The sequence below is a fragment of the Anomaloglossus baeobatrachus genome, chromosome 4 (assembly GCF_048569485.1).
Source record: "Anomaloglossus baeobatrachus isolate aAnoBae1 chromosome 4, aAnoBae1.hap1, whole genome shotgun sequence".
NCBI lineage: Eukaryota > Metazoa > Chordata > Amphibia > Anura > Aromobatidae > Anomaloglossus > Anomaloglossus baeobatrachus.
Window position 1 is genome coordinate 689,464,472 of NC_134356.1, and position 72,089 is coordinate 689,536,560.

At 46.4% G+C, this 72,089-nt stretch overlaps 1 protein-coding gene across 1 annotated transcript; it reads left to right on the forward strand.

Annotated features, from left to right (window-relative positions):
* The first annotated feature begins 4,076 nt into the window (after positions 1 to 4,076).
* On the forward strand, positions 4,077 to 51,400 carry LOC142302166 (NXPE family member 3-like). The gene is made up of 6 exons (XM_075343249.1): positions 4,077 to 4,845; positions 38,967 to 39,464; positions 45,138 to 45,358; positions 45,818 to 45,891; positions 49,879 to 50,082; positions 50,254 to 51,400. Exons 1-6 carry the CDS (start codon positions 4,795 to 4,797, stop codon positions 50,781 to 50,783), a joined length of 1,578 nt encoding a protein of 525 aa, XP_075199364.1. The 5' UTR covers positions 4,077 to 4,794; the 3' UTR covers positions 50,784 to 51,400.
* Positions 51,401 to 72,089: the final 20,689 nt, after the last annotated feature.

A 72,089-nucleotide genomic window follows, 5' to 3' on the forward strand; every position in this document is an offset into this window, starting at 1 on the left:
CTGGATACATTATTGCCCGGTCTACTCCTCCTTCACTGATTTCATTGTTGCCTCTACCTCCCTCACTACATACACTATTGCCCCGTCTACTGATCCTTCACTGGTTTCATTGTTGCCTCCACCTCCCTCACTGGATACATTATTGCCCCATCTACTGCTCATTCACTGGTTTTATTGTTGCCTCCACCTCCCTCACTAGATACACTATTGGCCCGTCCACTGCTCCTTCACTGGTTTCATTATTGCCTCCATCTCCCTCACTGGATACATTATTGCCCCATCCACTGCTCCTTCACTGGTTTTATTGTTGCCTCCACCTCCCTCACTGGATACATTATTGCCCCATCCACTGCTCCTTCACTGGTTTAATTGTTGCCTCCACCTCCCTCACTGGATACATTATTGCCCTGTCCACTCCTTCAATGGTTTCATTGTTGCCTCCACCTCCCTCACTAGATACGCTATTGCCCCGTCCACTGCTCCTTCACTGGTTTCATTATTGCCTCCATCTCCCTCACTGGATACATTATTGTCCCATCCACTCCTCCTTCACTGGTTTCATTGTTGCCTCTACCTCCCTCACTGAATACAATATTGCCCCGTCCACTTCTCCCTCACTGGTTTCATTGTTGCCCCCACCTCCCTCACTGGATACATTATTTCCCCGTCCACTTCTCCCTCACTGGTTTCATTGTTGCATCCTCCTCCCTCACTGGATACATTATTGTCCCATCCCCTCTTTCTTCACTGGTTTCATTGTTGCCTCCACCCCCCTCACTGGATACATTATTGCCCCGTCCACTTCTCCCCCACTGGTTTCATTGTTGCCTCCACCTCCCTCACTGGATACATTATTGCCCCATCTACCCATCCTTCACTGGTTTCCTTATTACCCCCACACCCTTCACTGGATACATTATTGCCCCGTTGCCTCCACCTCCCACACTGGATACATTATTGCCCCATCCACTCCTTCACTGGTTTCATTGTTGCCTCCACCCCCCTCACTGGATACATTATTGCCCCATCCACTTCTCCCTCACTGGTTTCATTGTTGCCTCCACCCCCCTCACTGGATACATTATTGCCCCATCCACTGCTCCTTCACTGGTTTCATTATTGCCTCCATCTCACTCACTGGATACACTATTGCCCCATCCCCTCCTCCTTCACTGGTTTCATTGTTGCCTCCACCTCCCTCACTGGTGAGATTATTGCCCGGTCCACTGCTCCCTCACTGATTTCATTGTTGCCTCCACCTTCCTCACTGGATATATTATTGCCCCGTCCACTGCTCCTTCACTGATTTCATTGTTGCCTCCATCTCCATCACTGGATACATTATTGCCCCATCCACTGCTCCTTCACTGGTTTCATTGTTGCCTCCACCTCCCTCACTGGATACATTATTGCCCCATCCACTGCTCCTTCACTGGTTTCATTGTTGCCTCCACCTCCCTCATTGGATACATTATTGCCCCATCTACTGCTCTTTCACTGGTTTCATTGTTGCCTCCATCTCCCTCACTAGATACACTATTGCCCTGTGCACTGTTCCTTCACTGGTTTCATTATTGCCTCCATCTCCCTCACTGGATACATTATTGCCCCATCCACTGCTCCTTCACTGGTTTCATTGTTGCCTCCACCTCCCTCACTGGATACATTATTGCCCTGTCCACTCCTTCAATGGTTTCATTGTTGCCTCCACCTCCCTCACTAGATACACTATTGCCCCGTCCACTGCTCCTTCACTGGTTTCATTGTTGCCTCCATCTCCCTCACTGGATACATTATTGTCCCATCCACTCCTCCTTCACTGGTTTCATTGTTGACTCCACCTCCCTCACTGGATACATTATTGCCCCGTCCACTGCTCCTTCACTGGTTTCATTGTTGCCTCCACCTCCCTCACTGGATACATTATTGCCCCGTCCACTTCTCCCTCACTGGTTTCATTGTTGCCTCCACCTCCCTCACTGGATACATTATTGCCCCGTCCACTTCTCCCTCACTGATTTCATTGTTGCCTCCTCCTTCCTCACTGGATACATTATTGCCCCGTCCACTTCTCCCTCACTGGTTTCATTGTTGCCTCTACCTCCCTCACTGAATACATTATTGCCCCATCCACTTCTCCCTCACTGGTTTCATTGTTGCCTCCACCTCCCTCACTGGATACATTATTGCCCGGTCTACTCCTCCTTCACTGATTTCATTGTTGCCTCTACCTCCCTCACTACATACACTATTGCCCCGTCTACTGATCCTTCACTGGTTTCATTGTTGCCTCCACCTCCCTCACTGGATACATTATTGCCCCATCTACTGCTCATTCACTGGTTTTATTGTTGCCTCCACCTCCCTCACTAGATACACTATTGCCCCGTCCACTGCTCCTTCACTGGTTTCATTATTGCCTCCACCTCCCTCACTGGATACATTATTGCCCCATCCACTGCTCCTTCACTGGTTTAATTGTTGCCTCCACCTCCCTCACTGGATACATTATTGCCCCATCCATTGCTCCTTCACTGGTTTCATTGTTGCCTCCACCTCCCTCACTGGATACATTATTGCCCTGTCCACTCCTTCAATGGTTTCATTGTTGCCTCCACCTCCCTCACTAGATACGCTATTGCCCCGTCCACTGCGCCTTCACTGGTTTCATTATTGCCTCCATCTCCCTCACTGGATACATTATTGTCCCATCCACTCCTCCTTCACTGGTTTCATTGTTGCCTCTACCTCCCTCACTGAATACAATATTGCCCCGTCCACTTCTCCCTCACTGGTTTCATTGTTGCCTCCACCTCCCTCACTGGATACATTATTTCCCCGTCCACTTCTCCCTCACTGGTTTCATTGTTGCATTCTCCTCCCTCACTGGATACATTATTGCCCCATCCCCTCTTTCTTCACTGGTTTCATTGTTGCCTCCACCCCCCTCACTGGATACATTATTGCCCCGTCCACTTCTCCCTCACTGGTTTCATTGTTGCCTCCACCTCCCTCACTGGATACATTATTGCCCCATCTACCCCTCCTTCACTGGTTTCCTTATTACCCCCACACCCTTCACTGGATACATTATTGCCCCGTTGCCTCCACCTCCCACACTGGATACATTATTGCCACATCCACTCCTTCACTGGTTTCATTGTTGCCTCCACCCCCCTCACTGGATACATTATTGCCCCATCCACTTCTCCCTCACTGGTTTCATTGTTGCCTCCACCCCCCTCACTGGATACATTATTGCCCCATCCACTTCTCCCTCACTGGTTTCATTGTTGCCTCCACCTCCCTCACTAGATGCACTATTGCCACGTCCACTGCTCCTTCACTTGTTTCATTGTTGCCTCCACCTCCCTCACTGGATACATTATTGCCCCATCCACCCCTCCTTCACTGGTTTCCTTATTACCCCCACACCCTTCACTGGATACATTATTGCCCCGTTGCCTCCAACTCCCACACTGGATACATTATTGCCCCGTCCACCGGTCCCTCAATGATTTCATTGTTGCCTCCACCTCCCTCATTGGTTACATTATTGCCCCGTCCACTCTTCCTTCACTTGTTTCATTGTTGCCTCCACCTCCCTCACTGGATACATTATTGCCCCTTCCACTCTACCCTCACTGGTTTCATTATGACCCCACATCCCTCAGTGGTAACATTATGTCCCCCTTCCGCACCTCTATTCCTCGCATTATTATTGCCCCAATCCCTCACTTGTAGCATTATTGCCCCCTTTCCACTACTCCGGCATTGGTAGTACTATGAGCTTTGAGTCCATTGTGAATAGAACATAATAAAATATTTCTATAATATATTAGGAATATATTATAGCAATTTAGTTTGTTATTGCAGCCATATTCCTCATTATTGCCGCACTTCCCCTACCCCTCCTCCCCCTCTGGCTTTAGCTCTCAACCCTATACCATTTTTCTCTATTAGTTGCTACAGTTTAGTTTCTCCGAGCCCTTCCACATCTGATATAGAGGAGGGAGAGTGTAAGTGTGGAGCAGCTCCTCTCTCCTCCTCCCCTGCTGCTCACTGGTAGGCAGCACACTCCGGAGGTGAGGAGGTGGACTTGTGGACTGTGGTTTTGTGATGTCTCCACAGGTTCTTCTGCTTTTCTACACACGGAGACTGTAAGACGTAGGGTTGGTATGATCTCTGCAGCCTGTACATTCTTCATTTGAGCAGGGTCCTTACTAATCAGTCCACCAGGAATCTGCCCGCAGGACTCATCACCAGTCTCTGCACTGGACAAAAATCTTTCTAAAAATTGGCCCTGTTGTGGTTATAGGTTGAACTCGATGGACTTGTATCGTTTTCCACTTTATCGATTATTAACAGAAGGAAAAGAAGGAAATATTCCTCATACTGCTGAATTCTATCGGTTCCAGACATTATCTTCTGCTATCTGTATGTGATACGAGCAAAGAAAAATCTACAAGATATCTTGTATCGTCTCCGTATTTCCTGACATGCTGAAGCATTAATTGGGAAAATAGAAGTGACGTCTGCTTATACTTTCTGGAAACATCTCCTTGAGCTGAGCCGTGTGCCTCACCCGGGGGCCCCTCCTTATTTCCTGAGACATTGCCAATACCGTGATGAGAACAGCCGTATAATCTTATTATAGTGTTACTAATGATGTAAAGGAGGACTGAGATCTGCTCTTTGACTTGAACTCCTTGGATCCTCCAGTGCTGGGGTGAAGTGGAGGTTGTGAATTTCTGAGGCATGGTATCCCACCAGATACGGCTCACGTAGAGGACCATGAAGAAGCCGGCGTTCATTGCACTGTGCATAGTTGTCCTCCTCAGCGGGGTAAGTCCAATATGTGGCGCACTTTATACAAGTTATCTTATCAGCTGTTGTCACATTGTGGTGACGAGGAGCCACCAGTGGAGTAGACACCGGTCAGCTGTCCTATCGATAGGTAGAGCACACTGAAGTGTATATATCCGGCATTGTACACTCTTCCATCAATATACTTTACACACCCAGAGGGGATGTTGTTCATTGTTTTCTGTGTTGACCCCACCAGTGGAATAGACATCGGTCAGCTGTCCTATTGATCGGTATATAGCACACTGAAGTGTATATATCCGGCATTGTACACTCTTCCATCAATGTACTTTACACACCCAGAGGGGATGTTGTTCATTGTTTTCTGTGTTGACCCCACCAGTGGAATAGACATCGGTCAGCTGTCCTATCGATCGGTATATAGCACACTGAAGTGTATATATCAGCATTCCCTTCCATCAATATACTTTACACACCCAGAGGGGATGTTGTTGATTATTTTCTGTGTTGACCCCACCAGCGGAATTGACACCGGTCAGCTGTCCTATCGATAGGTAGAGCACACTGAAGTGTATATATCAGCATTGTATACTCTTCTATCAATGTACTTTACACACCCAGAGGGCATGTTGTTCATTATTATCTGTGTTGACCTCACCAGTGGAGTAGACACTGGTCAGCTGTCCTATCGATAGGTAGAGCACACTGAAGTGTATATATCCGGCATTGTATACTCTTCTATCAATGTACTTTACACACCCAGGGGGGATGTCGTTCATTATTTTCTGTGTTGCACCCATACCTTGACCCCACCAGTGGAATTGTCTCTGAGGGTCCAGGTACCTTTTTTTTTTTTACATCTGCGTTTTAGGAGACAAATATCTTTTTAGTTTCATGCAGATGTAACATAGAGGAAATTATATTTTATAAGCACCACGCTGAGGTACCTATTATTTAGTAGGGAAGGGACAGTTGAAACCGCCATTGTTCTTTGTGATCCCTTGTGTTGTCGTCATGTAGTATTTACACTATGTCATCTATTTTTATGAGAGGAGCTGTAATCACTGCTGATGACTGTACGTAAAGGTTAAACTGTCCATATCACAGCTATAAGACATGTGAGAAGCGCTCCACATAGCTTGATTTGGGAGAAAATGGTCACCGTTGGGTGCCAGTACTGCTGGTGTTCGAAACGCGTTGATACGCGGGAGGACGGTTAGAGCAAAACTAATAACCGCTCTAACATCTCCTAAGTCCTCTGGGCAGATGGTAAATCTACAGATGGACAAGCGGCCGGAAGGCACAACCTCAGAGGAACACAAAAACAAAAAACACAATCGGTGGTGCTAGCAGCACACCCACCGAGTATTGGAACTCTCCTGTTAACAGCACAGGTAGTCCTGCGGGAAACCATCCGTGTGCATAGGTGGCACACCGGGACAGTTGGGGCAGCCCAGTTAGCTTTACTGAGCTGCCTCCATACAACTGGAGTGGTAGGGCAGGAGCGGGACAACTGGCCCTGACTGTGCCTCGCTGCGAATCTTGGTGCGACGGGCATCAGATGCCTGACCCTGCCTGCCGCTCCAAATATCACATGCAGCCCTATCAATGACACTACAGGGATGTTTAGCGCCATGGCCGCTATGACTGCACTACTCAGATTGTGCCACAGAGCCAGAATGACGCACATGCAGCCATGTACACCCTCCAGGGTCTTTTAAAGACTAAAAGCCACTTTACACACTGCAATATCGGTACCGATATCGCTAACGTGGGTACCCGCCCCCATCGGTTGTGCGGCACGGGCAAATCGCTGTCCGTGGCGCACAACATTGCCCGGACCCGTCACACGTACTTACCTGCCTAGCGACGTCGCTGAGACCCGCAAACCGCCTCCTTTCTAAGGGGGCGGTCCGTGCGGCGTCACAGTGACGTCACTAAGCGGCCGCCCAATCAAAGCGGAGGGGCGGAGATGAGCGGGACGTAACATCCCGCCCACCTCATTCCTTCCACATTGCGGGCGGCGGCAGGTAAGGTGAGGTTCCTTGCTCCTGCGGCGTCACACGGAGCGATGTGTGCTGCCGCAGGAGCGATGAACTACATCGTACACGCTGCAGCAGCGATATTTGAGAAGTGACCCCCATGTCATCGAGGAGCGATTTTGGACGTTTTCGTAACGATCCAAAATCGCTCCTAGGAGTCACACGCAACGAGATCGCTACAGCGGCCGGATGTGCGTCACAAAATCTGTGACCCCAACGAGATCGCTGGTGACGTCACGCGCATGTGCAATAGTGGGAATTTCACACTTTGAGCCAGGAAAGGCAGCGGGAACCCGCGCATGCATGGTAGGGCAAAACAGGGACTTAAAATCAGAATGAACAAAGACCCTGGACACCTGGCGCCTAGCAGCCGAGCACCTGGAGCGGCGGACAGGTGGCATAGGGGAGTCAGGGCCAGTTTTTCCGCCGACACCACCACGGGAGACGAGACTGGGGCAGGAGCGGTTCGAGGCTCAAGAGAACCCCGAACCGTAACACGCATCGGGTATAATGTGGTTAAGTTTCAATCGATTTCTAATAAATGTTACATGTTTTCTTACCAGATGGTTTGTGCTGTAGATTTCCTCATTTTTTCACTGCCTAGATCCTGTTATACAGTATGTCATTCTCTCTACTAAAAAGTAGATAAGGTAAAAACATTCATGAGCATTGGATACTGATTGGCACACTAATATAAATATATATATATATATATATATATATATATATTGGGTAGATTAAAGGTATATTGTATATATACATACATTATATTATATATATATATATATATATACAATATACCTTTAATCTACCCAATATCCATTAAAAAGGTTGTTTAGTACCAAAACCAATTTTTTTTATAATATATCATGTGAATATGTGCCTCTCCAAACATCCATTCGGCTATTTTAGAAATATTAGCTTTTATCAAGCTCTAGCAGCACATACTCATTGCTGGCTCCAGCTCCAGCCGGACTGCTTGGATCCGGATCCGCGGTGTGGCTCGAGGGATCTCCGGACCCGGGGGTCTCGTGGTCACTTCAAATAAAAAGGGGTATTGATCGTGTGTGGGATTTTCTATATAGTCTGTGACGCCACCCACGGCGTGTGGTAAGATAGGGTACCACCGCTGCTAATAGGGAGCACCCGGGGGCGTTGGGATGGAAGTTAGTTGTTTTTAACCCTCCGTGGGTAGGGGTGGATGCCCCGGGGCCCAGTGTCACTGTGCTGAGGATGGTGGCTGCAGGGGCCGGCGCGCCCGGTCGGACCGGGGGATGTTAGTGCACTCACAGTCAAAGAAATCACACAAGTCCAGCTGCAAACCAAGGTGCCAGTGGCTGACAGCTGCGGCCAGGTGCATTCTGGTCCCTCACCCGGGGTGATGGTCTGTGTCCCTTCCTCTGCACGGTTTAGTTCCCTTTGGACTTCGCAGTGTGGAACACGAGAGTCTGCTCCCAGAACTACGGGTGGGAGCCTTGCCCACAGACGCTGACCCGTTAGAACTAAAGGGGCCCTGGCGGATACCCTATCCCCGGCGGTGGGCTGCTGGTCTGCTCTTTTGGAACTTTGGGTGGGATAGGACCTATATTCTTGTCCTCAACTGGTGAATTAACAAAGCCGGTGGTTCCGGTCCTTGCTTCAGGGTTCAGGTACCCCCTCTGTCCGCAGTTTGCGGGTAGGTTCTCCGGTGTCGGTACCGGTGGGCTCCTACCCTGTCCTGGTCCACCTCGGATCTCCGGCAGCCATCTTCCTGTCTCCTATCAGACACGGACCACCATCTGCCACCTAGCCAGTACGCCGGGGCTCCAACCCCGATGCCTTTCCTCTCTGGCTTCCACTTGAACTTTCCTTCACTTTCTCCTCTCTCCGAGCTCAGAACTCTCCACTCTGTACTCAGAAATCTGAACTCTCAACTCTCCTTTTCCCGCCCCAGATCCTCTAGACTCCTAGGTGGGCATTTTTCTTCTGCCTGGTCCCACCCACTGATAGGCCTTTCCTACCCTGGGGGGTGACTAGGGTTTTGTCGGCTTGGTGTAACCCTATGAGGGAAGGTGTTGTGTGGGGGTCTATTTTGTTTGTGACCACCTGGCGGCGCCAATGTGTCACACATCCTCTCTCCTGACTTCCTGTGTTTAATTACTACAATTTACATGATGCTTTGTGGTGGCCTGTGAGCCTGTATCTATTACACCTACTCCCAACTCTACCACAACCCCTTCCTGCACCTGCTGCCTCTTACTGAAACACTGACTTTGATGAGTAGCGAGAGGTCACACCATTGTCACAAGCTCTCTACACCCAGGGGAATAAAGCGTCTACCATCTGCTTGTTCTGATATATTTCATAGTATATCTACTTCAGTATACATTTATAATAAATATAAAGAGATATCTAACTCTACATGTCTGTATATGCTTATAAATGTGTATCCAGTGTGTCCACCCATATCCTGTCCACGGCCATTAATTTGAGAACGGTGGCAGCTATAGGCATAGAAGTGGTGTCTAGGTATAGTAAAGCAGCCATGCGCTACGCAATGAAACCAACTATAGCGCCACCTGGTGGAAAACAACGGAGTTAGCATTTTTATCTCGAAAACTGAACGAGATAGAGGAAAAAAAGTGAATTTAAAAAATTGTAGGGCATCATCAATTCAATACGAATCGACACCTTGCATACAGAAATGTTATCATAGTATCATAGTATCATAGTTTTTTAAGGTTGAAGGGAGACTCTAAAGGGGGCTTTACACGCTACGACATCGCTAATGCAAACTCGTTGGGGTTACGGAATTGGTGACGCACATCCGGCCGCATTAGCGATGCCGTTGCATGTGACACCTATGAGCGATTTTGCATCGTCGCAAAAACGTGCAAAATCGCTCATCGGTGACATGGGGGTCCATTCTCAAAAATCGTTACTGCAGCAGTAACGAAGTTGTTCCTCGTTCCTGCGGCAGCACACATCGCTCCGTGTGATACCGTAGGAACGAGGAACCTCTCCTTACTTGCCTCCCGGCCGCTCTGTGGAAGGAAGGAGGTGGGCGGGATGTTACGTCCCGCTCATCTCCGCCCCTCCGCTTCTATTGGGCAGCGGTTCAGTGACGCAGCTGTAACGTCGTTGTGACGCTGAACAAACCGCCCCCTTAGAAAGGAGGCGGTTCGCCGGTCACAGCGACGTCGCCAGAAAGGTAAGTAGTGTGACGGATCTGGGCGATGTTGTGCGGCACGGGCAGCGATTTGCCCGTGTCGCACAACAGATGGGGGCGGGTACCCACGCTAGCGATATCAGTACCGATATCGCAGCGTGTAAAGCGGCCTTTAGTCCATCTAGTTCAACCCGTAGCCTAACATGTTGATCCAGAGGAAGACAAAAAAAATAAAAAACAATGTGGCAAACAAGCTCCAATGGGAAAAAAAATTCCTTCCTGACTCCACATACGGCAATCAGACTCGTTCCCTGGATCAATACCCTGTCATAAAATCTAATGTACATAACTGGTAATATTACATTTTTCAGGAAAGGTGTCCAGGCTCTGCTTAAATGTTAGTAGTGAATCACTCATTACAACATCATGCGGCAGAGAGTTCCAGTCTCACTGCTCGTACAGTAAAGAATCCTCGTCTGTGATTATGATTAAACCTTCTTTCCTCAAGACGTAGCGGATGCCCCCGTGTTCCAGTCGCGGGCCTAGGTGTAAAGAGATCTTTGGAAAGGTCTCTGTACTGTCCCCTCATATATTTATACATTGTGATTAGATCCCCCCTAAGCCTTCGTTTTTCCAAACTAAATAACCCCAAGTTTAATAACCTGTCTTGGTATTGCAGCCCCCCCATTCCTCTAATAATCTTGGTGGTCTTCTCTGCACCCTCTCCAGTTCAGCTATGTCCTTCTTATATATCGGTGACCAGAATTGTACACAGTATATAAGTGCGGTCGCACTAGTGACTTGTACAGAGGTAGAACTATATTTTTTTCATGAACACTTATACCTCTTTTAATACATCCCATTATTTTATTAGCCCTGGCAGCAGCTGCCTGACACTGTCCACTAAAGTGAAGTTTACCATCCACCCATACACCCAAGTCTTTTTCTGTGTCTGTTTTACCCAGTGTTCCATAATTAAGTACATAATTATAATTTTTATTTCCTCTACCCAAGTGCATGACCTTACATTTATCTACATTAAATTCAGTTGCCACTTCTCAGCCCAATCCTCCAATTTACATAAATCTCCCTGTAATATAAAATTATCCTCCTCTGTATTGATTACCCTGCAGAGTTTAGTATCATCTGTGAATATTGAAATTCTACTCCGCATGCCCCCAACAAGGTCATTAATAAATATGTTAAAAAGAAGCGGGCCCAATACTGACCCCTGTGGTACCCCACTATGAACTGAGACCCAGTCCGAGTACGTACCATTAATAACCACCCTTTGTTTCCTATCATTGAGCCAGTTTTTAACCCAGTTACACATATTTTCCCCTATCCCCATTATTCTCATTTTATGTACCAACCTTTTGTGTGGCACCGTATCAAAAGCTTTTGAAAAGTCCATATACACAACATCCACTGCATTTCCCTGGTCCAGGCTTGAACTTACCTCTTCATAGAAGCTGATCAAATTAGTTTGACAGGATCGATCCCTCATAAACCCATGTTGATACTCTGTCATAAGGTTATGATATGAAACCCATGACCCCCCCCCCAAAACATTGAATGCTGGTCACGCATATGGCGCTCATTTAACTTTGATGCTCAAAGTGACCACCGTCAGCTGCAATGCACATCTGGACTCTGCACAGCATACTGTATCTTGCTGCGCGTTGTGCAATATGGTAGGTGACATGTTTGCACAATCATCTGTGATACGTCATTGTAGGTCCTGGTGGAGGGGTCGCATATGTACCGCCCCGCACTCAGCTGCAGCCGAGCCGCTCAGATCCGGGCTCATCGGTGAGTGGCTCAAGCGCCTCCGGACCCAGGGTCACGTCACTCTGAAATGATGCTGGCGCTACATAGGGGGTTGTTAGGTAGGTTTACGGCTGGGGCCATGGTTTGGGTTAAGTTCGTGACGCCACCCACGGGTTGTGGTGAATGTAGACACCACCGCTGCTGTTTACTAGGCCTCCGGGGATGGTGTTGCGCAGCCAGGTATTGATCCCCTCCATAGGTAAGGGGTTTATGGTCCCGGGGCCCGGGTGTGAGGGTGCGGACGGATTGGTGCGGTGCGGGACGGTGCGCGGCCCGAAGGCACAGTTGTACTCACTCTGACAGATACACCGACATCTCTGGTAAACCAAGAAGATGGTGGTCGGTGCCCGCAGCCGGCTGCGTCTGGTCCCCCACTCGGTTTGGTGGTCCCCGCCTTTCTCCTGCACCTTGTTTTGTAGCTGTGGACTGCCTGCGCTTCAGCGACGGGAGTCTGCTCCCTGGCTGTGTGTGTTGGGAGAGCCCGTTTGTCCTCAGACGCTGGCCCGTGGGATCACTCTGCCTGAGCGGTGGCTTTTTATCCCCCTTGTTGGGCTGTTGTCTTCAGTCAGGACTCGGTTGGGAAAGAACCTAAGGTCAGACCTCAATCAGTGCTTTAACTTAGTCTGGTAGATTCGGGACCTCGTTTCAGGGTCTGAGTACCCCCCCTGTGTGCTCCGGTTTCCAGTCTGTTCCCCGCTTCGGTACCGTCGGGCCACTACCCTGTCCCGGTCCCTTACGGTTCCACCAGGCCATCTTCCCGACTCCTGCAGGCGGTGACCACCGTCTGCCTCTTGGCCAAAGGGTGTCCAGGCTACGACCCATACACCTGTCAGACGTTACTCCTCTCTTTTTCACTTCCTAAACTCATCTCTCTTCACTACTGAACTTAACTCCCCTTCGCACTTCCAGCCTCAGGCCCTCTGAACTCCTCGGTGGGCATGGCCAACCACCTGGCTCCACCCCCTGGTGTGTCCATTAGGCTCTGAGGGAGGTGACCAAAGTTTTTAGGTTGGCTGCTGTTTTTAGGGGGACGGGTGTTTGTGCAAGGGCCTGTCAGTGACTACCTGGCTAGTCCAGGGCGTCACACATATACCTGCTATTTGATGTGACCTCCCAGAAACAAGTCCAATGGGGTCAGGTCAGGTGAGCGTGGAGGCCACTCCACACAGCCACCATACGCAATGACTTGTAGGAAGGTCTCCATGAGGTATCGCTTCACGTCTGCAGCCTTGTGAGTTTTACACATTCTAATCATAGCATTTCTGTATGCAAGGTGTCGATTCGTATTGAATTGATGATGCCCTACAACTTTGTCATTGACTTTTTTCTCTATCTTATTCCGTTTTCAATAAAAATATGGTAACTCCGTTGTTTTCCACCAGGTGGCACTATAGATGGTTTAATTGCGTAGCGCATGGCTACTTTACTATACCTAGACACCACTTCTATGCCTATAGCTGCCGCCGCTCTCAAGTTAATGGCGGGGGACAGGATATGGGTGGACACACTGTATAAACACACACATACAAAAATATACATACACATACAAGTGAAAACATAAAACAAAAATCACAGAATGAATAAAATAATATTTCAATAATACAGTATTATACTAGTAAAAAAAAGCAAACAAGTTAACCCCTTCAGTGAACACCATAATAATAATAATATAAAAATAACTAAAAAAGTCATAGATCAATAAAAATCATATATTTGAAAACGTCATCTTGTCTCCATAGATATATGAATGTGGTATCGCTGTCATCGTACTGACCTGAACAATAAATCTGTATAATCGCTTTTATGGCACAGTGAACTGTTCCTGAGTTACTATTTCATCTTGATTCTGCCTCAGAAAAAGCGGAATAGAAAGCAATAAAAAATATTGTGTTTCCTAAAATGGTACCAATAAAAACTGCAACTCATCCTGCAAAAAACAAGCCCTCATATGACGGTCAGCAGAAATGTAAAAAAAACTATGGCCTTCAAAATTTAGCAATGGAAAAAACTCTTTATTTAGTAAAAAGCATTTTTTTTAGTGTGATAGTCGCCAAACCTAAAAAAATTATAAACCTGCTATCACAGCAATCGTACTGACCAGAGGAATAAAGCCGCCTATTCACTTATACCGCAAGGTGAAATGCTTAAAAAATAAATAAATAAATAAATAAAGCCAATTCTTCAAATGCTATTGAATTGATCATTCTGCCTCTCAAATATTATAGTACGGTGCGGCTCATATTTATCCTGTGCTCTACACTGAGTGCTGACACCAGGGATTACATGTAACAGTGCGTTCCCACAACCAGTGTTAGCAGCATTTTGGATTCAGCGTGATTTCAATGCATCCAAAATGTTGCATTGTACAGTACAAACACAGTAGATGGGATTTATAGAACTCCTTTGCCCACTATGCCTATTTTCTCAGCTGTGCTAACTGACTTCCCATCCCGTCAATTTCTGTTTGCAGTGTTGCAAGTGTTGTCCAAGAGGAAAACAGAGCAAAAGTCCCACATCAGCCCAAACTCTGATCGTGGGCACAGATAGCTGCAGTATTCCGTGGAGAATACTCACGTCTCTGCAGGTCAAGACACGCTGCATCCAGGCCACAGCATGTGCAGATTGTGGGTACATGCCCTGAATCTTTTAAAAATATGATTCAAACAAAATTCCTAATGAAAAAATCACTATAATGAGGCCAGAGGGAGTCACTTTGATGTAACGTCTGGCCTGTGATATGTCTCTTTTTAGGTGTACACAAAACCACCATCATCAACAGTTTTGTTCACCTTTGAAAAGATGTACACCATTGAACAGAGTCAGGAGTAACTCTGCTGCCTCATTAGTGAATGGATCTGTAGCACCCCAGGGGTTTGGGGGAAAATACTCGTCACTGGGCCGGGGAGGATCAGGGGATGCCACGGATGGTTCTGCCCAGTTTCATGACCCCGAGGTGTACAATAAAGGGAAGGGGTAGTGATGGATGATGGTGGAGGTTGATTTTGTGATGCCACCTACGGCATGCGGCCAGGGAATGAGCCGCCGTTCCTGTCGCTGTCCTCCGGTGCGGATGGTAGTAGTGGCTGAGGTGTTTCTGCTCCCCACAGGTGGAGCGGGCCCCAGGGAGGATGATGAGGGGAGTAGTAATGACGGGCGCTGAGGCACGGGACAGCAGCACTGGGAATTACAGGCAAAAACAGTCGCTGCGGGTTCAAGGTGTTTTATTCACATTTTATGCCACTTGCCCAGGCAGTACCGGTCACCAGCTGTGATGGGGCCCGTTAAACCTGAATCTTTTAGAGTTCAGAGCCGGTGAATTGGATGGTGGGACCTTCCTCCTGTGCTTGGTGTGGATTCCCGTGGCTTAAAGCTCTTGGGGACCCCTGTTTCTTGAAAAGTGTGTACTCCCTGCCCATATGCAGGTGCTGCGGGTCCGATGTGGGGCCTACCTTGGGACACGACCCCGGATCCTATCTGGCACTGTGCTCCGGGAACTGTGGGAGCCGGAGGGACATGCAATCCCCCAAGCTTGCAGATTTTGGTGGTCAATCTGGTGTTAATCCACCCTAGGATTCTGCATCATGACAGCGCCAGTCCCAAAGGAGCAATAAAGCTCTCACCTCGGCGACCGTATTGACTCCTAAGTCCCACCAAAGCCACTGGTGAAACCCGATTGCTCTCTTCCTCTCCTGCTTTAGAACTCTCTAACTGTTGTGTTGGCTCCTAACTACCTCAGGTGGTTGCTCCTCCTGTCCCAGGTTCCCTCCACTAGTGAATTGGGGATCCCAGCAGTGGTGGTGTCCTAAAGACCTAACAATGCTGGCGACCCCTTTTGACCCAAACCTAGCCCGAACCACGGTAAAGGAGGGCAACCTGGTTGTGTGTATGAGTTGTGTAAGTGGAATTGACACCGACCTCCTCTGGACCTGGGGTTGAGCACTGCACCTTAAGTCAGGTGCAGTACCCTGTGGTGACTGAAGCCTCAGGGGCGCCACAGATCCATCCATTTCACCTGAATGATGTATGTCAGAGATGTAGATGGAAACTCAGCATAGAGCACAGAATAAATGTGAACTTATCAAAAATGTTCTGTACTAACATCTCCATCAAACAGTATTCAACTCAAGCCACAAAAACAGAAGTTCCCACTCAGGTGCATCATCTGTTAATGCAAATATAGGTTGCTTCCATGTTACTGGTAATACAAAGGCTCCAGATAAACGCTATGGCCCCCCCACTCAAAAAAGGAATCCAGAAAAATCTGTGCTCCCAAATCCAAATGCCCCCCTCCCTTTTGGGTCTAATAATGTGCAGTGCAATGGGCCGCATAATGAGTGAAGGTTTCCAGAAACATGAGCTGAGGGTACTACATTGTTCTGGGCACAAAAGGACTTATTTGTTACTGAAAAATTGCACAACAAATATGAAAAAAACCAAGATAGCCAGCACCAAATGTGCACTACAGCACTAAAAATTCCAAACTCTACTATTATTAAAATTTAAGATTTTTGGCAAAAAATTGCAATTTCTTGAGCTACCCCGCCACGTCACGGCAAATCTGTTTGGAGCAGTCGTACTCTAAAATATTTTTATATAAAATGTGCAATGCGGCCTCACATATGGAAAAGTAGAACTGTTCTTAGCAGCACTTACCTGGTGCTTTTCAATCCTGTACCCATGATTGAATCATGGCTGTGGGCGGGACAGGCCCAAGCAAATTTGGCTTGAAGTAAATAGCCTGTGGACCTGATGACTGAACAACAAATTATATGGTCTATTATCTCCAAACACGACATTCCATCCGCTAACGATTCTAGACAATTTTATAGTCAAAGGGCGCTCCTTCCCTTCCGAGCCCTGTCGTGAGTCCAAATAGTTGATTTCTATCACATATGAGGTATCAGCGTACTCAGAAAGAATTGCACAACAAATTGTATGGTGAACTATTTCCTGTTAGCTTTTTTCACAACGATACTGAATCTGGTTAAAGTAACAATTTTGTGGCAAAAATGTATGTTTATATGTTCCCAGCTCAATGTTATAAAATTTTATGAAGCACCTGGAGATTCAAGGTGCTCACCAAACATCAAGATAAATTCCTTGAGGGGTTTAGTTTCTCATGAGGTCACCCCAAGTCACAGCAAGTGGGTCACACAGTAGCATGAAGCTGTGAAAATCATAGCCGGCTTTAGGCATGTGGGAGTTGTGCGGCCGCACAGGGCGCCGGCAGGCAGACATCAAAGGGGACGCCGCAGGGAGCAGCTGTTTACTTTCACTTTGCTGCTCGCGCCTCTCCCCCTCCTATGTGCCCTGCGTCTCGTCTCCTCCCGCTCGGCACAGCCTCAGGCAGGGGGCGCCCTCCTCTCCTCTCCCTACACATCCTCCAGCACAGAGCGCCCCTCTTATGTGCCCTGCATCTGGTCTCCTCCCGCTCGGCACAGCCTCAGGCAGGGGGCGCCCTCACCTGCTCTCCGCTCTGTGTCCTCTCCTGTCTTTACCATAGAGAGGGGGGAGGGGCAGCAGCAGCACTGCCGGAGATGCTGTTATAAAAGCCACACTGAACTCCTGCAGCCAGGAAGTGACTGAGTATAACATGCAGTGTCATATCTGTGCTGTATTATGTGCTGTGTGTGTGTTATGTATAACATGTGTGTGTCCTGTATACTGTGCAATGTCTGTCTGTGTATCTGTCTGTCCGTCTATTATCCATCTGTCTGCCTATCTTGCTATTATATATCTGTCTATATATCTCAATTATCTATCCTATATCTATCTATCTATGTATTATCTGTCTGCCTATCTCTCTATTATATATGTCTATATCTATGTATCTCTATTATCTATGTGTCTGATATCTATTTGCCTATCATCTATCCAGCGTCGGTCTGGTACAGACACCAGTCAATGCCCCAGAAAGCTCTCTTAGGGTATGTGCGCACGTGTGCGTATTACATGCAGTTACGCTGCGTTCTGCACCGCAGCGTAACTGCATGCGTCTTGCGTCCCCTGCACAGTCTATGGAGATAGTGCAGGAGCCGTGCACACGTGGCATATTAGAACGCAGCGATTCGGCTGCTGCCCGAATCGCTGCGTTCTAAGAAGTGACATGTCACTTCTTCCGTGCGGTTTGCATGCTGTCTATAGGGAGAGCAGCATGCAGAGCGCACGTTCTCTGCCGGCACCATGTGTGCTTCAGAACGGAGCTTTTCAGCTGCGCTCTGAAGTGCACCTTTTACGTGCGGTGCAGAGCGCACACGTGAGCACATAGCCTTAGGCTGCTTTCACACCCGTTTTTTGCAGTACGGCTCAATCCGGCTCCAAAACCTATGCAACAGATGCGGCAAAAAAATTGGATCCGTTGCATAAGTTTTTCCATGCGGCCCATCCGTTTTTTGACTGATACAGCTTGATACTGAGCATACGCAGTGTAAAAAACCGCATCCGGCGTCCATAGGCTTACATTGTAAATCGCGCTGCATCGCGCCGAATCCGGCGCAATGAGTTTTTTGCTAAATATGCCGAATGCGGCAAAAAACGGACACAACGCAAGTACATGCGGCACAATATAGCGCTAATGCAAGTCTATGATGAAAAAACGTAACCAGCAGCAAAAAAACGGTTGCGTTTTTTCTGCAAAGCGCTGTATTGTGCCGCTCAGCAAAAAACGGATGTGTGAAAGCAGCCTAACTGAACATAAAAGGGACCCGCCGGCAGGGGCACCACTGGCATCAAAGATCCAGAGCTCCAACCCAGAAATTTTTGGCCGGAGCCCCGAATCTTCTGCAACCACCCCACTGAACTATGTCGGCGTCACCCCGATACAGTTCAATCCTGTGACAGAGCAGAGGGCTCCCTGCTCTATCACTGCCCGTCTCCTAAGCCACAGACCGCTGCAGGCCTGTGTTTTAGGAGACCGTATATCCACAAGGACACTGCAGTGACATCATTGCATCGCGCTGCCTCCGCAGGCCACCATAGAAGAGAAGATGGAGGCTGCGGTGCTGGGAATCAGGATTAGGTGAGTATAATTTTTTTTTATGTCTATATGGGATCTGTGAGGGCTCCTGTTGTATATAAGAGGCTGTGTGGGGGCTCCTGCTGTGTATAGGAGGCTGTGTGGGGGCTCCTGCTGTGTATAGGAGGCTGTGTGGGGGCTCCTGCTGTGTATAGGAGGCTGTGTGGGGGCTCCTGCTGTGTATAGGAGGCTGTGTGGGGGCTCCTGCTATGCATAGGAGGCTGTGTGGGGGCTCCTGCTATGCATAGGAAGCTGTGTGGGGGCTCCTGCTATGCATAGGAGGCTGTGTAGGGGCTCCTGCTGTGCATAGGAAGCTGTGTGGGGGCTCCTGCTATGCATAGGAGGCTGTGTGGGGGCTCCTGCTGTGTGCAAGAGGCTGTGTGGGGGCTCCTGATATGCATAGGAGGCTGTGTGGGGGCTCCTGCTGTGTATAGGAGGCTGTGTGGGGGCTCCTGCTGTGTATAGGAGGCTGTGTGGGGGCTCCTGCTGTGTATAGGAGGCTGTGTGGGGGCTCCTGCTATGCATAGGAGGCTGTGTGGGGGCTCCTGCTATGCATAGGAAGCTGTGTGGGGGCTCCTGCTATGCATAGGAGGCTGTGTGGGGGCTCCTGCTGTGCATAGGAATCTGTGTGGGGGCTCCTGCTATGCATAGGAGGCTGTGTGGGGGCTCCTGCTGTGTGCAAGAGGCTGTGTGGGGGCTCCTGATATGCATAGGAGGCTGTGTGGGGGCTCCTGCAGCTATTTGCATATAGTTGTGTGGCCTCTAGAGGTAACTCCTCCTGTGGACCCCAGACACCCCAGTCCCGACCCTGCATCCATCTATCTTTTCCATAGTATCTATGTATGTGTCATGTATATTGTGTAATTTATGCAGTGGCAGTGACTGGGCCTGTCAGTGATGGTGGCCATTGCTATTTCCTCGGATGCATGGTTGAACACCATTGGGAACTGGATGGGCACTGGCTCCCTGTTTCGCCCTTGCTCTGTAGCTGTGGGCCCTGGATAGGTGTAATGACATCGGGGGGAGCCTGGGACGTTATGCCAGTGGGCCCTGCAGCTGCGGCCAGAGTGGGTGCAGAGCATATGTAGGGGTAATAGGTACATATATATATTTACTAGCTTTAGTACCTGGCAGTGCCCAGGAAAGTGACTGTCTCTCTCCCTCTCTCCACTCTCTGTGTCCCTCTCTGTCTGTCTCACGCTTTCTCTCTGTGTGTTTCTGTCTCTGCCTGTCTGTGCTTGTGTTTGTATGTATCTCTGTGTGTCTCTGTCTCTGTGTATCTCTGTCTCTGTGACTATATCTGTGTCTCTGGGTCTGTCTCTGTGTGTCTCTGTGTGTTTCTGCCTGTGTGTGTCCCTGTCCCTGTGTGTGTCTCTGCATCAGTCTCAGTGTGTGTGTGTGTGTGTGTGTATCTCTCTCTGTGTCTCCGTTTCTGTCTCTGTGTTTGTGTGTCTCTGTCTCTGTGTGTGTCTGTGTTTGTCTCTATTGACATCATATTATCTGACACATTACCTGTCTTAAAAAAAGAATGTCCTTGTTGCCTATAGCAACCAATTACAGCTCTTATTAATGACCTGTAGTTCCCAGCGCCATTGATTTTAGTGTAAGCAGGTTTTTGCGGCGAATAACTGTAAAGTGCGGGGTTAAAATTTCTCATCAAAACATAGTCTATGACGTTCCCTGGGTCACATGAGGCATCTGTGCAAAATGTCGTGATTGTAAATGTGACGGTGCGGATTCCTTTATTGGACACACACACACACACACACACACACAGACACACCTTTATATATTAGATTATACACCCAACATGTGCCCTGTACATGTCACTTATAGTGTGTAATGTAATTCTGAATATTGACCTGCCATATCCTATAGGTGTGTAATATGCGCTCTATTAGGATTTCACTTGCTGATTCGAGTAGTTGTCACCTGATCACTCACATGTAATTTGCAATGTGTGGTCATCTGCAGAATGACGTCTCCTCCTGTTCCTCTCAAATTGAAAATGATAACAATGAGAGACGCAGGAGGAGACGTCATTCAGCAGATGACCCCGAGTCTGCAAATCACTTGTGAGTGATTTCATTGGCAAATGAAATCCTAACAGTGTGTATTACACATTTTGGGGGTTCGACCAGTCATTGTGCAGCAGAGCAGGGAGAAGCCATTGGGCACCGGCCTCCCGGGCTCCTCATCTGACTGCATGGTCCTCGGCAGAGATAAAATGTGTTTTATCTGAAATGTGGAAGCGTCAGAGTAAAATATACACGACTGCAATAATGGAGCCGGTGTCTGATTCCCTCCACGCGGGGGTCGTGCAGGGGAATCAGCGGTCAGATTCCTCACCTGGTAGAAAATAACAGTGGAGTCTCGTATGTTACCTGGCGTCACTGCCGTCTGCACATCACATGAAATGGTTTAGGGGACGTTCACACGAGGCATCTTTTTTACCACAAATATGCAGTGTTTTTGTCCCAAGAGAGCACCAAAAATGCACCGCGGCAAAAACGCATAAAAAAACGCAATGTGTTTTTGACACATTTTTATCGCGTTTTGCCCAATGCGGTTTTTAAGTCTAATCTATTGACTGGAAGGGTTAAAAAACAAAAACGCAAAAAGAACTGACATCTGCATCTTCAAAAACGCAGCCAACAAAAGATGCCTAGTGTGGACAGCAAAAGAGCAATCCCATAGACTTTGCTGGGAGGAGGAAATGCTGCAAATAGGGGCATCTTTGTGACCTCAAAAATGCTACAAAAGATGTCCTGTGTGAACTTAGCCTTAATGTTGTTATGAACGACGCCATTCTATCAATGTAATGCATCGTCAGCAGCTGAGGTGTGTATTAAGGGGTTCTGCAGCAGCTGAGGTGTATTATGAGGTCCTGCAGCAGCTGAGGTGTGTATTACGGGGTTCTGCAGCCGCTGAGGTGTGTTATGGGGTTCTGCAGCCGCTGAGGTGTGTATTATGGGGTTCTGCAGCAGCTGAGATGTGTATGATGAGGTCCTGCTGCAGCTGAGGTGTGTATTATGGGGTTCTGCAGCCGCTGAGATGTGTATTATGGGGTTCTGCAGCAGCTGAGGTGTGTATTATGGGGTTCTGCAGCCGCTGAGTTGTGTATTATGGGGTTCTGCAGCCGCTGAGATGTGTATTATGGGGTTCTGCAGCCGCTGAGTTGTGTATTATGGGGTTCTGCAGCAGCTGAGGTGTGTATTATGGGGTTCTGCAGCAGCTGAGGTGTGTATCATGGGGTTCTGCAGCAGCTGAGGTGTGTATCATGGGGTTCTGCAGCAGCTGAGGTGTGTATCATCGAGTTCTGCAGCAGCTGAGGTGTATAATATGGGGTTCTGCAGCAGCTGAGGTGTGTATTATGGGGTTCTGCAGTAGCTGAGGTGTCTTATGGGGTTCTGAAGCAGCTGAGATGTGTACCATGGGGTTCTGCAGTAGCTGAGGTGTGTATTATGGGGTTCTGCAGTAGCTGAGGTGTGTATTATGGGGTTCTGCAGTAGCTGAGGTGTGTATTATGGGGTTCTGCAGTAGCTGAGGTGTGTATTATGGGGTTCTGAAGCAGCTGAGATGTGTATCATGGGGTTCTGCAGTAGCTGAGGTGTGTCTTATGGGGTTCTGAAGCAGCTGAGATGTGTATTATGGGGTTCTGCAGTAGCTGAGGTGTGTATTATGGGGTTCTGCAGTAGCTGAGGTGTGTCTTATGGGGTTCAGAAGCAGCTGAGATGTGTATTATGGGGTTCTGCAGTAGCTGAGGTTTGTATTATGGGGTTCTGCAGCAGCTAAGGTGTGTATTATGGGGTTCTGCAGTAGCTGAGGTGTGTATTATGGGGTTCTGCTGCAGCTGAGATTTGTATTATGGGGTTCTGCAGCAGCTGAGATGTGTATTATGGGGTTCTGAAGCAACTGAGGGGAATTATGAGATTTTGCAGCAGCTGAGATGTGTATAATGAGGTTATATTGCATCTGAGGTGTGTATTTTGAGGTTCTGCAGCAGCTGAGGTGTGCATTATGAAGTTCTGCATATTACATTATTCGGCGTGGATTTATCTTACAAATTTTCCAACAAAATTATTTGCAGCATTGCCAAATGGGGTGTGCCCAGTCTGGTTAATAAAGGGATTACAATATATATGCCGTAGTTCTTCTATACACCGTGCCCCTCCCTCATGGTGTGTATGTGGTGCTGCACCTCAGTCTGCTCAGGGTAGTGGAGCTGAGAAGCAGCGACACATACACAGCGCCCCCCGTCCTTATGGTGTGTATGTGGTACTGCACCTCAGTCTGTTCAGGTCATTGGAGCTGAGAGGCAGCGACACATACACAGCGCCCCCCGTCCTTATGGTCTGTATGTGGTACTGCACCTCAGTCTGTTCAGGTCATTGGAGCTGAGAAGCAGCGACACATACACAGCGCCCCCCCGTCCTTATTGTGTGTATGTGGTACTGCACCTCAGTCTGTTCAGGTCATTGGAGCTGAGAGGCAGCGACACATATAACCTGAGGACTCTTTATTATGTAGAAAGCAGAGATTTTTTTCTAATTTCGTACATTCCCCTTTAACATCTGTATTTTGGACTTTTTGGTCCGGCGTACACACAGCATCGGCCACCGGCTCCATGGTGCCTTGTTTGCTATCATCTGGTACATTTATCCTCAGAATTTGTATAGTAGATGTTGATCCCACCAATGGGACTACGACCTGCGCCGCACTAAGTGTATAGGAATTTATACCATCTCTCCACGAAGAGCAGCAGCGCCTCATTCTGCAGATACATGTGCGCCCCATTGGGGGGGATCCATATGTACTATCCATAATGTAATATCCAGGCATACAGCATGTACGAGATGTGGTGGAATTAATGTGGATTGAGAATCAGATTCTCCAGCACAAATCTGGAGGACTTTATTGTACATTTGAAGAAATCAATTTTCTTAGGATATAAAAAAATTGCCTCTGGTCCTCGTTTGTTTCCTGGAAACTGGGTACAAAATCAGTAGGGGGGGGGGGCACCAAAGGGCAGTTTTGCACAGGGCGCCATTCAGGCTAAGGCCGGCCCTGGTGAAAATGTATAGTTGGTGGAAGAAGCGTGAACTAGATGGATCTAGGTCTTTTTTCAATATATGTAACTATGTAATGTAATAAAATATAATTTCCATTTCCACGGTGCTTTGTGCAGATCTACCTAGCAGCATATAAAGAATTATATGAGTAAGATCAAGGACAAAGGGAAAAATTGCAATATCATAGTAGTAATTTCATCTACTTCCCTTATGTATGGAAAAATAAGTGGAATAACTCCATCAACAGACTGCAAATAATGTATGAGTCCCAAAAGAACCACATACACATAGGAGTGTAAATTTCCAAAAAGACATCAATTTTTATTAAAGATTTACATGTACAAAAATCTAAAAACACATGATTCATTAATCAGAAGGTATAAGGAGGACCTCTACCAAACATCCACCCCCCACAGAAGTGGAGCAGTGTGTCTAGCTAGCATAGAAATATAGGACAAATAATAGATTAAGCCCCATATCTTGGTTACAGCTCCCAGAAGTGTACGCTGTCACCAGACATAGTGTAGCTCCCAGCTACTGCAGGGAAAATGCCGTCTAACAGGGTCCCCTGCCTTCATCCTGCTGAAGAAGCATTAAGCGACATGCGTCCGGGTTGAGAGCTGCATTCCTTCCCCCCACTGCTGTGTGTCAGGAGCTCCTACTATTGTTCACTCTATGGGTAAGGGGTGCTTCACACACAGCGAGATCGCTGCCGAGATCGCTGCTGAGTCACGCTTTTTGTGACGCAGCAGTGACCTCATTAGCGATCTCGCTGTGTGTGACACTGAGCAGCGATCTGGCCCCTGCTGCGAGATCGCTGCTCGTTACACACAGCCCTGGTTCGTTTTCTTCAAAGGCGCTCTCCCGCTGTGACACACAGATCGCTGTGTGTGACAGCGAGAGAGCGACAAATGAAGCGAGCAGGGAGCAGGAGCCGGTGTCTGACAGCTGAGGTAAGCTGTAACCAAGATAAACATCGGGTAACCAAGGTGGTTACCCGATATTTACCTTAGTTACCAGCCTCCGCAGCTCTCACGCTGCCTGTGCTGCCGGCTCCGGCTCTCTGCACATGTAGCTGCTGTACACATCGGGTTAATTAACCCGATGTGTACAGCAGCTAGGAGAGCAAGGAGCCAGCGCTAAGCAGTGTGTGCGGCTCCCTGCTCTCTGCACATGTAGCTGCATTACACATCGGGTTAATTAACCCGATGTGTACTGTAGCTAGGAGAGCAAGGAAGCGGTGTGCGCTGGTAACTAATGTAAACATCGGGTAACCGTACCCGATGTTTACCTTAGTTACCAGTGTCCGCAGCTTCCAGACGCCAACTCCGTGCAAGCGCAGCGTCGCTTGCACGTCGCTGCTGGCTGGGGGCTGGTCACTGGTCGCTGGTGAGATCTGTCTGTTTGACAGCTCACCAGCGACCATGTAGCGATGCAGCAGCGATCCTGACCAGGTCAGATCGCTGGTCGGATCGCTGCTGCATCGTTAAAGTGTGAAGGTACTCTAAGCCGTGAATCTTATCTTATCTTATCTATATATATAATTGCCTTATTCTGTCTGTCTGTCATGCTCCAAAATTGTGTCCTTACGGTGACACAAAGCTGATTGGCCGCTGGGCTCGCCATGGCCCCGCCCCCCCACACGGATTGGCCTCTCGCCCCGGCTCTCTGCAGGCCCCGCCCCCCTCACGCAATGCACGCTCGCTCTGGCCCAACTGACACGGAGCTCCGACTCCCAGGTGAGTACACACACACACATCAGATCACACTCACTCTCACACACACCTCACACATCACATCCACACACTCACAACATCCTGGGATATCGCTTGCTTCTACACCGGCTCCGTCACGATCCCAGCAGCGCCAGATATAACCTTGCGATGCTGGGATCTTCACGGAGCCCGTGAACGCTGGTAACCATTATACACATCGGGTAACTAAGGTCCCTTGGTTACCCGATGTGTATCATAGTTACCAGTGTACACCGGCTCACACTCACTCTCACACACACCTCACACAAACATCACATCGCATCCACACACTCACAGCATCCGGCGATATCGCTTGCTTCTCGGCCTCGATACTGTGCTGTTGTGACCTTCCAGGACCTGCCGGAGGATCACATGGCCAGAAGCATGTGGTATCTCCGGATGTTGTGAGTATGAGCGCGTATGTGCAATATCGTCAATGTGTGTGTGCGTGAGTGTATGCGATCGGGTGTGTGTGAGTGTATGCGATCGGGTGTGTGTGGGTGTGTGTGAGTGTATGCGATCGGGTGTGTGAGTGTCGGCAGAGGAGCATGGCGTGCTGGAGGAGGCTGGGAGGAGAGAGGCTGATCCTGGGGAAGGCTGGGATGGAGAGGCTGATGCTGGGGACAGAGAGGCTGATGCTGGGATGAGAGAGGCTTATGCTGGGATGAGATAGGCTGATGCTGGGGACAGAGAGGCTGATGCTGGGGACAGAGAGGCTGATGCTGGGGACAGAGAGGCTGATGCTGGGGACAGAGAGGCTGATGCTGCGGGGAGAGAGGCTGATGCTGGGAGGAGAGAGGCTGATGCTGCGGGCAGAGAGGCTGATGCTGCGGGTAGAGAGGCTGATGGTGGCGCAGCATGGCGGATGGAGCACGTTTGGGAGTGCGCAGCATGGCGGATGGAGCACGTTTGGGAGTGCGCAGCATGGCGGATGGAGCACGTTTGGGAGTGCGCAGCATGGCGGATGGAGCACGTTTGGGAGTGTGCAGCATGGCGGATGGAGCACGTTTGGGAGTGCGCAGCATGGCGGATGGAGCACGTTTGGGAGTGCGCAGCATGGGGGATGCTGCACGATGGGGAGTGCGGAGTATGGCGGATGGAGCATGTTTGGGAGTGCGCAGCATGGCGGATGGACCACTTTTGGGAGTGCGCAGCATGGCGGATGGAGCACCTTTGGGAGTGCACAGCATGGGAGATGGAGCACGATGGGGGGTGCGCAGCATAGGGGATGGAGCACGATGGGGAGTGCGCTGCATGGGGGATGGAGCACGATGGGGAGTGCGGAGTATGGCGGATGGAGCACGTTTGGGAGTGCGCAGCATGGCAGATGGAGCACGTTTGGGAGTGCGCAGCATGGCGGATGGAGCATGTTTGGGAGTGCGCAGCATGGGAGATGGAGCACGATGGGGAGTGCGCAGCATGGCGGATGGAGCACGTTTGGGAGTGCGCAGCATGGGGGATGGAGCACGATGGGGGTGCGCAGCATAGGGGATGGAGCACGTTTGGGAGTGCGCAGCATGGCAGATGGAGCACGTTTGGGAGTGCGCAGCATGGGGGATGCAGCACGATGGGGAGTGCGGAGTATGGCGGATGGAGCACATTTGGGAGTGCGCAGCATGGCGGATGGACCACGTTTGGGAGTGCGCAGCATGGCGGATGGAGCACGTTTGGGAGTGCGCAGCATGGGAGATGGAGCACGATGGGGGGTGCGCAGCATAGGGGATAGAGCACGATGGGGAGTGCGCTGCATGGGGGATGGAGCACGATGGGGAGTGCGGAGTATGGCGGATGGAGCACGTTTGGGAGTGCGCAGCATGGTGGATGGAGCACGTTTGGGAGTGCGCAGCATGGCGGATGGAGCACGTTTGGGAGTGCGCAGCATGGGGGATGGAGCACGATGGGGAGTGCGCAGCATGGCGGATGGAGCATGTTTGGGAGTGCGCAGCATGGCGGATGGAGCACGTTTGGGAGTGCGCAGCATGGCGGATGGAGCAGGTTTGGGAGTGCGCAGGATGGGAGATGGAGCACGATGGGGGGTGCGCAGCATAGGGGATGGAGCACGATGGGGAGTGCGCTGCATGGGGGATGGAGCACGATGGGGGTGCGCAGCATAGGGGATGGAGCACGTTTGGGAGTGCGCAGCATGGCAGATGGAGCACGTTTGGGAGTGCGCAGCATGGGAGATGGAGCACGATGGGGAGTGCGCAGCATGGCGGATGGAGCACGTTTGGGAGTGCGCAGCATGGGGGATGCTGCACAATGGGGAGTGCGGAGTATGGCGGATGGAGCATGTTTGGGAGTGCGCAGCATGGCGGATGGACCACTTTTGGGAGTGCGCAGCATGGCGGATGGAGCATGTTTGGGAGTGCGCAGCATGGGAGATGGAGCACGATGGGGGGTGCGCAGCATAGGGGATGGAGCACGATGGGGAGTGCGCTGCATGGGGGATGGAGCACGATGGGGAGTGCGGAGTATGGCGGATGGAGCACGTTTGGGAGTGCGCAGCATGGCGGATGGAGCACGTTTGGGAGTGCGCAGCATGGCGGATGGAGCATGTTTGGGAGTGCGCAGCATGGGAGATGGAGCACGATGGGGAGTGCGCAGCATGGCGGATGGAGCACGTTTGGGAGTGCGCAGCATGGGGGATGGAGCACGATGGGGGTGCGCAGCATAGGGGATGGAGCACGTTTGGGAGTGCGCAGCATGGCGGATGGAGCACGTTTGGGAGTGCGCAGCATGGGGGATGCAGCACGATGGGGAGTGCGCAGCATGGCGGATGGAGCATGTTTGGGAGTGCGCAGCATGGCGGATGGAGCACGTTTGGGAGTGCGCAGCATGGCGGATGGAGCACGTTTGGGAGTGCGCAGGATGGGAGATGGAGCACGATGGGGGGTGCGCAGCATAGGGGATGGAGCACGATGGGGAGTGCGCTGCATGGGGGATGGAGCACGATGGGGAGTGCGCTGCATGGGGGATGGAGCACGATGGGAAGTGCACACCTCCCCCCAACTCACACACACACGCGCGCGCGCACTGCACAACACACCACACACACACACTGGGAACCACAAACAACTGACCTACACAGACACCCACACACAGACAACGCTGCACACACAAACATACGCACATACCGCACAACACACACATTGCACAAAACATACCTCCCCCCAAAACACACCACACACACACAAACCGCGCAACACACACACACAACGCTACAGACACACAGCGCTCCACAAACAACGCAACACACATACAACACCGCTCTCACCCCCGCCACACCCAGACAACAGCCAGAACATGTACAGCGCCTACACAAACACTTGGTAACTACACACAACAACATATATATATATATAACAAAAATCATACATGAACTACACAATACGTAAATTCTAGAATACCCGATGCGTAGAATCCGGCCACCTTCTAGTCTTATAATAAGTGTCTGATCCTGTTAGACGGCATTTTCCCTGCAGTAGCTGGGAGCTACACTATGTCTGGTGACAGCGTACACTTCTGGGAGCTGTAACCAAGATATGGGGCTTAATCTATTATTTGTCCTATATTTCTATGCTAGCTAGACACACTGCTCCACTTTTGTGGGGGGTGGATGTTTGGTAGAGGTCCTCCTTATACCTTCTGATTAATGAATCATGTGTTTTTAGATTTTTGTACATGTAAATCTTTAATAAAAATTGATGTCTTTTTGGAAATTTACACTCCTATGTGTATGTGGTTCTTTTGGGACTCATACATTATTTGTAATATAAAGAATAATGTTGCAATTCTAATAAGGATGAAGCCATAGGAGGTATTTTATCCACATAGCCAGGTTATTCTCTGTTAGACTAAAAAATACTGGTTGCTAGATACCAATAAAGGAAGAAGAAAAACAATATATTGTAAACTAATGTCCTTTGGAATTTCATTAATATTAGCTAATGAACAATTCATATGATCTACTGTTTTGTACATATCATATAGCTGCTGCTATTTAGTGGACACTTTACACTGTATTTCCACTTATTCTCTGCCTAACGTATGCCTTTACATTTTTCTCCAGCCTGTAATAAGTGGCTTAGATTGTTATTAATGTTATTGCCACCAGAGTCCATACTGGCTCCACGTGGCATCACGGACGCCTCCAAGATGATGATCACAGACTTGGCCCTATCTTGGATTTTTTCATACCTAACCGACCGAACTTTCAGCGTCTCCCATTCTCACACCACTTCCTCATCTCGCCCCCTATCTGTCGGTGTCCCCCAAGGCTCATTTCTTGGACCCCTGCTGTTCTCCATCTACACCTTGGCCTGGGACAGCTCATAGAGTCCCACGACTTCCAGTATCATCTCTATGCCGATGACACACAGATCTACCTCTCTGGACCTGACAGTACCTCTCTACTAACCAAAATTCCACAATGTCTGTCTGCTATTTCATCCTTCTTCTCTGCGCGATTCCTAAAATTTAGCATGGTCAAAACAGAGTTCATTGTCTTTCCTCCTCCTCACTCCTCTCCTCCAACAAGCCTCTCCATCAAACTCGATGGTTGCTTACTCTCCCCAGTCTCACAAGCTCGTTGCCTTGGAGTGACCCTCGACTCTGCTCTATCCTTCAAGCCACACATCCAAGCCCTCTTCAACTCATGCCGATTACAACTCAAAAATATCTCCCGGATCCGTGCTTTCCTTAACCAAGAATCAGAAAAAAACATTAGTGCATGCCCTCATCATCTCCCGCCTCGACTACTGCAACTTCCTGCTCTCTGGCCTCCCTTCCAACACACTTGCACCCCTCCAATCTATCCTAAACTCTGCGGCCTGCTTAATCAACCCCTCCCCTCGCTACTCCCCAGCCTCGCCACTCTGCCAATCCCTTCACTGGCTTCCCATCACCCAACAACTCCAGTTCAAAACACTAACCATGACTTACAAAGCCATGCACAACCTGTCTCCTCCCTACATCTGTGACCTAGTCTCCCGGTACCTACCTGCACGCAGCCTCAGATCCTCACAAACTCTCCTTCTCTGCTCCTCTCTTATCTCCTCTTCCCACAATCGTATGCAACATTTCTCCCGTGTCTCCCCCATACTCTGGAAGGTTCTACCTCAGCACATCAGACTCTCCCATACCGTGGAAAGCTTCAAGAGGAACCTCAAGACCCACCTCTTCCAACAAGCCTACAACCTACAGTAGCCCTCAGTCCAGTAGACCACTGTGCAACCAGCTCTGTCCTCACCTATTGTACCATCATCCATTCCCTGTAGACTGTGAGCCCTCGCGAGCAGAGACCTTTCTCCTCCTATACCAGTCTGTTTTGTACTGTTAATGATTGTTGTACGTATACCCTCTTTCACTTGTAAAGCGCCATGGAATAAATGGCGCTATAAAAATAAATAAAAATAATAATAACCCACTGTCCTGTTCTCAATACTGTGTCTCTTTTTCTCTTTTAGGAGATGATGTAACTTTCTCAATCACCTGAAACTGGAGGCATTGTAGGTCCAATCCAAGTACCAGGCAAACATGCCTAGATTGAGGAGTATCCTCTTTTTTATATGTAACGCCCCTACCAGTGTCCCTGCACTCTCCTGCTCTGGCAGTCTCACCTTTCCAGCCACTCAGTGGTAGTTGCATCTTCCCCGATCCCTGCCACTGCCTCCCTGGGCTTGCGCATGCCGTACAGGCCTCCTGGGAGGACTATTAGTGCACCTTGTCTGAAATGGCCTTAACCCGGAAGTGCCTCTCAGCCTATGGCTGAGAGGCATCAGGTACTTATGACACCTTCACATTAACGGAGCTTCATGGGCAACGTAGTTTATACATTGCTAGCTCTCAGGTCTCTGCTGCTGCTGCTGTTTGTGCTGTTTTCCACCTTACTTATGTTGTTCTGTGTTCTAGTACCTGATGTATTCACTGCTGCTGCATCATACCCTATCAGTTATAGCAGTAGAAAAAAACACCAGCTGACCCACTTGGAGTTCCATAAGAATCTGACCGGTGCATGGACATCAGCAGGACCCACTGAAGTGTGAATATGAAGAAAGGAATTTCCAGCATCCAGGTTCCAGATTATTTTAAAAAACGAACTTCTTTAAATACCTACTCAGTCGTGTTTCTACACATGTGATGTCATTAACCTACTCAGTCATGTTTCTACACATGTGATGTCATTTCTCTGTGATTTTCCCCTCCCCCTTGACCTTTTTTTAAGGGCTTTTCATTTGAATGGTGTTGTCTCAGACAAAGGAGGTGATCCTCCGAAACGCGTACCTGTTTGATAATTGCCTTTTTATACATATGGAATGACCTTTTAAATCTTTTTGGAATAAAGAAATTTGTTTTTTAAAATAATCTGGAACCTGGATGCTGGAAATTCCTTTCTTCCTATCAGTTATGTCTGCTATGCTGGCTGCTGCTGCATCCTACACGGTCGGTAGAGTCTGTTATAGTGGCCGCTGCTACATTGAATACTATCGGTCAAGCATGCTACACCGGACACTGCTGAATCGTTCCATTATGCCTGAGCCTACCTCATCAGCCATCCCGGCTGCACCTATCACATCACTCACTGTTTGTGTCCATAGCTCTGGTGCCAGCTGCTGAAGTAGATATACCCTGGCACTACTCCTGGTAGTTACCCACCAGCGCAAGCCTATCCCCACCACCTGCAGCCTAGTGATGTCTTGCTAGCCATTCAGGTACGCTCTTCCAGGCTAGAGATCTGTGCCTTGGCCCAGTGGGTCCACTCCCCACTCATTCTCGTCATGAGCATTACACTGATAATGTCCCAACATGTTCTAGTATGCTGTTCCTAAGTTTGAAGATAGTCTTGCCTGCATAATTTTTCGGGCATGAACATTTGACCAGGTATATAACTACCATTAATGAAATCCCTTTTTTCATACAAAAGTCCAGTGATTTCACATGTAAACCTAAAGCTTTTAGCTATTAACTCACAAGCTGTGCATAATCCACCTTTAAATGTTCCCAATTATAATTTCCACTAACTGGTTGAAGACGATTATGAACCAATTGGTCCCTTAGATTCGACTTTTTTGATTATTCACCAATGGATTCGGAGTTACCATTCTTCTTACATCAGGATTCATTTTTAGAATCTCCCAATTTGTCTTCAAAACTCTCATCACGTCATTGGATTGATTGTCATAGTTCCCTAGCAAGATTATCTTACTGTCATTCTGTTGTATAGGTTTTGGGACTAAAGGCATTATGCTGCCCTTACATTATAATTTGCTGGTTTGAGGACCTTAGCTGGATATCCTCATTTTTTAAATCTTACTTCCAGTTCTCTTTCTCTTTCCTCAAAGATCTCTTTTATTGAACAATTGCATCTGACCAAAGGGGGCTTTACACGCAACAACATCGCTAATGAGATGTTGTTGGGGTCACGGAATTTGTGACGCACATTCGGCCTCGTTAGCAATGTCGTTGCGTGTGACATGTACGAGCGACCGCTAACGATCAAAAATACTCATCTAATCGATGACCATTGACACGTCATTCAAATCCCAAATATCTTTGATGATGCTGTACGCAGGTTGTTCGTCATTCCTGAGGCAGCACACATCGCTACGTGTGACACCCCAGAAATGACGAACAACACCGTACCTGCATCCTCCGGCAACGAGGTGGACATGACTTTCCAGCCGCTGCTCTCCGCCCCTCCGCTTCAATTGCACGCCTGCCGTGTGACGTCGCTGTGACACCGCTTTTAAAAGAGGTAGTTCGACAACCAAAGCAATGTCGTTAGGCAGGTAAGTATGTGTGACGGGTACTAGCGATATTGTGCACCACGAGCAGCGATTTGCCCATGATGCACAAATGATGGGGGCGGGTGCTTTCACAAGCAACATTGCTAACGATGTTCCTGCGTGTAAAGCAACCATAAGGAATAGGCTGTTAGGTACTAAATTTTTTAGTGCTTGAGGATGGTGTCTTCTTCAATCGAAGAAGATATTTGTTGTTGTTGATTTAATATAGATCATGGTCCAAAGATGACCTCTATCATCTATTACAATGCATATATCCAAAAATTGGATCTCGTGCACATCAATCTCAGAACACAGTGACTTAGGACAAAATGTAGAATTGGTGGAGAAAGGTTGAACTAGATGGACTTAGGTCTTTTTTCAACCTATGTAACTATCTAACTCAATGTAAATAAAAAAGCATTGATTTTTATGGAGTAGAGATGAGTGGACCCAAAATTTAAACTCATATGTTCATTCCGAACACAAACTTTAAAAAAAAAAATCAGAATTTGAGTTCAAAGTTCGGGTACTTTAAGTATTAAACCACCCAAGCGAGCATCGCTGTGCTCGGGTACGCTCGGTGCTCGGCCAAGTGTAAGCTGCTTGCAGTGTTTGAATGGCTCACACTGGGGTTAAAATCTGCATTATTGGATGTAGTGTGCACTAAAAAAAAATTAAGAAACCCTGCCCACCGTCTCCCGGAGTCTTCTGTATATGGATTGCTATATGCGGGAGGAGACCTGAACTGCCAATCAGTGACTTTGAATGAAGTTCAGATCAAGTCCGGGTAAAAAACAGAACTTTATCTAAAGTCCAGCTGAACCCACCGAAACCAAACTTCAACGGGTCCACTCAATAAGGAGGCAACAAACTCCTCAAAAAATTGTCCCTTTCCATAATATCAACAAATCATCAATTTATTGAAGCCAAATGACCATCTATGACGTTTATTTTTCATTTGCTTTTTTTTAAAAATGATTGTTTTCTCCCACAAGCCCAGGAAGAGATTAGCATAGCTGGAAGCACATGGTCTACTCAAAGTCATCATCCCTTTGAGCTGGTGAAAGTACTTGCCATTAAATAGAAAATAAGCTTGATTTATCACAAAACTAAGAAGGTCCATGAGAAAGGTGTTATGTAGATGTATTCCTATCATGGACAAAAAAATACCTGACAAATTTGGACTTGGACAGGTATATTTGTCAGAACTATAGACCCTTATCGTAACTAGAGATGAGCCAACCTGAGGTTTCATATTTGAGTGTGTTACTTCCAAAAAAACAAAATTTGGGTTCGAAATTTGAGTGTGTTAGGAATGCAAACCACTCAAGCGAGCAGTGCTGTGCTTTGGCATGATTGATGATCAGCTCTGTGCAAGCCGTCTGCAGTGTTTGAGCGGCTTCCACTTGGGGCAAAATCTGCTTGATCATATGTGTCAGGACCGGGCGGTCGGGCAGACCCAGGAGGTGGATCCACTGGGCCGAACTCTAAGATGGTGGTAGGGAGTCCGGTAGCTGAAGCACTGATGGGCAGCAGAACAGTCCGTGCAAGTGAAGGTAGCGGAGGAGTCCCTGGGACCACGGAGTCACAGATGGCAGTCCGGGTGACGTAGCTCAGGTTCGGAAGCCAAGATGATGTCAGGCGGGGTCCGGAACCTTTGGAGCGAGATGACGGGTCACCGCAGGGATCCGAGATGGTACGGACTGTCAGATGGCAGACGGACAGCGTGCGGGGCTCGGGATTCAGCAGGACTGGATGGCGAGGCGGGATCAGCTCTAGAAGAGAGATACGTAAGTATGGCAGGAAAACACAAGGAGACCTGACTCCTAGCTCAGAAAACACGAAGATCAGGCCCCGCCCCCTTGGACAAGAACCCCCTTTATACCCCGTACCTGTCTAACCTCATTTCCTGTTAATGGGCGCTGGCCCTTTAAGAAAGTGTCAGTGACCGCGCGCGCGCCCTAATGCGCATGCGCGCGGCCCGGGTGCCAGAAGCCAGGGAAGGAGGCTGAGAGGAGGACGCAGGGGAGCCGGCCAGGGCCTGGGAGGCCGTCGGGCGCCGGGATCGGCGGCCAGGGAGCCTAGGAAGGACGGGCACAAGAGACTGGGACGCGGGGAGCGTGGCAGGTGAGCCGGGGAGCGGGACAGGAGACCCGGGAAGGGGAGCCGAGGACCCGGGGAGCGTGACAATATGCAGTGTGCACACAAAAAAACAAAAGAAAAATTGAAAAACTCCGCCCATCCTCCATCGGAAGTGTTCTGCTTATGGCTGGTTGCATGTGGTTGGAGCCACAAAATGCCCAATTACTGACTTTCATTGAGGTTCTGATCAAGTTGGGGTCAAAAACACTAATCTTTTTTAAGGTTCGACTGTACCTGGTGAACTACACTTTCAATGGTTCCCTCATCTCTAGTCTTAACCTTTGCTGTAACCTTAATCCTAATCCTAACCTTAGTCCTAACCTTAACCCTAGACATAACCCTAACCTTACTCCTAACCTTAGATGTAACCTTAACCCTCAGCATAACCCTAACCTTATTTGTAACCTTAATCTTAACCCTAACCATGAAGGGTGGTGAAACTTTTATTTTTGTCTTATATTTCAGCAAAAAATCTGAAAAGAACTAAAGAGTGAAGGTGCAAATTATTAGTACATTAACATTTCCTTAAAATGCATGAGAATGTCCAACCTAATGGTAGGGATTAGGGATACGCGAACTGGTAAAGTTTGGAGTTCTCACCAGAAACATGATCTGCAGGGTTCAAACTCAAACATGGACATCTAAAAAAAAAGTCCATGTCTGAGTTCGGAGTTCAGGTTTTGCTCATATGCTAATAAAACTTGTTGAAAGACTGCACCGCACCCAGTCAACAAGCTTTATTGCATGTGGAAGATGATTGTATGTTGCTGTGAAAAATAAATAAATAACAAAAAGACATGGGGTTCTACATATTTTTGATAACCGGGGCAAGAAAAGCAAACAGCTGGGGGCTGCAGCTCTCAACCTTCTGCTTTACCTTTCCTTGTTATCAAAAATAGAAGGGACCATTTATAAAAAGAAACTTTTTATCAAATGGTTTATTTAAATAATTTTAGAAAATGGCAGGAGGTATCTTTTTTGATAATTAGCCAAGATAAAGTAGAAGACTGGGTACTGGTAATATCAACCTGTGAAGGGTCCAATAACCATATATAGAAGGCCACAGCTGCCCCAGAAGTGGGGCATACATTAGATACTACAATTATTGAGCTTTGTCTGGATTTTTTGATTGCCCTGGTGCTGTGGAAATCTGCGTAATACTTTTGGTGTTGATGTCAGCTGTAAAGTGACAGCTGGCATCAAGCCCCCATTACTAACCCAGTAATTGTACAGTTAAAAAAGGCACACACTCTAGAAAAAAATTATTTGAACAAAGACACTCACAAATGCACTTGTTCACCAATTTATTAACTGAAAAGACATCCTCAAAGGTCCAACATAATTCAATGGTGTAATGTCATACGATACCCAATGAATCCTATGGAGCGTTGTTCTGAGAACAAGTCTCCATAGGTCTCTCCTAGTCAGCGAGAGACCCTGATTTAAAAAATATCTCCCGGATCCGTGCTTTCCTTAACCAAGAATCAGCAAATACATTAGTACATGCCCTCATCATCTCCCACCTGAACTACAGCAACCTCTTGCTCTCTGGCCTCCCTTCCAACACTCTTGCACCCCTCCAATCTATCCTAAACTCGGCAGACTGCTTAATCCACCTCTCCCCCCGCTATTCTCCAGCCTCACCACTCTGCCAATCCTTCCACTGGCTTCCCATTGCCCAAAGATTCCAGTTCAAAAAATTAACCATGACATACAAAGCCATCCACAACCTGTCTCTTCCTTACATCTGTGACCTAGTCTCCTGGTACCTACCTGCACGCAACCTCAGATCCTCACAAGATCTCTTTCTCTACTCCTCTCTTATCTCCTCTTCCCACAATTGCATACAAGATTTCTCCCGTTCCTCCCCCATACTCTGGAGCACTCTATCCCAGAATATCAGACTCTCTCTTGTCATGGAAAGCTTCAAGAGAAACATGAAGACCCACCTCTTTGAGCAATCCTACAACCTACAATAACCCTCAGTCCAGGAGACCACTGAGCAACCTGCTCTGTCCTTACCTATTGTACTCTCACCCGTTCCCTGTAGGCTGTGAGCTCTCGCGGGCAGTGTCCTTTCTCCTCCTGTAACAGTCTGTTTTGTACTGTTAATGATTGTTTTACTAGTTTTTATGTATACCCTTTCTCACTTGTAAAGTGCCATGGAATAAATGGTGCTATAATAATAAATAATAATAATAATTTATCACATTTGTATTAAATTCCTGGCCTGACACTAACCGGGTGTGACCTATGGAGCCTAGTTCTGAGAATGTCCTCAGAATGAAGCTCCTTAGAGCTCTATGGATATCATGGGACAGTACACTATGAATTTCAACAGAACTTCGAGGATTTCTTTTGAATTAATAAATTGGTGAACAAAGGAGTGTGGGGGAGTCATTTTCAAATATTTTTTTTCCCTATATGTGTTTTTTAACTCTATGCTTACCAGGTTAGTAATGAGGGTGTCTGATATATGGCTCTCCATTACTAACCACTGGGCTGGATGTCAGCTGTCAATTCACAGCTGATATCAATCCCAAAAAGCATTACGCTAATTGCCACCATACCAGGGCAATTTGGAAGAGCCAAACAAAGCACCGGAATTGACACACATAATGAATGTGCTACTTCTGGAGTGGCTGCAGGCTGCTATTTTGTAGGCTGGGAAGGGCCAAATAAATATGGGACTTCCCAGCCTGATAATAACAGCTCCCAGCTGTCTGATTTACCTTGGCTAGTTAATAATAGTAGAGGAAATACCATATTGTTTTTTTAAATTGACAGTCATTATTTTTTTTCTTATTTATTCCCTATCCACATTTGTTTGAAGGGCACCATTTTTATTCCTTTTCGACCCCCTAACCCTTACGATGAATATTTTATAGCCATTTTACAGCACCAACGTATGAGTTGCCATTGACTTATATGAAGTTCAAAGTTCAAGGTAAAGTTCAGGTCAAGTCTCGGTACCAAACCAACTTTTTATCAAAATCTGGCTGAACCAAGCAAACCCAAATTTCCATGAGTCTGCTCATCCCTAGTAGGGATTTATTAGGCATTTAAACATGACTGTTTGTTGCTGTTTCAAATCATTTTAATACAAGTTGTTGCCTTTCAGTCTATCACATGAGCAGCAGTTTTCTTATTTAACCTTTACATGAATGTGGCAGTCAAGGCCTATCTTACAAGGCAAAATCAGAGTTAAAAGATACTTAGTTTTGGATGTCGGTGCAGGATCTCAGAAAAAAATCCCCATATTGGGCTCTGCCAAAGCTTATCTCATGTACTTTATAATTTTAATTTTATTGATAGCTAATTCTTTAATGTTTGAAATAACTGTGGTCTTCAGTTTTTCTACAGACTAAACCTCAGAGAAAGTTACATAAGGAAAGCAAGTACAACATTACCAATGACCACTTTAACATGGACAACGAAAAACCCAAACCCCTGGGATGAAGAGCTTTGGACTCTTTTGCAGTTGACTGAATGGCCACTGCCTCCAAACAATACAATTTTAGAGTTTTCCACCCATCCAAAGACTTCGGAATTTTTCTTACTTCATCCCAGGTCTTCCTATGTCGTTGGAGAAAATTTGGAGATTCTCATAATAGCCAAGGACCATAAACGTCGGGAAAAGAGCTATGGGGGAGATTTTTTCCATGCAAAGCTTCATTCCCCTAGCCTTAAAGCTGGAGTGAGTGGATCCGTGACAGACCATCACAATGGCTCCTACACAGCTTCCTTCATTCTACAGTGGCCTGGTGAGACCATGGTCTCCATAAAGCTCATGCATTCCAGTGAAGCCATTGCAATTTTGAATGAGAAAAAGACCACGCGACCAGATAAGGTACAGTGATACAGTGATACAAGAAACTAATCCTGGTAAGGAACTGTGATGTTTGACATTTCATACCTTATAAAGCCAAGAAAATACAGATGGAAGGTGGATGGTCAATGTACGACAATTTCACTGGTTGTCTAGGGTTGAAAGTCTCTGTAAATAGCAGTTTGGATTCAACGTAAGAAAAATGGAAAACATAATAGTAAAAGAAATGACTTTACTTCTGTGTTAACAACCATGTGACAAACACAAAGTGGTAAAGAAAATTTGAGGTTGAAGGTCACAATCAGTAGCACAATGCACTTGAAATCTGCAGAATTTAAGTGGGTTGACAGCTGAAAATAAGTTATCGCTTGTCTATACAATATCTGTTATCTTTCTGATTGGTCCAAATACTGTGACCTACACTGAATAGTAAAACAGAGGACTTGTATCCTCTGCAGTTAACTTTTCCCATCAGCCTTATACAGAATGCATAAAGAAGTGCTTGTGAATACAACATACTCCTCCATTTTGTAATGTGTATAAACATGTCCCCATAGAGAAAACACTTCCCTACTTTGATGATTGCTGTAGATACCAGCAGTCTGGCCTCCACCTCTTGATCAGTAAGTTATCACCAGAGAACCTCTTTACTCTTATAGATCAGTGTTACACAGTCATATATAGGTTAGGAGACCATAAGCTGTTCCACAAGTCCCCCAAGTGGCAGGTTCTGGTACAAGTAAATGCCAGCTTTCTGTCATCGATCTCAGTTCTGCTGGAGGGTATTGGGAGACTTCCCGCTTTCATAATCCCACCTAAATATATCTCACAAGTCTGCACAACGCACTCTGCCAGGATAGTGTGAGCATCACTGTGGGTATGTTCTTCCAAAAAGCCACTACCATTTACAGAATTGCTACCCAGAGATACCAGTTGATAATGCCGCACCTAACACTCTTAGCAACAAGAGTAGAGTACCACAGCCCGGAGCTCTCAGCAGAGTTTCAGTCTGACCATCATAAGATAGAGGCTTACAACAGATTGTAGAAAGTCCAAGCAAGAAGACCCCCTATGTTTAGCTTTTTGTCAAGAGACTCTGATAAGTAGGGATTTACTTTTAAAGATAACCTATTCTGCAAGCAATGCTCTACAGTTCTTGGTGGCACCACCACTTTTTGCCTTCTCCGGTTTTCGTAAATGAGGTGACAATTGTGCAACAAGCCATGCACAATACATTTATTTCGGTTTTCTCAATGAAGAGCAAGATGCAGTTTTTCCATTCTGATGGATGAATTGTTAAATTAGGGCCTTAATTAAGCATAAATTAGTTATTCCCAATTGTAACATGTTTGGTATACTGAGAACATTATTAATATTTATTTATAGAGTACCATTGATTCCATGGTGCTGTACATGAGAGGGGGTTACATACAGAATACAAATTACAAAAGACAGACTGTTTCAGAGGGAAGAGGACCCTGCCCTTGCGGGCTTACATTCTATAGGATTTTGGGGAGGGGACAGTACGTGGGATGTTGGTCGGGCGGCAGTTCTGTCACGGTGGTGAGGCGACAGCTCCGGCAGTGGTGACGCAATGTGGTCATTGGAGATTATAGGCATTTTTGAACACATGAGTTTTCAAGTTCTGTTTGAAGCTTCCAAGTGTAGCAAATAATCTGACGTGTTGAGGCAGTGAATTCCAGAAGAAAGGGGATTCTCAGGAGATGTCTTGGAGTCGGTTGCATGAGGAGCGAATGAGAGAGGAGGAGAGAAGGAGATCTTGGGAGGACCAGAGGTTGCGTGTTGGAGTGCAGCGGGAGATTAGTTTGGAGATATATGGAGGAGCCAAAAAAGCAAAGATAGGTACCAAATAAAACTTAACTTTTAATAAATACTTCTTAAAAGGAAGTAAGGGAAACTTCTATAAAAACAGTTATCTGTAGTGAAGGAGTGCCACAGGCCACTAATTTCCTTAGCAAGTCTCAGGGGCTCAATCAGGCCGGTTTTATGGGACTCATTCAGAAAATCTTAATGTTAATGTATAATCTAAATCATATAATATGCAGTAGATTACACATAAAAGACTGTTATAAATGTTACCTATAGCAAAGGAAATTCAGCAGTCTCAAAGAGAATTTGGAACAGCCTCACCCACTATGGCGCAGTCCATCAACATGCGGCAAGATTATCCTTCATCATACGTGGTCCCTATGGTACTGGACCCACGATCCCTTCAAATGAATCAATACACCTCCGCTTTACCGACGCGTTTCATACATAAATTATTTTTCAAGGGAGTAAAAAAGACCAGAAGCCGGTTCCTGTCCCAATGTACCAGCCAAAACATGCAAGCAGCAGCAGCGGGCCTTCTTATCACTGCCCCAGGAGGTGGTGAGGAATGGGATGCGTGGTATCAAGGACAAGGCAGAGTCGAGGGTCACTCCGAGGCACCGAACTTTGGGTACTGGGGAGAGCGTGATGTTGTTTATTGTAATAGATCAGTTAGCGAGTGTAGGTGAGATGGATGAAATATGATTAGTTCAGTTTTGGCCACATTGAGTTTTAGGAAGTGAGAGGAGAAGAAGGAGGATATGGTTGATAGACACTCTGGGATTCTGGAAAGCAGAGATGTGACATCTGGATGAGAGAGGTAGATTTGAGTGTCATCAGCATATAGGTGGTACTGAAACCCATGAGACTTTATGAGTTGTCACAGGCCAAATGTATAGATGGAAAAAAACAAGGGTCCCAGGACTGAGTTTTGAGGGGCTCTACAGTAACATAGAGAGGACGGGATGAAGAGGTTGTGTGGGAGTGTGAGACACTAAAAGTGTGGTTGGAAAGGTATGAAGAGATCAAAGAGAGGGCAAGATTTCTGACACTTAGGGAAGAGAGGACCTGTAATAGGAGGGAGTGGTCGACAGTGTCAATGGCTGAGGACAGGTCGAGAAGGAGGAGTATAGAGAAGTGACTGTTGCCTTTGGCCGTAAGTAAGTCATTTGTGATTTTAGTCAGGGCAGTTTCAGTAGAAAGATAAGGACGGAAGCCGGACTGTAGGTTGTCAAAGAGAGAGAATTAAGGCCGCTTTACATGCAACGACATTGCTAATGCGATGTCGTTGGGGTCACGGAATTCGTGACGAAATTTGGCCTCATTAGCAACGTCATTGCGTGTGAAACGTACGAACGACCGTTACCAAGCAAATTTACTTACCTTATCATTGATCGTTGACACGCTGTCCATTTCCCAAGTATTGTTGCTGTAGCAGGATGCAGGTTGTTTGTCGTTCCCGTGGCAGCACACATCGCTATGTGTGACACCACAGGAACGAGGAACAACCTCGTACCTGCAGCCGGCCGCAATGAGGAAGGAAGGAGGTGGGCGGAATGTTTGTCCCGCTCATCTCTGCCCCTCCGCTTCTATTGGGCGGCCGCTTAGTGACGTCGCTGTGACGCCGAACGAACCGCCCCCTTAGAAAGGAGGCGGCTTGCCGGCAACATCAACGTCGCTAGGCAGGTAAGTAGTTTGATGGGTATTAGCGATGTTGTGCACTATGGGCAGCGATTTGCCCGTGACGCACAACCGACTGGGGCAGGTACGCATGCTGGCGATATCGATAGCGATATCGCTGCGTGTAAAGTGGCCTTTAGATAAGAGGTGTTAGTTAAGTTCAGCATGGACATGCTATTCAAGGAGTTTTGAGGCCAACGGGAGTAGTAATATGGGGCAATAGCTGGTAGTAGAGGTTGGGTTGAGTGAGGGTTTCTTTAAGATGGGTGTGATTATTGCATGTTTTAAAGCAGAAGGGAAGGTTCCAGAGGTTAAAGATAGGTTAAAAAGATGGGTTAAGGCTGGAATAAGGATAGTGGTGAGGTTGGGGAGGAGGTGGGATGGGATGGGGTCAATTGTGCAGGTGGTGAAGTGCACTTTCGAAAAGAGATGAGTGAGCTCTCCTTCGATGATGGTGGGGAGGAGGTTTATGGGGGAGAGGCAGTGGTCTGTTATATGAAGGGGTTGTGATAATTGAGCAGAAAGGACTTGCCTGGTTTGGTCGATCTTATCTTTGAAATATGTGGCAAAGTCTTCTGCAGAAATGAGGGAGATTAGAGGGGGCAGTGGTGGGCGAGAAGGGATGTAAAAGTACTGAATAACTGTTTGGGGTTGTGTGTTAAAGAGGATATGATGGTTCTGAAGTAATCCTGTTTAGCAGCGATGAGGGCTGAACGAAATATGTGGATTGCATTTTTGAATGTGGTGAAGTCTTCCTGGGAGTGCGTTTTCTTCCACCGCCACTCTGCAGGCCTAGACACTTGCCAAAGATTTTTAGTGAGGCTGTTGTGCCAGGGTTGTCTATTGATTCTTCTCAATCTGCCGTGCATGAGAGGGGCGACTGAATCAATAGCTAATGTGAGAGTGGCGTTGTAGAAAATGGTGGCACTTTCTGTGTCGTCGAGTGAAGATATGGAGGACAGAGGTAGGATAGAGTCAGAAAGGGTGTGTATGTTGAGATGTGCAAGATTTCTGCGGGGGTGTGCTATGTGTTGGACAGGGGATGCAGGTGAGGACATATGTCATAAATGTCTGATAGAATCTAGGATTCTCTAAATAAGAAGATTGTATGTTTAGAGGCCCAAATTTAGCTCTTCAGAGAGGAAAAGATGAAGAATATAAATATGGGCAAACATTTCTATTGTAAGTTATATAAGCAAATATTGTCTGAAATAGGTGGGCGCTGTACCATTCAGGGGCAGTTTCCAACACCATTTTAAAACCTACACATCCCTGATATAATGAGATGAGTTAAAAGGGGTGTTAACACAACTGAACCTGATCCCTTTTATTAAAATAATATAAAATTTACTGAGGACTAAGGTGGGCTTTGCACGTTGCGACATTGCAAACCGATGCTGCGATGCCGAGTGCGATAGTCCCCGCCCCGGTCGCAGCAGCGATATGTGGTAATAGCTGGCGTAGCGAAAATTATCGCTATGCCTGCTTCACATGCACTCACCTTGCCCTGCGATGTCGCTCTGGTCAGTGACCCGCCTCCTTATTAAGAGGGCGGGCCATGTGGCGTCATAGCGACGTCACACAGCAGGCAGCCAATAGAAGCGGAGGGGCGGAGATGAGCGGGACGTAAACATCCCGCCCACCTCCTTCCTTCCGCATAGCCGACAGGAGCCGCGGTGAAGCAGGTAGGAGATGTTCCTCGCTCCTGCGACTTCACACACAGCGATGTGTGCTGCCGCAGGAACGAGGAACAACATCGGACCGTCGCAGCAATGTAATTATGGTTTTCGCCGACGCTACACCGATGATACGATTACGACGCTTTTGCACTCGTTAATCATATCATCTAGCCTTTACACACTACAATGTCGAGAGCGACGCAGGAAGTGAGTCACTTTCGACATGACCCCACCAACATCGCACCTGCGATGTCGTAGTGTGCAAAGTACCCCTAAGAATCTGATCAATGATACCCACAGCAATCCCAATAGCCCTATCTGCAGAGGCATGCATGTTCTACTCCAACCACCCACCACCCCTCAATTCATTGTAGATTTATTAGATACATTTTTGACTACAGTACTGAGCAGCTTCCAAAAGATTATAGATATGGAATAATTTTTAATTTTGAGAATGACCCTTTACCCATATTATGCCATATTTTTTCTTATCTTTTTGACCCAGGTTTTTTTCAAAGGCTATTTTGTGAAAAATGGAACAGAAGAAGTGGTGGAATGTAATTTTGATCTTCCCGGACAAGATGTTTGTGAATATTATGACTCACTCAATGAAGAAAAATGGGTGTGCAAAAGGCCGAGAACTCTACCATGTGACGCTTATCGGGATCATTCATCTGGCGGTAATCGTGTTATCCTAAATAAAACAGAAAAACAGTTCTTCTCAATGTAATTTCTTATTTTGTTCTCTTCGACCTAAAAAAACTGAATAACCAGAAAAGCCCACCAGTCATCGCTTAATTTCTCCTGCTTAGCTCCATTTATTGTGTAGCAGCCGCTCGCAGGTATTGCTGAAGAACTTTGTTTAAAAGAAAAGAAGTTATTCTGTAGTACCTGGCAGGAACCAGTACACCTTGAGTGGAGCTGGGATTTGCAGATCCATGCAAGCGGTTTACATCTGGTGGTCACCACTGCAAATAATGACTGATTAGTGGGGTGCAGGCTCTTGGACTCCTGCTGACCTCATATTGATCACACATCTCTTGATTAGTACATCAGTAGGTCATGGATGGATATACCCTTTAATCAATATCAGTCTTGGTTCCTTCTAAACACACAAAAAAATACATCAAAATAGTTTACGGAGAATTACAACACAAAATCACACAAATATTTTTTCTCTACAAGGTCATTGATTGAACAAGAACTTTCATCAAGTGTCAATACTTTTAATGTTGTTCCCCAAGAAGATTATGTCAGAGGTATGATCTATCTATCTATCTATGTATTTTTCTTTCCTTTAATTCAGTAAAAAAAGTTTTGAAAGGAACTGAAAGCTCAAAAAGTTCAGACAGCAAAAACAAATGCTACTCCAAAGCTCATCTGGTTGCAACTTGCCTGTGCTTCCTGGTGCATTCACTGACACAATGGATATTAATGGCAATTAGGGATAAGTGAGTAGTGAAATACTCGGACTCGCTATACTTGTAACGAGTAGGTCCTAATACTCGGGTACTAATTACGAGTAGCGAGTCCAATGCAAGTCAATAGGAAATGCGAGTAATTGCCTGCTGGCCCCTACAAAGCGGTCTGGGGGCTGAGTAAAAGGCTGAAATGGATGCAAGATTGTTTAAAAGTCGGGCGATAAAAAGCCACTGGCTTTTTTAACAAATTAGCTTTTCCACGCTCCCTGCCCTGGTCCTTCGCTTCACGCTCCCTGGTGCTGCACTCCCCGCCCGGTCCTAACTTAAGATCGGGTGGGGAGGTGGCGGGGGAGCGAAGAACTGGGCAGCAGGGAGGAAAGCGCCAGGTGGGGGAGCGAGGCAGTGAGGAGGGAAGTATTGGACGGGAAAGCTGTCTGAGAAGTCTCTCTCTCTCTGTCTGTCTGTCTCTCTCTCTCTCTCTCTCTGTCGGTCTCTCTTTCTCTCTCTCGGTCGGTCTCTCCCTCTCATCCCCTCTCTCATACTCACCAATCACGGCACGGCGCTGCACAGCTGTCACACTGCTCTGCTGGCTTCTCCTGCTTTTGAAAATGCTGGCCGCTCATTATTCCATTACATCTCGTATTCACTTCTTCCCCCGCCCACAGACGCCTATGATTGGTTGCACTCAGAAGCGCCTTTTTAAATTATTTATTTAGTTATTGTACTGCAGATATAGACCCGCACACTGGCAGCTGTGAATGGTTGCAGTGAGACAGTTGTCACTCAGCGTGGGGGCGCGTCTGACTGGCTAAGGGTGGGTGGAAGAAGTAGTGAATATGAGATGGAAAAATGAGTGGCCGGTAATTTCAAAAGCAGGAGAAGCTGCCAGAGCACTGTGATAGCTGTGCAATGCCGTGGCGGTGATCGGTGAGTATGAGAGAGGGGGTGACTGACAGACAGAGAGAGAGAGACCGACTGACAGAGAGAAAAAGAGACCAACAGACAGAGAGAGAGAGAGACTTCACCGATGGCTTTCCCATCCAATGCTTCCCTCCCTGCTGCCTCACTCCCCCACCTGGTGCTTCCCTCCCCGCTGCCCGGTGCTTCACTCCCCCGCCGCCTTTCCACCCAATCCTAAGTTAAGACCGGGAGGGGAGTGAAGCACAGGGCAGTGGGGAGTGCAGCACCAGGGAGCGAAGGACCCGGGCGAGGAGCGTGTATCAGCTGATTGCTTAAAAAAGCCGGCAGATTTTTACCGCTCAGCTTTTAAACAATCATGCATCCATTTCAGCCTTTTACTCAGCCCCCAGACCACTTTGTAGGGTCCAGCAGACAATTACTCACATTTCCCATTGACTTACACTGGACTCGCTACTCCTAACGAGTAATTACAAGGATACTTGTGGAGTAATGAGTAGCCTGCATACCGTACTACTCGGCGAGTACCGAATAGTAACGAGTATACTCGCTCATCCCTCATGGCAGTATGTTCTTATATTAAGAAGACATTGCTGCAAAAGGAAGTTATGACAGTTAGGTGACTTAGCAGAATAGGGGTCACTGGAAATCATTGAGTAATTCTTCCTGAAATTTTTTAAATCAACACTTGACAGTTCCTTTAAACTTCTGTAGATTTTGATGTTATACAACTGTTATTTCTTAACTTTAATTTATATTATAGTGAATTCAATTTTTTACACCATATACTAATTGTTAAAAGGAATCTGTCAGTTGAATTTTTAGTGCAATAATATTGTTATCAATAAACAGGGCTTAAGCAGCTCTAACAGGATCAGTAAGTTTTATTGCTGTACCTTCTCCTGTTATCTTGTTGTAAGCATGTTAACTAGTCAGATTAATATCAAGAGAAAGGGTCAAATGCTGAGCTACCAAAGTAGGGAACAATCCAGAGGATTCTTTTCAGTGACATTATTTCTATGCCTTTTGGAGAAATCTTTTTCCTTCTTCAGGCAAATTTTTTGTGATTTTGAGATTTTTTTTCCAGAAGGAGAAAGATTTCTCTTAAATGTGTAGAAATAAAGTCACTGAAAAGAATCTAGATTGTTCTTTACTTTAGTAGCACAGCATTTAACCCCTTCTTATGTGTTTTATCTGGACCATGGTGGGGCTGCAGCAGCTAGTTTGACATGTGCGCCTAGTTGTTGTGACTCTCACAACCCCTCAAGGTGAGCAGCATTGTTCTTCCATAACACCCCTCGGATAAGACCCTGTTTTCACTCCTTTTGTCTTCCAGTTTATTACTAGGTAGCAACTAGTCAAGCATATGTAAATACAAACTGCATATGTCCAAAATTTGCACTGCTGGCCCAACCCATACTCCCTCCCACCTCTCAGGAGTGGTAGTAAATGCACTGTGATGTGGATGGGGGGAGCAGTGCCTATGCAAATTGTGCTTGCATAAACAGCTCTGCCAAAAATGAAGAGACCACTGCAAAATTTTCAGTTTTTTCAGATTTTTTTCTTTATAGGTAAACTAGCTGTACTACCCGGCTTTGCCCGGGTTAATAACTGTTGTTAACAAAATAGAATGTATTAACATTCCCGGGATAAAATGTATAGATTGAATGTATTAACGCCCGGGATAGTAACTGTCTCTCTACTTCTCTCCCATTCTCTGTCTGTCTCCCCCTCTGTATATATGTCTCTATCTCTCTCTATCTCTTTGTCTGTCTGTCTCTTTCCCTGTCTGTCTCTTACTGTCTCTGTCTCTTTCTCCATCTGTCTCAATCTCTTTCCCTGTCTATCTATTTCTTTACCTGTCTGTCTCTTTCCCTCTCTTTCCCTGTCTGTCTCTTTCCCTCTGTCTCTTTCCCTGTGTCTGTCTCTTTGTCTCTTTACCTGTCTTTGTCTGTCTCTTACCCTGTCTGTCTCTTTCCCTTTCTTTCCCTGTCTGTCAGTTTCCCTGTGTCTGTCTCTGTCTCTTTGTCTGTGTCTGTCTCTTTCCCTGTCAGTCTGTCTCTTTGTCTGTGTCTGTCTCTTTGTGTCTGTCTCTTACCCTGTCTATGTCTGTTTCTTACTCTGTCTGTGTCATTTGATGTGACCTCACAGAAAGAAGTCCAATGGGGTCTGGTCAGGTGAGCATGGAGGCCACTCCCCACAGCCACCATACCCAATGACTTGTAGGAAGGTCTCCATGAGGTATTGCTTCACGTCTGCAGCCTTGAGTTTTACACATTCTAATCATAGCATTTCTGTATTCAAGGTGTTGATTCGTATTGAATTGATGATGCCCTACAACTTTGTAATTCACTTTTTTTCTCTATCTCATTCCCTTTTTGAGATAAAAATGCTAACTCCGTTGTTTTCCACCAGGTGGCGCTATAGGTGGTTTCATTGCATAGCACATGGCTACTTTACTATACCTAGACACCACTTCTATGCCTATAGCTGCCGCTGTCCTCAAGTTAATGGCGGTGGACAGGATATGGGTGGACACACTGTATATCAACTGAAGTGGTCTAGCTGCAGTGTACAAATTAATCTGTGTATGCTTGGTAACAAGAAGTAAAATAATGCAAAATATTCTAAACACCTTAAAATGATGAATGGCAGATGGAAAAGAAGGAGGTGACTCAAGTACTGAGAAACTTTTTGTGAGGGCTTTGTTTTATGTGCAGAGGCTTCCTTGGTGGTTAGCTCACTTAGATTCCCCTCACTGTAAACTTCCAATCGTCTTTAACTCTTCATATTAATTATCTGTGTAATATGTAATAATTTCATGGAAATCTAATGAATACCTAAATAGTTTTCAAATGAACTTGTAAATTAAATTGCAATTTATTGTTATTTTTGTTTTCTAATAAGTTAACAATACCTGTGTATCTGGACTGAAAAATCCAAATCCTTCAGGATTTTATTACAAAGATTTATGGACGTCTCTAGTGTGCTCCAATCAAGATTTCAATACCTCTACCATGGTGGCTAAATGCCTTGCTGGAAAAATGGTCTACATGTTTGGAGACTCCACACTCCGCCAGTGGTGGGAATATCTAGTGAAGTTTGTTCCAAGTAGGTTATCCAAATAACTGACCCAAGTGCTTGGATGTTCCAATGGCATATTGGATTTATAGTATAATTTTACATCAACAGTAATAAATAGGATTGGTATATAAATATGTACATAATACATTTTAAAACTCATTCAAAAGGGGTAAATGACTGTTTTTCTTTAATTTTCAGCTCTCAAGCAAATAGACCTTCATGTAACTCACAACCCGGGTCCATTGTTGGCCACAGACTCAGATAATAACTACATAGTACAGTGGAGAGCACATCAAAAGCCTCTGCGAATGGAACGTACGGGAATTAAAGAGCTACGGTACATTGCTTCAGAGCTGGACAGATTGGGGCCTCGGAAAAATATGATCATTGTGTTGACTTGCTGGAGTCACTTTCTTACGTATCCCATAGTATTTTATGTCCGGCGATTATGGCACATTCGAGAAGCTATCAGGCAACTTTTAGCTCGTAGTCCTGATACAAGGATTCTCATTAAGTCGGCCAACACTGGATACAGGTTTGACCATGGAAGCGATTGGTTGTCTTATCAGTTGGATACAGTGATGAGAGCTATGTTTTCAGAGCTTCCAGTAACTATATTGGATGTCTGGCAAATGACCTCATGCCACCGAGAACCTGAGAATCTTCATCCAGTAGGAACTATTATCAAAAATGAAGTGGACCTCATGCTTTCTTTTATATGTCCTTAGTTGTGAAAAGTGAAGACACACATGTATTATGACTGTTTGCAAACTGTGTCCTTAAATTTATATAATTATATATTTTTTATTTAAAGACAATGCCTTCCTTAATCTTTTAAAATATTATGACCACTTTTCCCATATTTTTTTTTAAAATGTTACATTAGAAGTATGGAATGCTTTCAATGAACACCGAGAACATCTGCACTAAAGGGCTAAACATCACAGAAAGCCTGGAGTACCATCACACTGCTCTGAGTCTAAACCTTCAACGAGTTTCTTATTTTCTTTTTAGGATTCACTATAGCTTCATCGTCACATAATGGTCCAGCCGACAATCTGTAGTGCGAATGATGTGTCCAGACTACTTCCTTAAAATTTTTACACACATTGTGGATTGTATTCTGGAAAACAGTTTAATTTTTCACTCCAAAGCATTCACTGGTTCACGCTGCACAATTATGTGCAAGGACACACGCACCCAGTGTCAAATCCACAGAAAATAAAACAACTAGTAATGGCACATCGTCAATATATCAATGCAAACATTTAATGAATTTCATGTAGAAATAGGCGTGGGCGTAAACATATTGATTTTCAATTGCTACAAGGCATAAATTTACTAGGCTACATGTGACTGGTGTACCCATCGGTGTCCCTATTTTTTGCATGTATCCTAGCAAATTTAATCCTAGTTGAATGTGAAAATCATAGAATATTAGAGTTGGAATGGACCTCTTGGGTCATCTTGTTCAACCCTCTGCTCAAAGCAGGATTCACTAAATCATCCCAGACAGATGTCCGGCCAACCTCTTTTTAAAGACTTCCATTGAAGGAGACCTCACCACCTCTCGTAGCAGCCTGTTCCACTCGTTGATCACTCTCACTGTCAAAACGTTTTTTCTAATATCTAATCTGTCTCCTCCCCATCAGTTTCATCCCTTTGCTTCTAGTCTTTCCTTGTGAAAATGAGAATAAAACTGATCCCTCTACAGTGTGACAGCCTTTACGATATTTGTAGACAGCTATTAGGTCTCCTCTCAGTCTTGTCTTTTGCAAGCTAAACAATCCTAAATCCTGTAACCGTTCCTCATATGACATGGTTTGCAAACCAGTCACCATTCTGGTCACTCTTCCCTGAACTTGCTCCAGTTTGTTGATGTATTTTTTAAAATGTGGTGCCCAGAACTGGACACAATATTCCAGATGAGGTCTGACCAAAGAGGAGTAAAGGGGGATAATGACTTCACGTGATCTAGACTATATGCTTTTTTTAATACATCCTAGATTGGTGTTTGCCTTTTTTGCTGCTGCGTCACACTGTTGACTCATGTTCAGTCTGTGATCTAGTAGTATACCTAAGTCTTTTCACACATGCTGTTGGATAGCTCTATTCCACCTATGCTGTATATGCTCTTTTCATTATTCTTGCCAAGATATACACATCAATATGTGTATTTCCTCTCCAATCCCTGCTTGAAAATCATTATATGTTTTCTTTGATGTATAGATGATATTTGCAAAATTTGGTCTGGTTCTAAGAACGGGTTTGAGGAGTTTGTTAAGTATTTAAATTGTTTCAATACAATGAATATGACATTCACGTCCCAATTTGGGGGAAATCAATTGGCTTTTCTTTATTTTAGGGTAGAAATATTTATAAGAATGCCATACACATAAAAACTTTGGAGGAGCAGAAACACAATGCACATGGAATGAGGAGCACACCTGAGCAATACAATATATACAAAAATCTTTATTCAGTATCAACAAATTCATTAAAAACAGTTAAAAGATAACAACAAAAGCGCACAAAAGCAAAAAACCCCATGATATAGTACGATCAAAAAAAATATGTAATCAAGAAATAAATACACAACATAATCAGACATCTATCAATATCTTATCCATGATACAATGTTCAAGGGAGCATGAGAACCACCTGAAACAGAGCAAAATATACGGTAAGCCAAAATGTACCATACAGCAAATAATGAACAATATAAATGTTGATTAATACAATGTGGAAGGAATATAAAAGTTATCTAAAAAAATGCGGATTATAGCCCTAGCATGTAAGATAAAGCTTTAAAATGGGGGATGAAAAGCCCTGATGGCCTAGCAGAATAATAAGCATGAGGTGATGTAGATGGTTAGGGGTAAGTAGCCCCTATACATGCACCACAAGACAGAAACAATTGTCTTTAGCCGCAGCATTAGGGAAACAAGACGCAAATAACTTATCAGGGTAGCCTACAAGTGTTGATGATATGGATCCTCATAGGACAGTGCCAATGGGGGAAGGTGGCTCAGGGTGGAGGGCCCCATGCGTTTCACCACCAAGGCGGCTTTGTCAGGGAAAGTTAGGACAGATACTGAAGACTGGGCATATGTACAAACCTATATCAATCCTATTACAACATAGACCTTGTAACGCCTGCCTGGATCCACTACTGCACCCACTCATTAGACTCATACATATTCTCTGCTTCCCCCCTACACCTTTAGCCATGATTGGTTGCAGTCAGACCTGCCCCCACGCTGAGTGACAGCTGTCTGACTGCAACCAATCACAGCCGTCGTGGGCGGGTTTATATCGTACTATAAAATAAATAAAAAAACAGCATGTATTCCCCCCAATTTTGATACCCAGCCAACATAAAGCCTCACAGCTGAGGGCTGGTATTCTCAGGCTGGGGAGACCCACGTTATTGGGAGCACCCTAACCTAAAAATATCAGCATTCAGCCGCCCAAAATTGCCACAATCCATTAGATGCAACAGTCTCAGGACTTTACCCGGCTCATCCCAATTGCCTTGATGTGGTGGCAATTGGGGTAATGAGGGGTTAATAACAGCACAAAGTTGTCATCAAGCCCAGAATTAGTGATGTGAAGGGTTTTTCTATTAGACCCCCCATCACTAATCCTATAAGAAAAATAAATGCATATACACCAAGAAAAATCCTTTATTTGGAATAAAATAAAACACCACCCTCTTCCACCACTTTTTTAACCCCAAAACACCCAAACCCGACGTAATCAGCATGAGGTCTAATGACGGTCCTGGCTCTGCTACATCTAAGCCTGGAGAGACTGAAAACATGTTCTACCAGATGATTACAGGCGAACTCAGCCTCAGTCAGATATCTTGCCAGCTATGACTCTTGCAGAAAAAATACTAAGTCAGATGCTAAGTGCACCAAGTGCTCTAAAAATGATGTTATATGCTAGGGATGATATGCCTGAGATAAGGATATGACTGGTTCCTACACACCGACAGGTCAGGGCTGCTACTGACCTTAGTCATGGTAACTGCTATAGACTAACAATGCTGGAAGTGAAATGGTTGATTTCAAAGTGATTCCCCAATCCATAAAGCACTGACGTGACATATAGAAGCTCCTGCCTATGACTTTTCTATAGGGGCAAACCTAATGGTCGACTGAGTAATCTTATTGGTCCCTGAACTTTTCCAGGTTTTTAATACTGTTGGTGTGATTGCGACAGTTAACAAGAGTCAGTCAGAAGGAGTTCAGAAAGAGGAGTAAGAGACTGAGGTTCATGGTGAAGACCCTGGGGTCCGGCTAGACCCAGGTGACACCGAGAGAAGGGGTTCCAGAGTGCCACGGACGTGCGAGAGGCCTTCGTGGGCTTGTTCCACCAAAAACACCGGGGTGGAAGAATCTGGCTGCAATAACGGGGACGGTCACCAGGCAAAAGGAAGAACGACATTTCTTTTAGCAATCCGACAGCTCGGGTGATTGCTGTTGGCACCAGAGGCCACAACCTGCCACCCATCCTCTGCAAGGGAGGCTCAAAAAGGACCCCGGTCAACCACCCTTTAGTCAGGGTTCAGTGGGGGAGGTGCAGGACAGTTCAGTAAAGGTCAGCGCTAGAGAGATACAGCTAGGAGAGACACAATGAAGGGTGCACCGGTACTGACCCTTGACCTGTTCGGGATTGGTGGAAGCCAACAACAGTAAATCCTTGCACACCACAGGGAAACTGGTCAGCTGCAATATAACTGACTATGAGTAAAACATCTTGACTGCAAAGCCTCGTTGTCATGGTTTGCCTCCCTGTCCACATGGCTAGGGGGCGGAGCCTTCTCTCGAGCCTCACTTCCAGACCCTGGATGCCTTAAAATCTGGCATTTCCAGTGAACCAGTGCCGGCTATAAGCTTAGCACTGCTTTGCCTGTGATTGCTGGTCCTGTGAGTGATATCCTGATCTGTCTGTTCCTGTGCCCCCATGCCCTTGTCTGTGTTCCATCCCCTGGGCGTCCCTCCTGTCCTCTGTCCCCTCTCCTATTTCCCCACTCTGTTGCTTCCTCGGTACTGACCTTGGCCTGACTTTGACTCCGCTTTTGCTCGTCCCTCCGGTCCTGCTTCTGCCCGTACGGTGTTTGACCCAGGCTGTGTGACTATTCCTTGCATGCTCTGCAGCTCTGCTTCTCAGCTGTGCTTTGAGGTAATGCATGAGAACGCTGTGAATTCACTTCCTGGTTCTCATTGCTCTGTTTAGTGTATTATGCTACAGAGCTCTGGCTCCCCCTGGTTGCAGCATTACAGTATAGCCGGCCTCTATAGGCTTTATCTCCCATAGGGAAAAAAAAACAAAACAGACATTTATTTCTTGGTAGTGGGATCCAACTTTACAGCATAAAAAACTGTAATGGATCCACTCAGTACCTTGTGCGAGCAAGTAGCCAACCTTACGCAGCTGGTGCAGGATTTGGCTGCAGAGCATCGCACCCTGGTAGCTTCACACAGTATGCTGCAGAGTGAGGTCTCCGCTTCTGCGAGGGCCACCTCAGTGGCAGCTACCTCACAAACCGTAGGACAGCATAGTCCCACTGATGTCCAACTGACCTCCCCCGAACCCACGGTGATGCTCCCCGATAAATTCTCGGGGGAGAAAAACCTATTTCGGACATTTAGGGAGAGTTGCAAGCTTCTCTTCACTCTCCGGCCTCGGTCCTCGGGGAATGAGACCCAGCGGGTTGGGATCATCATGTCGTTACTTAGAGGGGGTCCCCAGACCTGGGCGTTTTCCCTACCCCCTTTGGCCCCGGAACGGCATTCAGTTGACCTATTGTTTGACTCCCTCGGGGTGATATATGACGAACCAGACCGTGTACGGGTGGCTGAGGACAGGATCATGTGTCTCACTCAGGGAAATCACACTGCTGAGCTATATTGTTCAGAGTTTCGGCAGTGGTCCGCTGAGGTACGATGGAATGATTCTGAACTCAGGTGCCAATTCCAGAGAGGTTTTTCGGACTCCCTGAAAGACGCTTTGGCTCTGCACCCTCCTCCCAGCACCTTGGATGATGCGATGACGGAGGCAGTTCGTATGGACCGCAGATTACGGGAAAGAAGGGGAACCATGCGAGAGATTCTGCCCCCTCTACCTAGGGCACCTTCTTTGCCGGCTATGGAACAGATGGAAGTTGGAGCCATCAGTCCAGATGAGAAGGAGGGGAGAAGACGCCGGGATCTCAAGCTGTGCTTCTATTGTGGACACCATGGACACTGGAGGAAAGACTGCCCGGCTTGCCCTTCCGCTAAACAGTCGTCGGGAAACTTCTAAGTCTGGGTAACGGTCGAGGAGGTTGCCCAGACTATCAGGTACCTTTCCTCTCCTCCAATAAGATACTTCTGAATGTCGACCTCCGGGTCAAGGAGTCGGTCTGGTCTGTTACTGCCTTTGTTGACTGTTGGTCCGCTATGAACTTCATTGACTCTGAGTTGGTCCAAAGATTAGAGTTAGGGACAGTGAGGTTAGAAGGACCCATTCAACTCCTGGCAATTGATAAAACACCGCTGCCTCAAAACCTCATTCAGTTTGCTACTGAAAAATTTACTCTTGTGATCGGGTCTCTGCGTTCTGAAACTATTTCTTGTTTTGTAATGGCCAATCTCCCTGCTGGATTAGTGTTGGGGTATCCATGATTAAGGTTACATAATCCCATTATTGATTGGGAGTGTCGTACCATAGTCAAATGGAGTCCTGCTTGTCATAAAAGGTGTTTACAATCTGTACCTGTGTTCTCCGTAAGTCCTGAGGGTCTTCCGGAATACCTGAGGGACTACGGAGACGTATTCTCGGAAACAGAGGCCGAGGTTTTGCCGCCTCATCGCCCATATGACTGTGCCATCGATTTACTTCCCAATACCAAATTGCCCAAGGCCCGTTTATATCACCTCTCGGGTCCAGAAAGGGCTGCTATGAAATCATACATATCTGATAGTATACGTAAAGGGCATATCCGTCCTTCTTCCCCTGTGGCTGCTGGGTTTTTTTTTGTAAAGAAGAAGGACGGAGGATTAAGGCCATGTCTCAATTTCCGAGAATTGAACAAAATTACTGTGAAAAACACGTATCCACTTCCACTCATCCCTGATCTCTACAACCAACTCTCTGAAGCCCGGTGGTTTACCAAACTAGATCTCAGGGGGGCCTATAATCTTATCCATATTAGAGAAGGGGATGAGTGGAAAACGGCCTTTCTGACGTCAGAGGGGTTATTCGAGAATTTGGTGATGCCTTTTGGTCTAACAAATGCCCCTGCGGTGTTTCAAAATTTCATCAACGATATCTTCTCTGATTTTCTTGGTCGTTTTGTGGTCATCTATCTCGATGACATTTTGATTTATTCTGCCGATAGAGATACGCATATTATGCATGTTCGCTCAGTATTACAGAGATTACGTGATAACCATCTGTTTGCCTAGCTTGAAAAATGTGTTTTCTCTGTTCAGGAAATAGCCTTTCTTGGGTTACTCCTTTCTCGTGATGGGTTTAAAATGGACCCAGGAAAGGTGCAGGCTATCATGGATTGGGTGCAACCCAGGGATATCAAGGCGCTACAACGCTTTTTGGGTTTCGCAAATTATTATCGAAGGTTCATTAAGGGTTTCTCTCAAATTGCCAAGCCATTGACTGACCTTACACGGAAAGGGGCAGATCTGCAGAACTGGTCGCAAACGGCTGTCCAGGCCTTTCTTGAGTTAAAGGACCGGTTCATGTCCGCCCCGGTCCTGGTACAGCCTGACCTCGAGGCGCCGTTTATTGTGGAGGTGGACGCCTCAGAGGTGGGGGTGGGAGCTGTTCTCTCTCAGGGCCCTGCTACTCTGTCTAATCTGCGACCATGTGCATTCTTCTCCAAGAAATTCACTCCGGCTGAGAGGAACTATGATGTGGGTAACCGCGAATTATTTGCGGTAAAGTTGGCATTCGAAGAATGGAGGCATTTTTTGGAGGGTGCTGTTCACCGTATTACTGTCATCACTGATCATAAAAACCTCTCGTATATCGAGTCCGCCAAGAGATTGACGCCTCGACAAGCGAGGTGGGCTCTTTTCTTTTCTAGATTTCATTTTTGTATTACTTTTCGGCCGGGGTCTAAAAATGTGAGGGCAGATGCACTGTCTCATAGTTTGGACCCGGTGTTACCTCCAGAGCCTCCTTCCTCCATTCTTCCGCGAGGGGTGGTGGTCGCTGCCTTGTCATCCGAGTTGGAAGCTGAGGTCAGGGAGGCCCAGTCCTCAGCGCCATCTTCTGCTCCAGACACTAAACTGTTTGTCCCTTTGCACCTCCGGTTACGGGTACTTCAAGAGTTCCATGAGTCCGTACTTAGTGGCCATCCTGGAGTTACAGCCACTCGCAGGGCTGTTGCTCGACTGTTTTGGTGGCCATCTCTTCACTCAGATGTTGCTCGGTTTGTGTCTGACTGTGCTACATGTGCCCGTGCTAAGGTATGTCGTAACCGGCCGGCCGGGGAACTGGTTCCATTACCTGTTCCTGAAAGACCATGGACCCACTTGTCCATGGATTTCATTACGGACCTCCCTGTCTCAAATGGTATGACTGTGATCTGGGTGGTGGTGGATCGTTTTAGTAAACAGGCACATTTTGTTCCCCTCTCCGGTCTACCTTCTGCTGCGGCCCTTGCCAACCACTTTATTGACCAGGTGGTTCGGTTACATGGGTTGCCCCTGAATATTGTGTCTGACAGGGGGGTACAATTCATTTCTCGGTTTTGGAGGGCCTTATGCAGGCGGTTGGGAATTGAGTTGTCCTTCTCGTCCGCCTATCATCCCGAGTCCAATGGGCAGATGGAAAGGACAAATCAGACCCTTGAGCAAATCCTGCGGTGCTTGGTTTCTGCTCATCAGGAGGATTGGTGTACGTTTTTGCCCCTTTCGGAGTTTGCATTCAATAGCAGAGTCCATCAGTCTACGGGAACTTCTCCCTTCTTCTGTAATTACGGGTTTCACCCTCACTTCGGGACCTTCTCTAGAGTGGATTCGGGGTGTCCAGGGGCCGACTCCATCATTCAGCATCTGGGGGAGGTGTGGAAGGAGGTACGGCGGTGCATCGTGATGGCTCAACAGTCCCAGAAACGCCAAGCGGACAAACGCCGTTCTCTGGGACCCCCCTTTCAGGTGGGGGACAAAGTGTGGTTGTCCACTCGGAATATCAGGCTCAGGGTTCCGTCTGCTAAGTTGGGTCCTAAGTTTATAGGTCCCTATGAGATCATCAAAGTGATCAACCCGGTGGCCTTTCGGTTGCAACTGCCCCAGACCTTGCATATTCCCAATGTGTTTCATACCTCCTTGCTTAAGCCATTTGTTCCTTCGGTGGTGGATCCTCAGACCCCTCCGGCTCCGATACTGGTGGACGGCAAGGAGGAGTACGAAATTCAGTGTATTGTCGACTCTCGTTGGGTTCGTAGTTCCCTCCAGTATCTGATTCATTGGAAGGGTTACGGTCCGGAGGACCGGTCCTGGGTGCCGGCTCGATCCGTGCGGGCCGATCGGTTAATTGCGGCTTTCCACCGAAAGTATCCTGGGAAGCCTGGGGGTCCAGTGGCCCCCCCTTGAGGAGGGGGTACTGTCATGGTTCGCCTCCCTGTCCACATGGCTAGGGGGCGGAGCCTTCTCTCGAGCCTCACTTCCAGACCCTGGATGCCTTAAAATCTGGCATTTCCAGTGAACCAGTGCCGGCTATAAGCTTAGCACTAGAGATGAGCGAACCGGTCGCGGTTCGGCTCGAGGTCGGCTCGCCGAACGGGGGTCCCGTTCGCGTTCGGTTCGTCGAACGTTCGACGAACCGAACTCGAGCCAATAGGTTATAATGGGAGGCAATCACAAACACAGAAAAATGCATGATAAATGTACACAAACAGTTAATAAACATTGCCATAACACTTACCGGTGCTCGCGATCCCTTCTGCACTCTGTCTCCTGACGCTATTCCATCCGATGATCGCTGAATCCTCCCGTGACCGGCACTGCCAGCAGAGATGCAGGACCTGTCGTGACGTCAGAATAGCCATGTGACCAGTCACGTGGCTATTATCTCATTGGCTACAGACTGGTCACATGACTATGACGCGTCATGTAGGACCTGCGAGTGCATCTCTCTGGTACACGGTGCACATATGTGTATCGCCGTGTACCGGCGACATGCTCTAGCACACGGTCGACTCCCCGTTCCGTTAGGGACCGGCTGACACAGCCGGTCATTAACGGAGATCACCGTTGCTATAGCAACGCAGTTAGCGGTGACGTCACCGCTAACCGCGGCTCCGAGAGCACCGTTGCTATGGTAACGCGTCTGCTTCCCGATTGTAGTGAGGATTGTACTGAGGATGAGGTTCCCCAGCCCCAAGTGATGGGCTGGTGAACCTCATCCTCACTACAATCGTCACTACTACTACACTAGTGAGGATTGTACTGAGGATGAGGTTCCCCAGCCCCAAGTGATGGGCTGGTGAACCTCATCCTCACTACAATCCTCACTACTACTACACTAGAAAGAAAGAAGACAGAAGAGCAGGATCATGGAGGGCTGACAGGGGGTAATAAAGATGGAGTCTCTAATGTGTCTGTGTATTTATTTCTATTAAAGTATTTTTTCTCTGTGTGGTGTCTTTTTTTTAACCCTTTATTGGAGATTCTTAATGGCCGGGTCAAACGTGCCTGACATTAAGAATCTCTGGCTTAATACTGGCTAGTAAAACAAAGCCAGTATTAACTCATGATTACCCAACAAGCCACCCGGCTCCAGGGCTGTTGGAAGAGTTGGATACAGCGCCAGATGATGGCGCTTCTATGAGAGCGCCATTTTTTGGGACGGCTGCGGACTGAAATCCGCAGCAGAGGCGCCCAGAAACCTCGGGCTAACCTGTGCTGCGGATTCCAATCCCCAGCTGCCTAGTTGTACCCGGCTGGACACAAAAATGGGGCGAAGCCCACGTCATTTGTTTTTTAATTATTTCATGAAATAAGTGAAATAATTAAAAAAAATGGGCTTCCCTATATTTTTGGTTCCCAGCCGGGTACAAATAGGCAACTGGGGGTTTGAGGCAGCCCGTGGCTGCCTGCTGTACCTGGCTAGCATACAAAAATATGGCGAAGCCCACGTCATTTTTTTGGTGGGCAAAAAACTTCTGCATACAGTCCTGGATGGAGTATGCTGAGCCTTGTAGTTCTGCAGCTGCTGTCTGTTCTTCTCCATACAGACAGACAGCAGCTGCAGAACTACAAGGCTCAGCATACTCCATCCAGGACTGTATGCAGAAGTTTTTTGCCCCCTGAAAAAATTATGTGGGCTTCGCCATATTTTTGTATGCTAGCCAGGTACAGCAGGCAGGTACGGCTGCCCCCAACCCCCAGTTGCCTATTTGTACCCGGCTGGGAACCAAAAATAAAGGGAAGCCCTTTTGTTTATTATTTCATGAATTTCATGAAATAATTAGAAAACAAATGACGTAGGCTTCGCCCCATTTTTGTGTCCAGCCAGGTACAACTAGGCAGCTGGGGATTGGAATCCGCAGCACAGGTTGGCCTGAGCTTTCTGGGCCCCACTGCTGCGAATTGCAGTCTGCAGCCGCCTCAGAAAATGGCACTTTCATAGAAGCGCCATCTTCTGGCGCTGTATCCAACTCTTCCAGCACCTGCCTGCTGTACCTGGCTAGCATACAAAAATATGGCGAAGCTCACGTCCTTTTTTTGTAGTTTTTTGGCAAAAAAAAATAAAAAATGCTTCCCTGGATTTTCCATTGCCAGTGAAGGTAACACCAAGCAGTGGGGGTTAGCAGCCAGTAGCTGCTTGGATTACCCTTAGCTAGCAATACAAAAAATGCAGCGGGAGCCCATATATATTTTTTTAATTATTTATTTAAATAACTAAAAATAAAATGGGCTTCCCTGTATTTTGATTGCTGGACATCACAGTGCTGTAAAAATAAATCTTTAAAAAAATGATGTAGCGCTCCACGGTGTTTTTGATTCTCAGCAGATAAAGCAGACAGCTATGGGTTGCCACCCCCATCTGCCTGCCGTTACCTTGGTTGGCAATCAAAATACAGGGAAGCCCATTAATTTTTTCTATTTAAAAAATAGTTAAAAAAAAAATGACGTTGGGTCCCCCCATTTTTGAAAGACAGCTAGGGTAAAGCAGACGGCTGTAGCCTGAAAACCACAGCTGGCAGCTTTACCATGGTTGGGGATCCAATGTGGAGGTCCCCTCAGGCTCTTTTTTATAATTATTTTATAAATATTAATAATTACACAAAAAGAGTAGGGTCCCCCCCAAATTGGATCACCAGCCAAGGTAAAGCGGACAGCTGCGGTCTGGTATTCTCAGGGTGGGAAGGTCCATAGTTATTGGGCCTTCACAGCCTAAAAATAGCAGGCCGCAGGCACCCCAGACGTGGCGCATCCACTAGATGCGCCAATCCTGGCGCTTCACCCCAGCTCATCCCGTGCCCTGGTGCAGTGGCAAACGGGGTAATAAATCGGGTTGATACTAGCTGTAAAGTCACCTGAGATCAAGCCCAGCAGTTTGTGATGTCATGGCGTCTATTAGATACCCAACATCATAAACTGTCAGTACTAACAAAAAAAAAAATCGACAAAAGAAATTTATTTGAAAAAACAGTCCCCAAAACATTTCCTCTTTCACCAATTTATTGTAAGAAAAAAAATAAAGGGGTCCCACGACGACTCTGGACCGTCTAGAATATCGGGGGGGGAGACACTCAGGGAACGTATCCCCCATTTTCTAGGAGTGCGGACCCTTCATGTGAGGAGTGTGGGTGCAATGAATCTGCACTCACTCTCCCCGGGTCCACAGCAGCAGAGTCCATGTCGTAATGGTTGCTACCAAAGCTGCAATGCCCTGCTCATGAGGTAAGGGCATGCCTAATCAGGAGAACTACTGTAGAGGAAGCTCTGCTCACTGGTATATAGGTGCTCAGAGGTAATAATAGATAAAATTAGTGAGTAACCTCGGCACTCTAAATCTCCCAGACTAAGTCAGTAAGTCACAACGGATAGTAATGCAAAATCACTCTTTATTGGTCCGTATTAAGAAAAAAAAATTTTCAGAAGCATATATGTTTTTGTCCAAAACAAGTTACAAATGACGTTTCGGCCTGAGCCTTCGTCAGATTGGACTTATCTGCTTGTAATCATGAAAAATGACAATAATCAGTATCACATAAGAGTGAGAGAACAATAACATAAACTCGAACAATGTAGAGGTACAATTGGGATGCAGCAAAAAAATTGCAACACAGCAAGAAATGAAACACATGATACAAATGTCATAATACAGTACAAGGACAATATAGTAATGACAAATATGGGGTCAGAGTAGGCTTAGACAGCTCTGGTACGAAAGAGATGTCAATCATAAAGTAACATGTGCAGTAGGTGTAGAGCTACAGTATGCATGGCAGAACTAATGGGTAGACTGACCATAGAAAAAGAACGGAGAAAAAGTGGATAAAAAGTGGAGAAAAAAATGTAGAAAAAGTGGAGAAAAAGTGGAGAAAAAGTGGAGAAAAAGTGGAGAAAAAAGTGGAGAAAAAATGGAGAAAAAGTGGAGAAAAAGTGGAGAAAAAGTGGAGAAAAAAGTGGAGAAAAAGTGGAGAAAAGTGGAGAAAAAGTGGAGAAAAAGTGGAGAAAAAGTGGAGCAAAAGTGGAGAAAAAAATAGGGAAAAAGTGGAGAACAAGTGGAGAAAAAATGGATAAAAAGTGGAGAAAAAGTGAAGAAAAAGTGGAGAAAAAATGGAGAAAAAATGTAGAAAAAAATGGAGAAAAAAGTGGAGAAAAAGTGGAGAAAAAGTGGAGAAAAAGTGGTGAAAAAAGTGGAGAAAAAGTGGAGAAAAATTGGAGAAAAAGTGGAGAAAATAATGGAGAAAAAGTGGAGAAAAAGTGGAGAAAAAATGGATAAAAAGTGGAGAAAAAGTGAAGAAAAAGTGGAGAAAAAATGGAGGAAAAATGTAGAAAAAATGGAGAAAAAGTGGAGAAAAAAATGGATAAAAAGTGGAGTAAAAATGGAGAAAAAGTGGAGAAAAAATGGAGAAAAAAATGGATAAAAAGTGGAGAAAAAGTGGAGAAAAAAATGGAGAAAAAGTGGAGAAAAAGTGGAGAAAAAATGGATAAAAAGTGGAGAAAAAGTGAAGAAAAAGTGGAGAAAAAATGGAGAAAAAATGTAGAAAAAAATGGAGAAAAAAGTGGAGAAAAAGTGGAGAAAAAGTGGAGAAAAAGTGGAGAAAAAGTGGAGAAAAAAATGGAGAAAAAGTGGAGAAAAAGTGGAGAAAAAATGGATAAAAAGTGGAGAAAAAGTGATGAAAAAGTGGAGAAAAAATGGAGAAAAAATGTAGAAAAAATGGAGAAAAAGTGGAGAAGAAAATGGATAAAAAGTGGAGTAAAAATGGAGAAAAAGTGGAGAAAAAATGGAGAAAAAAATGGATAAAAAGTGGAGAAAAAGTGGAGAAAAAGTGGAGAAAAAATGGAGAAAAAGTGGAGAAAAAGTGGAGAAAAAGTGGAGAAAAAATGGATAAAAAGTGGAGAAAAAAATGGAGAAAAAGTGGAGAAAAAGTGGAGAAAAAAATGGAGAAAAAGTGGAGAAAAAGTGGAGAAAAAGTGGAGAAAAAGTGGAGAAAAAAATGGAGAAAAAGTGGAGAAAAAAATGGAGAAAAAGTGGAGAAAAAAATGGAGAAAAAGTGGAGAAAAAGTGGAGAAAAAGTGGAGAAAAAATGGATAAAAAGTGGAGAAAAAGTGAAGAAAAAGTGGAGAAAAAGTGGAGAAAAAATGTAGAAAAAAATGGAGAAAAAAATGTAGAAAAAGTGGAGAAAAAAGTGGAGAAAAAGTGGAGAAAAAGTGGAGAAAAAGTGGAGAAAAAATAGGGAAAAAGTGGAGAAAAAGTGGAGAAAAAGTGGAGAAAAAAATGGAGAAAAAGTGGAGAAAAAGTGGAGTAAAAATGGAGAAAAAGTGGAGAAAAAATGTAGAAAAAGTGGAGAAAAAGTGGAGAAAAAGTGGAGAAAAAGTGGAGAAAAAAATGGAGAAAAAGTGGAGAAAAAGTGGAGAAAAAATGTAGAAAAAAATGGAGAAAAAAATGTAGAAAAAGTGGAGAAAAAAGTGGAGAAAAAGTGGAGAAAAAGTGGAGAAAAAATAGGGAAAAAGTGGAGAAAAAGTGGAGAAAAAGTGAAGAAAAAAATGGAGAAAAAGTGGAGAAAAAGTGGAGTAAAAATGGAGAAAAAGTGGAGAAAAAATGTAGAAAAAGTGGAGAAAAAAGTGGAGAAAAAGTGGAGAAAAAGTGGAGAAAAAGTGGAGAAAAAATGGAGAAAAAGTGGAGAAAAAGTGGAGAAAAAGTGGAGAAAAAATGGAGAAAAAGTGAAGAAAAAGTGGAGAAAAAATGGAGAAAAAGTGGAGAAAAAATGGAGAAAAAATGTAGAAAAAATGGAGAAAAAAGTGGAGAAAAAGTGGATAAAAAGTGGAGAAAAAGTGGAGAAAAAGTGGATAAAAAAATGGAGAAAAAGTGGAGAAAAAGTGGAGAAAAAGTGGAGCACCCTTTGGTGCCTTTCATGTGGCACTAAGGTGTGCTTAGCTTTGTATTTAGCCAAAAAAATGAAAAAAAAATGACGTAGGGTTCCCCCTAGTTTTGTAGCCAGCTAGGGTAAAGCAGACGGCTGCAGCCTGCAGACCACAGCTGGCAACCTCACCTTGGCTGGTAATCCAAAACTGAGGGCACCCCATGCTGTTATTTTAAATTAAATAAATAATTAAAAAAAAAAAACACGTAGGGGTCCCCCAAAATTGGATTACCAGCCAAGGTAAAGCAGACAGCTGGGGCCTGATATTCTCAGACTAGGGAGGTCCATGGTTATTGGACTCTCCCCAGCCTAAAAATAGCAGGCCGCAGCCGCCCCAGAAGTGGCGCATCCATTAGATGCGCCAATCCTGGTGCTTCGCCCCAGCTCATCCCGCGCCCTGGTGCGGTGGCAAACGGGGTAATATATGGGGTTAATACCAGGTGTGTAATGTCACCTGGCATCAAGCCCTGGGGTTGGTGAGGTCAGGCGTCTATAAGATACCCGACATCACCAACCCAGTCAGTAATAAAAAAAATAGACGACAAACACATTTTTATTTGAAAAAACACTCCCCAAAACATTCCCTCTTTAACCAATTTATTAGAATGAAAAACAAATCCAGGTCTGCTGTAATCCAAGGGGTTGCCATGACGATCCACACTGTCCCAGTCAATGAAGAGCAGGATGTTCCCCATTGGCTGGGAGAGCAGTGCAGTGACCTGAGCTAACATCAATGGGTCAGCCCAGGTCACTGCAGGGGATGACAAGTGCTGCTGTCAGTGAGGTACATTACCTGCGCTGATCTCCAGCACACTGACAGCCCCTGTCACTGAGTTCAATGACCAGCGTCTTCACACCAAGTATCGCGAGAGGCCCGTGACGTCACCGCTAGTCAGTCTCGGGTCGGAAGCGAGAGGTGATGTGACAAGCGGCGGCCATGGAGGACAGTGACAGCGCTGAGGTCGGGATGGCGGGACTTCATCACCGCAGGTAAGCCGAGCGGGACCATGTGTGTGTGTGTGTGTGTGAGTGTGTGTGAGTGTGTGTGTGTGTGTGTGTGTGTGTGTACGTGTGTACATGCCGCGGGCAGGAGGGGGCGGAGCGAGCTGAGCGGGGAAGTGTGGGCTTCCTGCACGTAACTAGGATAAACATCGGGTTACTAACCAAAGCGCTTTGCTTGGATACCCGATGTTTATCTTGGTTACCAGCTTCTGGCAGGCTGCCAGCGATGGCTCCTGCACACTGTAGCTGTAAAAAGCCCTGCTTTTTGCTGCTAGAACCGTTCTCGAACGTATCTAGAACTATCGAGCTTTTGCAAAAAAGCTCAAGTTCTAGTTCGATTTAGAACAGCCCCAAAATCACTCGAGCCTAGAACTGGAGAACCACGAACCGCGAACCGCGCTCAACTCTACTTAGCACTGCTTTGCCTGTGATTGCTGGTCCTGTGAGTGATATCCTGATCTGTCTGTTCCTGTGCCCCCGTGCCCTTGTCTGTGTTCCATCCCCTGGTCGTCCCTCCTGTCCTCTGTCCCCTCTCCTATTTCCCCACTCTGTTGCTTCCTCGGTACTGACCTTGGCCTGACTTTGACTCCGCTTTTGCTCGTCCCTCCGGTCCTGCTTCTGCCCGTACGGTGTTTGACCCAGCCTGTGTGACTATTCCTTGCATGCTCTGCAGCTCTGCTTCTCAGCTGTGCTTTGAGGTAATGCATGAGAATGCTGTGAGTTCACTTCCTGGTTCTCATTGCTCTGTGTAGTGTATTATGCTACAGAGCTCTGGCTCCCCCTGGTGGCAGCATTACACTCATGTTGTCTGCTTCTTTCTGCGTCCCATCCATTTCTACCATAGACTTTGCTAACGGTTGCCCCGAGGTTACCCACTTCACCTGTGGGGAGCAAGAAACACCTCAGCTGCCAAAACACCATCTCTGGAAGTCCCATCCAGCAGCCGCGGCCCCATACTTGCAAAAACCACAGGTGGCATCACAAATATTACTTAATATTAAATACAACTCCCATCATCATCTCCCCTTTTCTTATCCAGACACTGCCAGGGTCATGGAGCCAGACCTCCACCACCGCTGACATCCCCGGACTAGTCCGGGCCAGTTCCGAGTGCCCTCGGCCCTGGGGCAGGCATGTTACATGCCCACTGCGTCTGAGTGAGTGGAGACATGCCTACTGGAGATGATTGAGTAGAAGCATACCCATTGCATCTGAGTGAATGGAGACGTGCCCACTGGCCTACTGGGGATGAGTGAGTGGAGGCATCCCTACTGGTGCTGAATAAGTGAGTGGAGGCATGCACACTACCATTTGATTGCCATATCCACCATTAGTAGACTAGCATCATGGCCTTATACTACTTTTATACATTGCTATATCCACCATTCGGATACTGGTATCATAGCCAGTGCTTTTTGCGCACATGAATTGTCTGATGATTCTATAAGGAAAAAAATGGTTGGGCACTTACAAGGCAAGGTTAAGAGTTGGACCTGTTCCACATAGGGCCAGATGTGCACTGCTCTTGTCAGGCCGGCGGCTGTGCGAGGAATATTGTTATCTAGAATAATTAGAGCTGGATAGGATTATTCCCAGGCCTCACTATAGAAATTGGATGAGTCTCTGCAGAACTATAATCCTCAAGAAGGCTGCTCTTCAACCCTCTGAGATCCCCATCTCCTGGACATCCAAGAATGGGTGAGATTATTCAGTTATATTCTATCTCACACATATTTTTGATATTTGATAAGAAGTCATTTATGTTTTATTGGACCACTGTCATTGCAGTATAGTATTTGTTTTGACCCAATGTAAATATCTGTTGTCTATCACTGCATTCTTAAGGCTGCTTTACACGGTACGACCGATTGTGCAATTTCACAATCGATCGTACCCGCCCCCGTCCTTTTTGCGTTACGGGCAAATCGTTGCCCGTGTCGCACAAAGTCAGTAACCCCCGTCACACATACTTACCTCTCGTGCGACCTCGCTGTGGGCGGCGAACGTCCACTTCCTGAAGTGGGAGGGACGTTCGGCGTCACAGCGACGTCACACGGCCGCCGGCCAATAGAAGCGGAGGGGCGGAGATGAGCAGGATGTAAACATCCCGCCCACCTCCTTCCTTCACATAGCCGGCTGCGGCCGCGTGACGCAGGTGAGCTGCTGTTCATCGTTCCCGGGGTGTCACACGGAGCGGCGTGTGCTACCCCGGAAACGATGAACTACTAAATTAAATGATATTATGGAACCTAGCGAGCAGTACACGACACACGATTTGTGAGCGATACTGCGTCGCTAGGAGGTGTCACACAGGCCGGCATCGCCAGCGATGCCGGATGTGCGTCACAAAAACCGTGACCCCGACGATCTATCGCACGATAGATTGTCTGGTGTAAAGCAGCCTTTATTGTGAAGAAGATATTCTTATATCCAAACAAAAGGGTTATTTTACACCGGTCTCTTTCTAGGATTATATGAAGATTATTATCTGGATGTAGATTAAATCTTGGTTTTATTAATACTCACTATCTGTTGATTCTGTTTGGTAAGTGAGTTGGTCTGGATTGTCTTATTAAATATCATTGGGGTCATTCTTTGTGCCTATTTACAGAAAAACAAAATATAAAACAAGGATATATCAATAAATATAAGTAGAGTATCTGCATCATAGTTCAATGTTGAAAATAACATTGGTTGTAGTCTAGGAGAAATGGAGAGACACAAGAGGGTAAAGTGCAAATGCTTGTAAATGTAAATAATGTGCAAATCGTGTTCATGAGATAAGGAGGGAGAGACAATCTACAAGGAGCTATATGTGAGGAAAGACGTAAATCTCTGAGATATAATGTGTGAACTATGATATTTTAAACATTAAAGTAAACCTTTTCTACGTCAGAGTGAGTAATAAGGAGAGGTCAGAATAAATCCATAAATTCCAGTCTCAGATAGTGCTCAATGTAATTTCTATGCTTTGGAAGCCCATAGAGAGCTATGGATCCCCACTCTATTAATGTTATTTTGAGAGATTAGCATGGTCACGGAATCAGGGCACTTAAAACTTTCATACTTTTCAGGGCAAGCTGCTGTTTGTGCACATGAGGAATACATGGCCAAATTACAACCTATTCGCTGCCTTTTTGTGATTCTAGTCACTCCTTACAGATAGTATAGATGGAAGGGTAGTCAGACAAGATGGAGTCAGAAAACAGGACACAACGGGACACAGGGAGTAAGCATAAATGCTATGAAGTCACAGGCCGAGGCTCAGAAATGCATGAGAGTACATATAACCTTGCCTTTAACAGCATGTGTGAAAAAGACTACAGGGTGCTTTACACGCTGCGACAGTGCTAGCGATTGCGAGCGCGATAGCACCCGCCACCGTCGTTTGTGCGATATGTGGTGATCGCTGCCGTAGCGAACATTATCGCTATGGCAGCGTCACATGCCCATACCTTGTAAGTGACGTCACTGTGACCGCCGAAAAATTCCTCCTTCAAGGGGGAGGTGCGCTCGGCGTCATAGCGACGTCACTGCAGCGTCACTAAGCGGCCATCCAATAGAAGCGGAAGGGCGGAGATGAGCGGGACGTAACATCCCGCCCACTCTTTCCTTCCGCATAGCCGGTGGAGGCAGGTAAGGAGATGTTCGTCGCTCCTGCAGTGTCAAACATAACGATGTGTGATGCCGCAGGAACGACGAACAACATCACTACGTACGAGACAATGATTTTTGTTTTTTGGACGACCTCTCCAAAACCAACGATTTTTGTCTCTTTTGCGATCATTTAAGGTCGCTCATACATGTTACACACTGGGATGTTGCTAACAGCGCCGAATGTGCGTCACAAACACCGTCACCCCGACGATAAATTGTTAGCGATATCGCAGCGTGGAAAGCACCCTTTAGGTATACTAATAAAGCACAGACTGAACATGAGTCAACAGTGTGATGCAGCAGCAAAAAAGGCAAACACCATTCTAGGATGTATTAACAGAAGAATACAGTCTAGATCACGTGAAGTCAATATCCCCCTTTACTCCTCTTTGGTCAGACCTCATCTGGAATATTGTGGCCAGTTCTGGGCACCACATTTTAAAAAAAACATCAACAAACTGGAGCAAGTTCAGAGAAGAGTGACCAGAATGGTGACTGGACTGCAAACCATGTCCTATGAGGAACGGTTACAGGATTTAGGATTGTTTAGCTTGCAAAAGTGAAGACTGAGAGGAGACTTAATAGCTGTCTACAAATATCTTAAAGGCTGTCACACTGTAGAGGGATCAGTTTTATTCTCATTTTTACAAGGAAAGACTAGAAGCAATGGGATGAAACTGATGGGGAGGAGACACAGTTTAGATATTAGAAAAAAAAGTTTTGACAGTGAGAGTGATCAACGAGTGGATAAGAGGTTCTCCGTCAATGGAATTCTTTAAAAAGAGGTTGGACGGACATTTGTTTGATATGATTTAGTGAATCTTGCTTTGAGCAGGGGGTTGGACTAGATGACCCAGGAGGTCCATTCCAAATCTAATATTCTATGATTCTATGATTCTATGATATTAGATTAAGGGAGCAGACAGATACATGGTTAGGTAATGGTCCGAGGTCAGAAGCCAGGAGGTAACAACAAGAACTGGGCGTTGACAGAGAGGAGTCAAACAACAGTCCAGGGTCAAGAAACGTAGAACAGAACACAAGCACAAACACAAGCCAAGAGCACAATGACAGAACCAGAGAGCACGACTTGTGAAGTTCTGGGGGAGCATGCTCAGTAATGAAACAAAGCAATTACCAGAAAGGTGGAACACCTGAATAAAAGCAGCTCCCAGAACCTGCATGGAATCCTGTGCTATCAAACAACCTGTCAGCTAGTACTCAAAGAAACACAGCAGAGCATCTCCAAATTCAAAATGCTCTGCACAAAGGAAACATGTCACTGCCGGCTCTGTAATTTAGGAAGGTGCGGCAGAGCATCACCTGCGTTCAAGATGCTCTGCACAGAGGAATAATGTCATTGCCGGCTCCGAAATTCAGAAAGGCACAGCAGAGCATCACCTATATGAAAAATGCTTTGCGCAGAGGAATCCTGACACTTTTCACCAGTCTTACCCATGTCAGTTTGAGTAATTGATTCTGAGGTAGTAGGAGAACTCTAGCTGCTATGAAGTTTCCCATAAACTAGGCAAAAACAATAAGGAATTACTAACTTTGTTGAGTTATCTATCACACAGACATAAGCAGTATCAGAAAGCCATGGACCCCATAGGGGGGAGGGGCGACATGACCAAAGGAAAGGGAGGGAGTGAGGGGGTTAATAAAGTGAAATAAGGGGATTATTGGACATCGTAAGGGATTGGTGGAAAAGGGTCCCTATAGGGGAGGGGGGGAGTATATAAGCTATAGGGGAGGGGTC

What these genes read in the sequence shown, in the direction of transcription:
- LOC142302166 (XM_075343249.1), top strand. Translation starts at nt 4,795, where the DNA reads ATGAAGAAGCCGGCGTTCATTGCACTGTGCATAGTTGTCCTCCTCAGC. An exon ending in TAGTTGTCCTCCTCAGCGGG is followed by an intron (nt 4,846 to 38,966) that starts GTAAGTCCAATA and finishes TGTGGTCTTCAG; the next exon opens with TTTTTCTACAGACTAAACCT. An exon ending in CCAAGAAGATTATGTCAGAG is followed by an intron (nt 45,892 to 49,878) that starts GTATGATCTATC and finishes TTTTCTAATAAG; the next exon opens with TTAACAATACCTGTGTATCT.